At 39.5% G+C, this 72,089-nt stretch overlaps 2 non-coding genes across 2 annotated transcripts; both read left to right on the top strand.

The window, feature by feature from the left end:
• Positions 1–29,435: 29,435 nt before the first annotated feature.
• On the top strand, positions 29,436–29,543 carry LOC112788172 (small nucleolar RNA R71). The gene has a single exon (XR_003195548.1). It is a non-coding gene; the product is annotated as a small nucleolar RNA R71 (small nucleolar RNA).
• A 7,751-nt stretch (positions 29,544–37,294) lies between these two features.
• Positions 37,295–37,401, top strand: LOC112788355 (small nucleolar RNA R71). The gene has a single exon (XR_003195722.1). It is a non-coding gene; the product is annotated as a small nucleolar RNA R71 (small nucleolar RNA).
• The last annotated feature ends 34,688 nt before the right edge of the window (positions 37,402–72,089 follow it).

The raw sequence follows: 72,089 nt of genomic DNA, 5'->3' as shown, positions 1-72,089 counted from the left end.
AGAGGAAGAAAGTCATGAACAACATGTCAAGCTAATGACATTTAAAGAGCGCTTGTTGGGAGGCAACCCAACCGTAGGTAACATTTCTTTGCATTGCTTAGTTTACTTTCAATAATTTGGCATATGATTGCATTCTAAGTTTGGTGTTGCCATGCAACAATTTGATTTTCAATCTTCACTAGGTACTTGCAACATTCTAAATTGAGAGTGTCACACTAAGTTTGGTGTTGCCACTTATCTTTCATGCAAGGTACCAAGCACACCACTTATTAATGCAATTAAAATGTCTCTGTTTGTATTTCTTGTGCCTTTATTGTGATCCTTAATCTTGCTTGTTGAAACACATGCATACTCACACTTTATTCTAAGACATTCATGATCCATCATAAACCCCATCACCACTGTTTTACTTGTTGCTTGAGGATAAGCAATCATTTTAAGTTTGGTGTGGGAAGGGGAAGAATAGGAGGAAAAGGGCAACAACAATGAAGATGAACTACAAGGTGGTAAAGTTCCTTTTTCCTCTTACTTATTTCCAGCACTTTAAATTGCATGATTGTCTTCTATTTTCTTTGTATGCATGTGTGATTACTCCTTGTGAATAAGCATAATTTGATATTTGATTTGTAACATGTTGCTATGATATCATGATTATCATCTTGAATTTTACTTGCACCCAATATCTCTAAGAATGCAACAAAGAAATCATTCTTTTGAAAGGAAAATGTTGAAGAATTTTATAAATCTTGGGGCAAGCAAAAGATTAAGAGGAGTGGAGGTTCTGATTGTATGATGGTGTATTGAGGTTGCATGTTTGTGAAAACTTGCATGGGAGCTCATAGACAGGAATTGAAATTTAGATATGTATTATAGAATTTCTCAAACATCTATTGATCCAAGAAGCAGCAACAAAAGAAAACAAAAGAATAAGAAAAACAAAGAACAAGCCCAAGACTCTAAGCATCAATTACTAGGAAGATAAAGAAAGAAACAAGAACTCAAAGAGTTATTGTCCTAGTTACATGCTTGTGGTGGATTTGTGTCAAAGAGAGAGGCTTGAGCAAGTATATCCTAAGGGGTGCTTCAACACCTAATACCTTAGACCAACTGGTTTGGGACTATTGATTGAAAACTTATCTTAAAAAGCCGCTTTGAGACATGATACCTAGAGTCGAGGCCAAGATACAAAAAGAAAAGTGCTAGAAAATAAGTGCTGCTTCAAAGGTGACAATCTATAAAGAGGATTCCATAATATCATTTGAATAAAAGTCCTAAGATCTAAGACTTCCAAAATGTAAGGACTAATGAGCACTGGAATCCTTGCATAAGCATACAAATTAGAGTTAACCCCACTGTCACTTATTCACTTTACCCACTAAGGCATCATAAGCAATTCTGCAATGCATTCCAATTAAGAGAATTCTTTGTGCATAGTTCTTTTCTTGCTTGGGGACAAGCAAGATTTAAGTTTGGTGTTGTGATGCCAGGGCATCTTGGCTAGTTTTACTAGCCATTTTTTGTATGCTTTAGGTTGGTTTCATACATTTTCTTAAGAAATAAGCAAGTATTTAGTTGAAAATGCATTCATACCATGATTCAATCAAACATTGTGAATTTTGAATGATTTCATAAGAATTATGCATGAATTGAATGATAAAATGGATGATGCATGATCTCATGATTAAGAGCAAGACTTTGATGTACTTTGTTTGATTGATTTCAGGTAAGAAGAAGTAGAGAAGAGCCACGTTAGTGGCCACGTTAGTGCCACTAACGTTAGCAAAGGGCAAGAAGACCCACGTTAGCAGTCACGTTAGCTCCACTAACGTGGGCACTAACATGGAAGAAAGAGAAGCCTCAACGTTAGTGAGAACGTTAATGGCATCAACTTTGAAGAAGGAGCAGCGTTAGTGGCAAAAGTGAGTGCCAATAACGCTAGCGAAGGTGCAAGAAGACCCACGTTAGTCTCCACATTAGTTACATTAACGTGGGAACTAACGTGGAAGGAAAGGGAGATGCCAACATTAGTGGAAAAGGTGATCTCCACTAACGTTTGCGAAGCAAAAAGACCCACGTTAGCTTCCACGTTAACTACATTAACGTGGGAACTAACGTGGAAGGAAAGGGAGATGCCAAAGTTAGTAGAAAAGGTGATCTCCACTAACGTTTGCGAAGCAAAAAGACCCATGTTAACTTCCACGTTAACTACATTAACGTGGTAGTTAACGTGGGCAAAAGTCTCACCCAGCAACCTGACCATGCCTTCTTCAAACAAGAATAACGTGAGCCACAAAGCTCCAAATGGGGTGATTCCAGTGGCATTGGAAAGTAGGATTCCAGAGCTTTCCAAGCATATATGGCACTACATGGTGGACACTAAATTTGAGGGAGAAAACCTGCCCCGAAAGTGCAAAGATGAACATGGTATCAACCTATAGTAAGGCCAGCTGACCTCTTCACCTTCCAAGAAGTATAACTCGAGTTTTAGAGCTCCAAATGATGCACTTCCAAAAGCGTTGGAAAGTAGACATCCAGGAATTTTCAACAATATATAATAGTATGGGGTGGACATTAAGTTTGAACTTCAAAAACTGACATTAACGCGATTAATTGGACATTATGCTCCTTTGAGTTACAGAGGTCCAATTAAGGCGATTCCAGTTGCGTTAGAAAGCTGACATTCAGAGCTTTCCAACAATATATAATACTCTATAGTGGGCATGAAATTGGAGCACAAACCAGAGTCATCTTTTAAGCCCCAAAAACACCAACTGGGTAGCAAGTGTGACGTTAGCCACACTAACTTCAGCACTAACGCCACACTTGTAGCATTAGTGTGGCTAATGTTAGCACTGACATTAGCACCTGGACCTCAACTTGATTCACTTACAAGGACCACGCAACCTCAAGGAAGCAAGCCCACAATTGTTAACTAATTAAGGCCACAAGAAGCATCTAGAATAGAAATTTTCATTTAATTGTAATTTGCTTTTAATTTCCTTTCATTTTGTAATTTAGGAGAGCCTATATAAAGGCCTTAGTTTTTACATTCAAGATGGACGGAAACGGGGGGATTCTGGAATGGGGGATTGAAGAGGGGTCTTCGGACTCCCTCCCCTCACGCACTTTTCCTTCTCTTTCTTTTCTTTGAACATTTCATTCATGAATTTTGAAGTTTCAATTTTAGTTTTAATCTTCATCTTTACTTCTCTGTACTTTCTTTCTTTCTATTTTGGTAGAGCAATGATCAACTAACTCTTTCATTGGTTAGAGAGCTCTGTTGTAATTTGATGGATCACTAATAGTTTTCATTATTCTTCTTCTTTCTTTTCTCTTGATTTAACTTGAAAGCTTTCAATCTTCATCAAAATGGATAGTTGTCTTGGAAAAGAAACTATTCATACTTGGATCTCTTCTGAACCTTGGAAGAGGAATGAAGATATCATGCTAGAAATGCTTTCTCATGTTGGACCAAATTGGGGTTGGATGGGTATGTGACTATAACCCTACCAACACTTGATTTGGGAAAGCATGTGGTATAATCAGTGACCATACTTCATCTCTTCTCATGAGCAATTGACCAAGGAATTGGCTATTGATCAAGATTTGAGAGATTGAATTACCAAGAAATTGGAATTCGATCACTTAAGATTACCAAGGAGATCAATGAATGCATTGATTGAGGGAGAGATGAAAATGAACTTGATCCGGAGGATTGCAATATCTCTTATTCCCAATGTTCATTTTATTTTTAGTCTTACATTTACTTTTCTTGCCATTTTACTTTTTTGTACTCTATTGCTTTCTTTACTTTTATGCCATTTACTTTTCATGTTGCTCATCATTCAAATCTGAACCATCTAACTACGATAATCAATCAACTATTGATTGCTTAATCTGTTAATCTCTGTGGGATTCGACCTCACTCTTTTGAGAGTTATTACTTGACGACAATTCGGTATACTTACCGAAGGGAAACTTGTTGAGAGACAAGTTTTCTGTGCATCAGGCAACTATGGCATATTATATATTAAATCGAAGCCCCAGACGTTAGCTTTCCAACGCAACTGGAACCGTGTCGTTTGGACCTCTGTAGCTCATGTTATGATTGTTTTAGTGCTAAGAGGCCAGGCTGGGCAGCTTTGCAGTTCCTTCAACTTCTTGTATTCCTTCCACTTTTGCATGATTTCTTTCCATCCTCCAAGCCATTCCTGCCCTGTAAATCCTGAAATCACTTAAGGCACATATCAAGGCATCGAATGGTAATAAGAGAGGGTTAATATTAGCAAATATAAGGCCAAAGAAGCATGTTTTCAATCGTAGCACAAAATCAGGAAGGAGAATGTAAAACATGCATTTTATATGAACAAGTGTATGAAAGATTGATAAAATCCACTCAATGAAGCACAAGATAAACCATAAAATAGTGGTTTATCAACCTCTCCACACTTAAACAATAGCATGTCCTCATGCTAAGCTCAATAGAAGCTATAAGGGAGTGAAGAGGAATGGTAGAATGTATGAAATGCAACCTATCTAATGCAACTATATGCAAAAATGTTTCTACCTACTTGTTTAAAAGTAAATAAATTTTTTAAGAACAAATATAAACTGGATTTCACTAATTCAAATCACAAAAATGAAGTACAAGTAAACATGCAAGAAGAAAATAGCTCATGAAAGCCGGAAACAAAGAATCGAGCATCGAACCCTCACTGGAAGTGTATGCACTCTAATCACTCAAGTGTTTTAGGTTCGATTCTCTCAATTCTCTACTAACCTTGCTTTCTAAGGCTTGCTCTTCATCTAACAATCAACATAAATTTAATGCACAGATACACATATCCAGAGGTCTTTTAAGGGTTGTAATGGGGTTAGGATCAAGGTAGGATTGTATTTAGCCAAGTGGACTAAAATCTGAATCCTTAATTAACTTAAACTTTTCCACCTAACTTAGACAATCCATGTAATCATAATACAACATCTAACTATCCATTAACCATGTTTTCCACATATTCATGCATTCTAATTTCAAGTACAGTACATATGCATTGCTTTCAACATTTACTTTGGGGCATTTTGTCCCTTTTTTTCTTATTTGCTCTTTTTTTTCTTTTCTTTTCTTTTTCTCCTTTTTCATTTTATATATATATATATATATATATATATATATATATATATTAATTTTTTTCTTTTATTTTTCTCAATGCATATGATTAAATTATTAAATGCATGAACATGTCCTAAACATTTCTTTCACATTTTCAGAAAATTCTAACATACTCAATTCTCAAACCAAATATTTCTAAAGCCAATTTCTCCATGCTTAAATCATAAGAACTCTCACTAGTCTAAGCTAACCAAGGATTCAAATTAAGGCCATTATTATTTTTCGCTTAGAGTTAATGATGTGCTAAAGTAAAGAACAAAAGGGGTATAATAGGCTCAAAATTGGTTTGCAAGGGATAATGAAAGGTAAGGCCATATGGGTATGTAAGCTCAGTGAAACAAAGGCCTCAATCATGTAAGTGCATGCATACATCAAACAATGAAAATATAAAATCAAGCAAGACAAAGATCACAATTTTAGAGAGAAAAATACACACTAAAACAAAATTTTGGTTGATAAAATGCAACCAATTCAAATAGGCTCAAAATCTCACAGGTTTTGTGTGTTTGAGCTCTAACCCATGTTCTAAAATAATATTTCTTCAAACAAGTTTAACATTAAATTTTATTCAAATTAGTGAAATACTTTAAAAAGTTTCTTGAAAAAGAAAATATTACTTTAACCAAGTGATAAAATATGCACAAAATCAAACAAATATGCAATCAAACATGTATATGCAACAACTAACAAGGAAAATAAACCATTGGTGTTGAGATAGAAGAGTAACTAACCCATGGAGATCGGTATCGACCTCCCCACACTTAGAGATTGCACCGTCCTCGGTGCATGCTAAGATGTACAAGTGGACGGGCTGCTCCAACTGATGTCTTTCTCTATAGATTGTGCAGATTGACTTGCCTGTCTCCCCAGTTAGAAGCTTTCCCTTTACCTTCTTCGGTGGCCATCCTGAAAGAAGAGAAAAAGAAGGAAAGTAACCCAGAAATAAAGATAAGAACATAAATAAAATATGGGTGTTAATGCCAAATAATAAAGGTCTCAATTACATGGTAGCTACAACATGCAAGTGAGAAAATAGTGGAAGCAAATGGCATACCAGTGGTGCAAAAGTTGCAATAAATGGGGGGAGAAGTGTGGGTAATGAAAGACAATATAAATTCATGTCAATGCAAGAGAAGTACAAGTATCATAAAAGATTAGCATTGATTTACATAATGTTACCCAATCAGAATAAAACAAGTCATAAGCACCAAGATAATACCAGAAAAGATATAACAGTTGAATAAGAACATTTGAACACCAAAGGTGAAATAATAAATTTAGAAAAGAAAATAAAAATATGCACAAGATTAAAATGCAATAAATAAAAGTATGCAAATAAATTAAATAAAATAAAATAAAAGTGAAAAAGGATGAGAAGTTAAAAAGATGAAGAGAAAGAAAGTAAGAAAGGAGAGAGAAAGAAGAAAAGATAGAAGAAATTAGGATTAGAAAAGAAAAGATAAAATAACTTTTTGCTGATCTAGATAAGTTGTGTGACGCATGCGACGCGGACGCGTGAGTGACACGGTCGCGTGGTGCGCGATAAGGTCAGGTGACGCGGACGCGTGGGTCACGCGATCGCATGGCCTGATTTGTGCGATTGGCGCGAGTGCAGCCTCACGTTCGGAAACTCTCTGTTCGAAACCCTTTTTGCCAAATTTTTGGGTGACGCGGTCGCGTGGTTGACGCGATCGCGTGAATGGCCTTTCTTAAAAATGATGCGGACGCGTGGGGCACGCGTTCTTGTGGTAGGGCTGGTGCTTCTAGCATCATTCCAGCCCAGCTCCATCATAACTCTCTGCCATACACCTCTTTACGTCGATTTTGCAGGGCCATGCATTCGCGTGGGTGACGCGGACGCGTGGGAGGCATTTTTCCCACATGACGCGGACGCGTGGATCAATTTGTGCCAAAGGCACGCCTCCAGCCATGCTCTCGCGTGACTCTCTATTCAATTTTCTTTTCTTCCCAATGCACTGGTGACGCGGACTCGTCAGCGACGCTTCTGCGTCGCGTGCGTGCTTCTCTTTTTTTTTTTATGCAGGATGCAAAATGCAATGATAATGTGGATGCTATGAATACTTCCAGGTTCAATGAAAATAGAATAAAATAAAACTCAAAAACAAACAAAATGAAATAAAATCAAAATTTAAGAAAAAGGAACGATCATAGCATGGTGGGTTGTCTCCCACCTAGCACTTTTAGTTAAAGTCCTTAAGTTGGACATTTGGGGAGTCCTTTGTTATGGTGGCTTGTGCTTGAACTCATCCAGGAATCTCCACCAATGTTTGTGATTCCAATGGCCTCCGAGATCCCAAACTAGGCGCAAAAAGCCTTCAAGCAGGTTAAAGCAAGTGAGAAGGCCCCAAGAGTGTTGATTTCTAGACTGAATTCCGGGGTCCCAGACCTTGCCTTTGCACCCGTCTTCTTGTTGATCATCATGATTTCATCCGGGTGGCAAGCAATCTCCAATCTTTCAATAATTGGAGAGCAATAATACTCAACCTTGTGGGTATCAATTCATTCTTCTCATTTACCACAACAGTTATCCCTGCCTTCTTAGGGACTATTTGCACCGGACTTACCCAAGGATTGTCTGAGATGGGGGTAGATCACCCCTGCTTGCCACAATTTTAACACTTCTTTCTGAACCACTTCATTCATAGTTGGGTTTAGCCTTCTTTGTCGCTGCCTTGAAGGTTTGGCATCTTCTTCAAGTAGGATTCTATGCATGCACATTGAAGGACTGATCCCTTTTAAATCTACAAGTGTCCAGTCTATGGCATCTTTGTGTTGTCTCAGCACTTGGATAAGCTCCTCTTCCTGTTCCTTACTCAAACTTGAATTTATGATCACTGGGTGAGTGTTGTTGGCACCCAAATATGCATATTTCAAGCTGGGTAGTAAGGTTTGTTGTGGTCTTGGTTGTGGTTTTGTTGGTTTTCCCACCCAAAATTTGGGTGGTTCTTCCAACCTGGGTTGTATGTCTTAGAGTGTGGGTCATATGGTGGTCTGGATGAGTTGTTCACATAATTAGCTTGTTCCCAGTTACCTTCAGATTCTGGTGCATTCCCTTCTTATTGAGGAGTTTGGTCTTGAATGACTGAGGCTTGATTGGCCTCCATCCTCTTGGTCAAGGCTGTTATTTGAGCTGCAATTGCCTTGTTCTGAGCTAACAAGGCATCTACAAAGTTGAGTTCTAGCACTCCTTTCTTCTGAGTCCTTTCTGAAGCATAGAAATACTCATTTTCAGCTACAATCTCAATGACATCTATGGCTTCTTCAATGGTTTTCCTCTTGTTGAGTGAGCCTCCTGAAGAATGATCCACGGTCTTCTTTGATTCATAGGATAGCCCCTCATAGAAGATATGTAGTTGTACCAACTCATTGAACATTTCTGGTGGGCATCTTCTTGTCAGATCTTTGAATCTCTCCCATGCCTCATAGAGTGTTTCTCCATTTTGTTGTCTGAAGGTTTGCACCACAGCTCTCAGCCTGTTGATTCTTTGTGGAGTGTAAAATCTTGCAAGGAATCTGTTCACGACCTCCTCACATGTAGTTAGGCTATCCTTGGAAAATGATTCTAACCACTTTGCTGCCTTACCTCTGAGTGAGAAAGGGAACAAGAGTAGTTTGTAGATGTTAGGGTGTACCCCATTGGACTTTAGAGTATCACATATCCTCAAGAATGTGTTGAGATGTTGATTAGGGTCTTCTTGGGCACTTCCTCCACATGAGCAGTTATTCTGAACAAGTGTGATGAGCTGAGGCTTCAGCTCAAAATTATTAGCATGAATTTTTGGCTTTAGGATGCTGCTGCCACAATTTTGTGGGTTTGGGTTGATGTAAGAGCCTAAGACTCTCCTTTCTTGCCCAGCATGATTGCCAGCTTCCTTTTCAACATGCTTATGTGCTTCTTCTTCCATGGTGGTTTCTAGATTTTTCTCCACTAGTTCCTCTCCAATTATGCCTTTGCCTCTTGCTTCTCTCTTTCGCCTAAGGAGGGTACTCTCAATTTCACTATCAAAAGGGGATGAAGTCTCTCCTCTTATACCTGTCATACAATTGGCAAATAAGCAATGGAGAACAAGTGCAGTAGGAAAAATCTTGTTGAGATTAGTGGTTAGCTTTGTTGATACAATTAATTGAAAAGTTAGAAGAGTGGAAATATAGATGATGAATAACTAAAATAATCAAAGAAGAAAGAAATAAAACTAAGAATAGAGATAGAAGAAAAGAATAAAAGGTGCTAAATAAAAGAAAATAAAATAACAAGAAATTTAAATTGCTTAATCTAGTTCTCCAATCAATTTAATCATTGTCAAATTTAAGCCAATCCCCGGCAACGGCGCCATAAAACTTGATGAATCGAATTGACACCCCATTCAAAAATTTGGTGAATTCGTTCTTTGGCAAGCACACCAAATATTATCGTCAAGTAATAACCCATAGTGGAGTGGGATTGATAAACCCATATTTTATGATATATTTTGTGCTTAGTTTGAGTGATTTATTCAATCGTTCACCCACTTATTCATGTTAATTGCATGGTTTTACTTTCCCTTCCTTATTATGTGATGTATGTGAAAAATATGTTTCCTATGCTTTTAAATTAATTATTTTAATCACCTTTAATTCCATTCGATGCCATGATCAGTGTGTTGAGTAGTTTCAGATCCTCTAAGGCAGGAATGATTCAAAGGATGGAAAGGAAACATACAAAAATGGAAGGAAAGCACAAAACGGAGTCCTTGAAGAAACTGGCATCCACGCGATCGCATGGACGACGCAATCGCGTGCCAAACGCGAAGAAGCAGCGACGCGACCGCATGACTGACGCGACCGCGTGCCTTAAGCAGAACGCACATGACACGGTCGCATGACTGACGCGACCACGTGGTAAGGAAAAGCTCCGAACGACGCGACCGCGTGACCCACGCGGACGCGTGACAGAGGCCACGTACCAGAAATTGCAAAAAATGCTCACAGCGAATTCTGAAGCCCTTTTTGGCCCGAATCCAAGTTCAGAAGGCATAGACCAAAGGTTATGAAGTGAGGGAATACATCCATTCAAGACGAGCTCACCAATTTAGTTACTTTCCATGATTTAGATTAGCTTGGAGAGAGGTTCTCTCCTCTCTCTCTTAGGATTAGGATTTAGGACTTCTCTTAGTTTTAGGAGTAACTCTCGATCCAGGTTTAATGTTCCTTTACTTTAGTTTATTATTTACTTTTGCAATTTGATTTATGAATTCTTCTATGTTCCAGATTATTTGAATTAATGTTATTTGAGGTATTCCAGTTTAATATTGCTTTCTCTCATTTATGCTATTATTGCTTTTACTTTGAACACATCTTTGTTCCAGTAGATTTACTTTTTCCCTTTTGGTTTTGGTTAAGAAATTAGTAACTCAGGAGTTATCCAATTCAACAGCATAATTGATAATTGTTATCTTGCCAATTGAATTGAACTTCAATAATCCCAATCTTTTCTTAGAAAATAAATAGGATTCGAAGATCAAACCAAATTGTCCTTTGACCTTCCCTTGCTTTAGCAAAGGTTAACTAAGAGGAATTAAGATTCAGCTTTCATTACTATTGATAAGGATAACTAATTTGGACTTCCAATTTCTCATACCTTGCCAAAAGTTTGCTTTACAGTTATTTATTCATTTTAATTGCCATTTAATTTACTCACCATTAAATTACTTGTTCCTCATTCTTGAAACCCCAATTTGCAATCTCCGTAGCCAATAATAAGAACATACTTCCTTGCAGTTCCTTGAGAAGATGACCCAGGTTAAATACTCGGTTATCAATTTTAAGGGGTTTGTTACTTGTGACAACCAAAACGTTTGCACGAAGGGGGTTTCTCTCGGTTTAGAGACTATATCTACAACGTGACTGTTTTTTTGAAATTCTTTACTGGCAAAAAATCCCGATCATCAGGGATTGTATCCACAGAGATTGGCAAATTCAAGCAGTTTTAATTGATTGATGAATAAGCAGACCAAATAGATTGTGAATTGTAAAATTATAAATGACACAAACGTAAATGGCTAGAATATAAGGATAAGTGATGCACGGAAACTTGTCCTTTAACAAATCTCCCTCGGCAAGTATACCGAATTGTCGTCAAGTAAAAACTCACAATAGAGTGATGTCGAATTACAGGAAATTGGGCTAATCAGAATTGTCGTCAAGTAAAAACTCACAATTGAGCTAATCAGAAATTGGGTTCAGAATTGCAGGAAATTAAATGGCGGAAAAGTAAATTGCAGAAAATAAATGACGGAAGGTAAATTGCAGAATCTTAAATGGGGAAGGGGAGTTTAGCATGAAAGTAAATAGTAGAAAGTAAAGAGAATGGGTAAGATCAGAAATAGGGAGTTCATTGGGCTTAGGAGATGTTGCATTCTCCGGATCAAGTCCATTTTCATCTCTTCCTCAATCAATGCATTCATTGATCTCCTTGGCAATCTTAAGTGATTGAATTCCAATTCCTTGGTAATTCAATCTCTCAAATCAGATCAATAGCCAATTCCTTGGTCTAATTGCTCATGAGAAGAGATAAAGTGTGGTCACTGATTATACCACATGTATTTCCAAATCAAAGTATTGGGAGAATTATATGTCACCATATCCGCCCAAACCCCAATTTGGTCCAACATGAGAAAGTAATTCTAGCATGATCTCTTCATTCCTCTTCCAAGGTTCAGAAGAGATCCAAGTATGAATAGCTTCTTTTCCAAGATAACTACTCAATTGGATGAAGATTGAAAGCTTTCTAGTAAAATCAAGAGAAAAGAGAGAAGAAGGATAATGAAAACTATTATTGATCCATCAAATTACAACAGAGTTCCCTAACCCAATGAAAGCGGTTTAGTTGTTCATAGCTCTGGGAATGAAAAGCATAGAATGAGAGTACATTCTGAGAATTAAACTAAAAATTGCAGAGAAAGTAAAATACAGAGAGTAATTCTAATAATGCCAAAAGCTCCCCTCTAGTTCAAAGTTCTCCCTATTTATACTATTCTTCTGATCTTTTAGTTGGCTCTTCAGGTCTTGGATATGGGCCTTTGGATCTTGAGTTAAAGTAGTTATCTTCTTCAGTGGGCTTAGCTTTACTTGTAGAGAGAAAGTGTGAAGTAGGCAGGGATTCTAGCTTAGGACGTTAGTGGCGTTAACGTTAAGTGAAAGTGTGGGTTCGAGAACGTTAGTGACAATCACCTTTTTCACGAACGTTCCTAACCCAAGGATGCTCCACGTTAACTTCAACGTTAGTGGCATCAACGTGACCACTAACGTTGCCTCTTGGTCCTTCGCAAACATTTTTGGGACTTACTTTTTCCAATAACGTTGAGAATCCTCCTTTCTCCCTACGTTAGAGTTCACCTTAGTGTGGCCAATGTGACCTATAATGTAGGCTTGCCACATCTTCGAGAACGTTAGTGACACTTACCTTTGTCACTAACGATCCAAAATGCCCCTACTTCCCATGTTAGAGTTCACGTTAACTAGGTTAACGTGGCTTCTGGTGCACGAAATTGTGATCATCAATGGTGCCATCAACATGGTACGCTCAATTGTAATCTCAACTTTTTATCACAACTTCGCACAACTAACCAGCAAGTGCACTGGGTCGTCCAAGTAATAAACCTTACGCGAGTAAGGGTCGATCCCACGGAGATTGTTGGTATGAAGCAAGCTATGGTCATCTTGTAAATCTCAGTCAGGCGGATATAAAATGGTTATGGAGTTTTCGAAAATAAATAATAAAATAAGGATAGAAATACTTATGTAAATCCTTGGTGAGAATTTCAGATAAACGCATGGAGATGCTTTCGTTCCTCTAAACCTCTGCTTTCCTGCTGTCTTCATCCAATCAATCTTACTCCTTTCTATGGCTGGCTTTATGTAAGGACATCACCATTGGCAATGGCTACTTTTGATCCTCTCTGGAAAATGGTCCGATGCGCTGTCACTGCATGGCTAATCGTCTGGAGGCATCACCGCTGTCAATGGCTGCATCCCATCCTCTTGTGAAAATGGTCCAAATGCTCTGTCACAGCACGGCTAATCATCTGAGGTTCTCGATCATACTGGAATAGGATTTACTATCCTTTTGCGTCTGTCACTACGCCCAGCACTCGTGAGTTTGAAGCTCGTCACAGTCATTCAATCCCAGAGTCCTACTCTGAATACCACAGACAAGGTTTAGACTTTCCGGACTCTCATGAATGCCGCCATCAATCTAGCTTATACCACGAAGATTCTGATTAAGAGATCCAAGAGATACCCATTCAATCTAAGGTAGAACGGAAGTGGTTGTCAGGCACGCGTTCGTGAGGGAATGATAATGATTGTCACATTCATCACATTCAGGTTGAGGTGCGAATGAATATCTTAGAAGCGGAATAAGTTGAATTGAATAGAAAAATAGTAGTACTTTGCATTAATCTTTGAGGAACAGCAGAGCTCCACACCTTAATCTTTGGAGTGTAGAAACTCTACCGTTGAAAATACATAAGTGAAAGGTTTAGGCATGGCCTAGAGGCCAGCCCCCAAAACGTGATCACAGGATCAAAAATACAATCCAGGATGTCAAATACAATAGTAAAAATTCCTATTTATACTAAACTAGTTACTAGGGTTTACAGAAGTAAGTAATTGATGCATAAATCTACTTCCGGGGCCCACTTGGTGTGTGCTTAGGCTGAGCTTGAATGTTACACGTGCAGAGGCTCTTTCTGGAGTTGAACGCCAGGTTGTAACGTATTTCTGGCGTTCAACTCTGGTTTTTGACTTGTTTCTGGCGTTTAACTCCAGACAACAGCGTAGCACTGGCGTTCAATGCCCTTTTACGTCGTCTAAAGTCGTTCAAAGTACGGACTATTATACATTTCTGGAAAGCCCTGGATGTCTAGTTTCTAACGCAATTGGAAGCGCGCCTTGTTGAGTTCTGTAGCTCTAGAAAATCCACTTTGAGTGCAGGGAGGTCAGAATCCAACAGCATCAGCAGTCCTTCTTCTACCTCTGAATCTGATTTTTGCTCAAGTCCCTCAATTTCAGCCAGAAAATATCTGAAATCACAGAAAAACACACAAACTCATATTAAAGTCCAGAAATGTGAATTTAACATAAAAACTAATGAAAACATCCCTAAAAGTAACCAGATTCTACTAAAAATATACTAAAAACAATGCCAAAAAGCGTATAAATTATCCGCTCATCAGCTTCTAACGTGGTATTGCTAGCCATCTCCAACATTAGTGACAAAGGTGAGTGTCACTAACGTTGGCTAATCATCCCTTTTACTCACGTTATCTTCCACGTTAATGTAGTTAACGTGGGAGTTAAAGTGGCTCATCCCAACGTTAGTGACAAAGGTGAGTGTCACTAACGTTAGTGATTCTTTGCTCCCTCCATGTTAACTGAGTTAACGTGGAAACTAACGTGGCTCAAAGTGGCTTAGCTCAACATTAGTGACAAAGGTAAGTGTCACTAACGTTGGTCATTCTTTTGTTTCCCCACGTTAGAGTCCACGTTAACTGAGTTAACGTGGCTCTTAACGTGGCCAATATGAGCTTGGTCCAACGTTAGTGACAAAGGTGAGTGTCACTAACGTTGGCTTCATTTTCTTCTTCCACGTTAATTACCACGTTAATGTAGTTAACGTGGGAATTAACGTGGGCTATGATGGCTTCGAGGACGTTATTGGCGATTACTTTTCTCATTAACGTTGCAAGCTAGCTCCCCTTCCACGTTAGAGGTCACATTAGTTAGACTAACGTGGCTGCTAACATGGTTCTTCCTTGCTTCCTTTGTCCTGAAATCAAGCAATAAAGTGCATCAAAGTTCTAGTCCAAGTTATGAGACATGCATCATCCAATTTGTCATTCAATTCATGCATAATTCTCATAAATTCATATGAAAATCACAATGTTAGCTTGAATCAAGATGTAAGTGAAATTCTACCCAAAACTTGCTTATTTCCTAAGAAAGTTCATGAAACTACCCTAAAACCATAAAGAAAAGGTCAGTGAAACTGGCCAAAATGCCCTGGCATCACAACACCAAACTTAAAGCTTGCTTGTCCCTAAGCAAGTACTGGAACAAAAGAATGATGAATGAAATGACAAGAGGAATGAATCATTATTATGGAAGTCATGTTCTTGGTTTTATGGTGGTTTGAAGCATAGCAACTTAGGTTCATTCCTTCACTTGCTTTCAGACCTTTATCATGTCCTGGAATACTCACTTGATTGCACCCTATGAGACTTTTATTCATTGATCCTTTTGTCTTTCAAAGGTTTATTTCTGTGAGGGGGCGACTCTTTAAGATAACCTTTCAGCTAACACTCCTGAACCAGTTGGTTCAAGGTGCTAGGTGTTGAAGCACCCCTAAGGACTTACTCCCTCAAGTCTTTCTCCCCCATACATGCACACTATAGGTACATATTTTGTTATTTTCTTCCCTTGAGGTCTTGGTGTCCAGCACTTCTTTGGGTTACTAAATGTTCTGTAGCAAGGTTGCTCTTGATAGTGGATTTTCTGTTGATAATCCCGGGTAAGTTAACCCAAGTTACCAAGTGATGAAGCACTCCTAAGAACTTATTCATCCAAGCAGATCCTTGGTACAAGAGCACCACAGACACATCCCTCAAGATTCAAGCCCTTGGTGCCTAGCCTTATTCTTTATTAACTTTTCTTTCTTTTTCAACTCTTATTGTTCTTTTCCTTTTTCTTATTAGGATCTTGTTATTTAGCTAGTCTCATGGGGTGTGTTTCAAGCATATGATTTAGGACAGATAATTGCCTTCCCACCTTGTTGGTGAACCAACTTAGCTAATCTATTACTATACCATAAACTTAGGAACTTACTCCACAATATGAACTCCACTCTGGTCTTTCATAACATCTCTTTTTTTTTTCTTTTATTTAGCTTAAAAGGACAAGCATACAATAAGTAAGATGGAATTGAGAACAGGCAATTTGAATAGCAATCATAGACCTAAGCAAGGAGAATACTAAAAACAGAATTGAAAATTCTAAACTACCATGAAAGCATGTTCTATTTCATACATGATTTTTCTTATTTAAAACTTGAAAAAGATGGGACAATGAGGGAACTCCACCACCTTTTAATCATGGGGTTGCCTATGCTCTCCCTCTTGCTTGTCCTCTTTGCGTTCACTTGTGCTTCCTTGTATCCGTGCTAGTCTGGCTCTTTTCCAGTCTTCAAGTGCCTTCCTTACTGATTCATGACTCTTCTCCACCCTTTCTCTTTCTTCTCGTGCTAACTCATCCTTCACTTCGTCATATTTTGTGATTCTCGGATGTACTATAGGTAGCAGTCCGACTAAGTATCCGAGCCTGGCTAGCATGTTTACATGATTTCCACTTTCACTCATGTAAACCCCTTCAAAGAATGCCCTGTGCTCGTCAAAGAGTTCTGCTTGTTCTATTTGTTTTCGATGCATCTCATGTATGTGTGCACCTTGATATGCTTGGATGTTGATTAGCTTCTGGATAGATTCTTGTTATTCATTTTGCCTTTGTTCTATCCTGTGGAAGGATTCACCCCATTGTTTTCCTTGTTCCAACTACTGCTCCATCATTTGCTTCTGCCACTCCCCTTGTTGATTCATCCATCTCGAGAGCGATTCCTCTTGACGGCCCATCATCTGTAATTGAAGCTCCTTCTGTGCCTCTTGATTCTCCCAATATTGCCTAGATAAGCCATCAATGGCTTCTTGTAATTGGTGTATGTTCAAGGTGGCTGCGGCTTGCTCCTCTGGGTTTTGCCCTTCTACAGTTTCCTGGGCTACCCTCTTTCTTATCCTTCGTTGAGGTAGGGGAGATGTAACAGCATGCATATACCGGACAGTAATTGGGATACCAACTTTTATTCATTCGGGGTTTTCATCTTTGAACACTACCCCGGCCTTGTCACACAGGCGGAAAATGGTGCTGGAATAGCCTAACCTTCCTCCAGAATCACTTTTCTCAGCCATCTTCCTACTGCCTTGGGCTATGTGCTCGTGCACTTTGATCTCTCCCCCTTTAAGTATGCATTGCACCATTGTTGCTCTCTTAAGATTCACCTCTGAATTGTTTCCGGCAGGAAGGATGGATCTCCTTATAATTTCGAACTATCCCTTTGCTTCAGGTGTGAGATCACCTCTTTTTATGAATTTGGGCTTTCCATTGGGATCTCTCACCCAATCCGCTCCTTGTACGCAGATATCTTTCACAATTTGGTCATAATTAGGACTACCATCTATTCGAGATTGATAGCTTTCTTCCTCGAATGGTATGGTTCGTAGCTTCAACACCCTCATGATGCTCACGGGACTAAAATCCACAGTTACTCCTCTCACAAAACTTATATAAGATTCCTCTTTCCTATCATACCTCACTGTGTTTGCATAAAACTCTCTTACGAGCGTTGTATTTATCCTCGCGGTGACTGGATCGGTGAGGAGCTCCCATCTTCTCTTTTCTACCTTCATTGTGATTTCGGGGCACTCAGTTTTCTTGACTTGAAAGCCTAGCTCATATATGATCTCCTTATCAGCCATCCATCTAAATTGAAGTGCATGGTAAAAAGTTCTAAACTTCTTTTCATCAAAGGGGCGTTGCTCCATAGGCTCCTTCCCCTTTCTTCTTTTAGAGCTTGATGATGCCATGAGTAAGAGTTGATGTGTGAAAGTGTTGAGGGGTTGTGGATAAGTGGTGGAATTTTGTTAGGTTTGGATAGGATGTAGCTTGAAGAATTGTACTTCGAGATTGAGAAGTTTGAAGAAATGGTTGCTCGAGTGTGAAGGGAAATACGGACTAGGAATCACTTATATAGGAAAGTGATGAGTGAATGAAAGGTGTGGATTGATGGGGTGGTTGTGTGATGGACGGATGGGGTTTAGCATGGGATGAGCACAAGGATCATCAACTTTATGATGGTGTTGGTTCAGTTTCCAAGCTTGTTTTCTTCCAATGTTGCATGGCAACAATTCCCAATGCAATCCCCTCGGAGACACGTGTATAGTCCTCTCCTTTTGTGGTAGCTGAACCCTTCAATTGTTCTACCAATTCTCCTACAAAATAAAAGAAATGTGATTAAAAGAAAACTTGTGGAAAGTGGCGGCAAAATTAAAAGAATAACTACTTTTTAAAGTTTTTGTTTCTAACTACTAAGTGCTGTTCATGAGTGCACACCAACTGACTAACTCAACATCCATGTATGCAACATTGGCAATACCAAACTTAGTTTGGTGCCATGTGGTGTAAAAGATTTGTTCAAGGCCCCCTAAGAGTGACATGATATGGGTTACATTTATGTTCTCTTAGTGTGCCTTAAACACCAAACTTGTTCCTCACTATATGTTGCACAAAAGGATTCATTCAAGTGCATGTCAAGTTGAGCTGAAATCCCTGAACCCTGCTTTATTAACTACTTTTAAAAGCATGTAAAACATGGGTTGCCTCCCATGAAGTACTTTTTTAGCATCACTAGCTTGACGTTCTGCCTTTGTCATGGTGGTTGGTAATACTTCAGATCTTCCCCTCTTGCAGTAAACCTATATCCATTGGCTTCATCAATGATCTCCACATGTTCTAGGGAGAGAACTTTGTTGATGGTGAAAACCTTAGGTAACAGAGATGGGATGGTGGGGAGATGAGGTGGGATATCTAGGAAGTAAGCTGACATCACTTTATCCCCTGGAGAGAAATCTTCTGTAGGGATCTTTTTATTCCTCCTTCTCCTTGGTACTTTCTTCTTTGTTTCTTTTGCTGTTATCCTGCTCTTTGTGGTCTCTTTCTCTAGGGAGATTTTGTTGCTGGGCTCATATGATTCTGGTGGTTTTGGCTCCACTTGAGTTTCCTTTAGCTGTGACAGCTGCTGATTCTCTTGTTCTTCACCCAAAGGAATTCCAGGGTGTACAGCTTGTGCTTTAATTCTTTTTTCTCCCACCATTGCTCTGTCATGCTCTGCCCTTAGTTCCTTACCTTCCTGACTTGCTTCTTGTGAGGGTTTGAAGACGTTGAAGGTGAGTTGTTCGTCATGTATCCTCAGTATTAGCTCTCTTCGGTCCACATCTATGAGTGCTCTGGCTGTAGCTAAGAATGGTCTTCCCAATATGATTGGGTGAAGGTGACTTTCTTCCATTTCCAGTATGACAAAGTCTGTGGGAAGGAAGTAATTCCCAACCTTCACCAGCACGTTTTCAACCACTCCAATTGCTTATTTTTGAGTTTTGTCCACCAGCCTAATGACTACGTCTGTGGGCATCAGCTCATTGATTTGCAGCCTCTTCATAAGGGATAAAGGCATTAAGTTGATGCTTGCTCCCAGATCACAGAGTCCTTTGTCAAACATTGTTTCTCCTATGGCACAGGGGATGTGAAAACTCCCTGGGTCCTTCTTTTTTGTAGGCAGCTCTGGTTGAATGAGAGCACTGCACTCCTTGTTCATCACTATGGTTTGTCCTCCCTTGAGTGAGCTTTTCCTTGTCAGCAGCTCCATCATATACTTGATGTATGAGGGCATTTATTGGAGAGCCTTGATGAATGGTATGTTCACATGGAGGGATGCAAATATGTCAAGAAACCTTGAGTATATTCTCTTCTCTATACCACCATTTAGTAATTGGGGAAAAGGTGCATAGAGCCTCAGCAACTCTTTCTGCATAATTGTGGTTTCCTGAGGATTCTCTTCTTGCTTTCCTGCTGATGAATCTTCAGATTGTTCTGATGGTTTGTTCAGCTCTTCCTCAGTCTCCTTATCACTTATAGTAACCATCTTGCAATCTTCCCATCTTACTTTCTTTGCTTCACCTCTTGGATTTTTCTCTGTGTCACTTGGGAAGCTATCAGTAGGTTTGGGAATCTTCTCAGATAGGTATCCCACTTGAAATTCCAGCTTCTTGATGGTGTCTCCCTGATTCTTGATATTGGCTCGCACCTCCTCTTTGAACACCTTGTTATCTTGAATCTCCTTGCATATACCTTCAAGTAGAGTCTCAATCCTTGATAGTCTTTCTTCCGATGATGGAGAGTTGAGATTGGAAGGATGAGAAGTGCCATTTTGACTTTGGTATGGATGTTGAGGTGTGTTGTTAGGTGGGTGCTGATATGATCTCTGTGTGGAATGTTGGTGAGTTGCATTGTTGCTGGGGTTGTGACGTCTCTGATCTTGGCCTTGATCCTGTTGATTTTCCCACCCAAAGTTTGGGTGGTTGATGTGTGGAAAACGATCCAACACAAAACTCACCAGCAAGTGTACCGGGTCATATCAAGTAATAATAACTCACGTGAGTGAGGTCGATCCCACAGGGATTGAAGGATTGAGCAATTTTAGTTTAGTGGGTGATTTAGTCAGGCGAACAAGAGTTGATTTGAGTGATTTGTAATTGACAGAAGCTAAATTGCATGAATTGTAAATGGGGATGGGAAATTTGCAAGGAATTAAAGAGAACAGAAAATAAAAGTGCTGAATCTTAAAGAACAAGAAATTAAATGGCAGAAACGTAGAACGCAAGAAATATAAATTGCAGAATCTTAGAGTGCAAGAAATGTAAATAGCTTGAATGGTAAATGAGTCAGGGGTGTGAGATTGCAAGAACTAAACAAAAGAACAGTAAATCTCAACACATAGAAGAGTAGAAGATGACTTGAATTGAACCGAATCTAGAATGGAAACGTAAATAAACTTGAAAAGCATTCAACAGCGAAAATAAAATGATGGCTCCAGATCTCAGGACCCAAGAGACTAGATAACCAAGTCTAGATCTCAATGCCTTCCTAGATCCAAATTTAGAATTCAATTGCAAAAAAAAAGTAAAGATCAAGCAGTAGAAGAAGCCAAACCAAATTCAATTTCCAAAAGTTGCAGTAAAGTGAGACAGAGAAATCTCAAGGTGAGATTGAGACAGAATTTCCTCAATTCTCAACACCCAAGATTTAAGACAAGCGTAAATGAAATTTAAAACAAAAAAACTAAGAGGAAGATAATTCAATTCCCCTTCCCCAAGACTCAGAATCTCAGAATAACTCCTAACCAAAAGCTCTCCAAAACTACCCAGCAAAACTAAAAGGAAAAGCTCTTGAAAAACTTAAATTCTAAGCTATTTATACACTCTCTTCAAATGATCTTCAAGCCTTGAATTGGGCCCTTGCTCTTGATGGAATTGGGTTGATAGAAGCCTCTGTTGATTGCCCTTGGAGTTGGAAAAAAACCCACTTGTGAACCGGGTCAGAACCGGGCCATGAACCATTAAAGCTTGAGTCAAAGTTTGAGGCAAACTTTGACTCAAGCTTTCTGTAGCAGATTGCCTCCCGTGCTGTCATCCATGTTTGGCTCAAAGTTTGAGGTCAAACTTGAGCTCAAACGTGGATCCTCCTTTGCATGTCCTTTGGCCAACGTTTGGCCCAACGTTTGAGGCAAACGTTGGCGCAAACGTGGCTCAATTAAGCCTTCAATCAGGGACTCTTCTTCATACTCAAATGGAGCCAACGTTTGACCTCAAAGTTTGAGGCAAACGTTGGCGCAAGCTTTTTGCTCCCTGGGTCTTCTTTTTGTGGCCCCAACGTTTGACTCAAAGTTTGAGGCAAACGTTGGCGCAAGCTTTTGATGCCTCCAGGGTGAAGTCAAGTTCTTCCTCACGTTTGAGCTAAAGTTTGAGGCAAACTTTGGCTCAAGCTTTTTGTCCTCTCTTCCTCTTTTCCATTCCTTCTTTCTTCAACCCTCTTCAAAGCTCTTTTCACCTATCATCAATCAATCAAAAAGATCAAAGCTATGCTCAAAATCATGAGATTGTTTCTCTTTCATAATATATGACAATTATAGCACAAAATCTCATGAAAATGCATTAATTTATCCATGGTTGATTGAATCAAAGGAAACATGAAATTCTACCCAATTGGCTTACTTATGTCTCAAGAAAGTGCATAAAATCTATTGAAAACAAAAGAAAAAGACTAGTGAAACTAGGCTAAGATGACTTGTCATCACAACACCAAACTGAAAGCTTGCTTGTCCCCAAGCAAGAAAGGAATTATTGAGAAGAAAGAATGAAATGGGAGAGGATGTTTATACTAGCAGAGTATTATTGGTAGCTCATGGGGTTTTATGTAGATATGTAAATACTCACTTCTTATTGACATTTAGGCTTAGAAAGCCTCCTCCAAGTATCAAGCAACACACTGCTATGACCTCTCACTATTCCTTTGTCCTTGATTATTATTTTTTTTTATAAGCTCTAGTTCAGTGTCATGTGTAACAAGCTCTTTTCTTTCTTTATGCTTGACACATTATTCACTATAGACACTTGGCTCACATTCCTTCTTAGAGCATTGATGCCCAACACCTCTTTGGGTTACTAAATGCCTTGTAGTTAGGTTGCTCTTGATAGTGGACTTTCAGTTGATGATCCCGGATTAGTTAACCTAAGTCACCAAGTGTTGATGCACTCCAAAGAACATAATAATCCAAGCAGATCCTAGTACAAAGACACCACATACATATATTCTAAGGTTCAAGCTATTGGTGTCTAGCTTTGTTTCTCTTTTTTTTTTGTTGCCACCTTTGGCTTTTTCTTTTTAACCAAGGACTTTTATTTGATCGAGATTTATAGACAGTTAGCTACTCTCTACTTAAAAGAAGACAGTCTAGTTCTTTTATTCACTAAAAGTGAGCTATCATACAATCACACATACATACCACCACTTACTATTATTGTACTCCCAGCTAACAAAGAACTATCTCACTTCACATTTCAAACATTTCTTTTATTGAATTAAAGATGCAGGGGATAAAGCATGCTTTTAGTTAAGTGAAAGTAAACACACAAGTACATACGTAGACTAGCTCACTTATTGCAAAGAGTGATTCTACTTGTACTAGATGAACACTTTAGCAAGACATAAGTCAAAGTATTTCTCAACAGCAAGAGTTAAGTATAGATACAACCTATTGGTTTGCAGTTCCTTTGTCCTTCCTTCTGTTGTGCCCCTTTTGAGTTATGATGCATAATGTCTTCAACTGGTGGTTAGTTCCCTGCACAATTCTCAAAAGTTGCTTGCACTCAAGCCCTTAGGTGACTGGTTAGTCTGCATGAATTGAGTGTGGCTTTTGGATTTAATTTGGTGTGTGAACACCAAACTTAATTCCTTGCCACTGTCTCTAATGCAACAGGTTGTACATTTATAAATTCTTTTGGCCTTGCTAAAGGTTATGGAACCAAAACTAAGAAGCAATTAACTAGTTGAATAATTTGTCTGATTGCTTGGAGCTATCATTATGCAAGAGGTGAGAGTATGCTTTTAAATGAGATTTTGGTGGAACACCAAACTTAGAATCCTTTATTCTCCTTTAAATTGTTTTGGTGTACAACACCAAACTTAGCTCCTTGGAATACATACTTAATTATTCAACATTCTTATTGAAAAAGCTATGAAAACACAATTACCTCAGGTTGGGTTGCCTCCCAACAAGTGCTTCTTTATTGTCATTAGCTTGACATTCTCTATGCTTGTTCAGCTCAAATTCTGGACTTTCTTCTCCTTGTCCCATTGTCCTCCTAGGTAGAGCTTTGCTCTGTGACCATTTGCTATGAAATGACTCTTTGTTGCTTCATCTTGCAATTCAAGGCTTCCATAAGGAAAAACCTTTGTCACCAAATATGGGCCAGTCCACTTAGCCTTAAGTTTGCCAGGGAAGATTTTAAGCCTTGAGTTATACAGGAGTACTTGCTGTCCTGGCTTGAACTCCTTCTTTATGATCTTCTTATCATGCCACCTCTTAGCTCTCTCCTTGTGTATCTGAGCACTCTCATAAGCTTCTAGCCTGAATTCATCCAACTCATTTAGTTGTAACAACCTTTTCTCTCCTGCAGCCTGGGAATCAAGGTTGAGGAGTTTAGTGGCCTAAAAAGCTTTATGTTCAAGCTCTACAGGGAGGTGACAAGATTTGCCATATAGTAGTTGAAAGGGAGATTTCCCAATAGGTGTCTTGAATGCCGTCCTGTATGCCCAAAGTGCATCTTCTAGCTTTCTAGCCCAATCCTTTCTAGTAGCCCCTACTGTCTTCTCCAAAATCCTCTTCAGCTCCCTATTGGAAAGTTCTGCCTGACCATTGGTCTGTTGGTGATAAGGTGTAGCCACTTTATGTATCACTCCATACTTATGAAGTATTTTTTCCGTCTGTTTATTGCAAAAGTGACCACTACCATCACTCACCAGTCCCCTAGGTACTCCATACCTAGTGAATATGTGTTTCTTTAAGAATTGAAGGACAACTTATGCATCACACGTGGTTGTGGCTATGGCTTCCACCCATTTTGAGACATATTCTACTGCTACCAAGATGTACTTGAAAGTGTAAGATGGAGGAATAGGCCCATGAAATCAATACCCCAAAGATCAAACAGCTCTACTTCCAAGATATAGTTTTGAGGCATCTCATTCCTTCTTGTCAAACCCCCAGCTTTTTGGCATTCGTTACATTGATGAACAAATTCTCTGGAATCCTTAAAGATGGTCGGCTAATAAAATCCACTTTGAAGCACCTTGGCTGCTGTTCTTTCATGTCCAAAATGTCCTCCATAGGCAGAGCCGTGACAGTGCCACAAAATGTTGCTCATTTCACTCTCAGGGACACATTTCCTTATCACTCTATCTGAACACCTTCTGAATAAAAATGGTTCATCCCATAGAAATTTCTTTACTTTATTGAGCAATTTCTTTGTTTGTTGCTTGGTGAATTCCTTAGGGATTTTCCTTCCAACCTTATAGTTTGCAATGTCTGCAAACCAAGGAGCTTGTTGAATCTGCAAGAGGTGTTCATCCGGAAAATTTTCATTCACTGGATGAGATGCTTCTTGAATTGTTTCTTGTGGCAGCCTTGACAAGTGATCAGCAACTTGATTTTCACTGCCTTTCCTGCCTTTAATTTTAATATCAAACTCTTGTAGGAGTAATACCCACCTGATGAGTCTAGGTTTAGCATCCTGTTTTGTCATTAAATACTTAAGAGCAGCATGGTCAGTATAAACTACAATTTTGGATCCTATCAAGTATGATCTAAACTTATCAAATGCATAAACTACAGCCAGTAACTCCTTTTCTGTTGTGGTGTAATTTTTTTGAGCCTCATTCAAAACCCTACTTGCATAATATATGACATGATGCAAGTTTTCCTTCTTTTGTCCAAGTACAGCACCAATTTCAATGTCACTTGCATCACACATAAGTTCAAACGGTAGTTCCCAATTCGGGGGTGTGATGATTGGTGCTGTTGTGAGTCTGTTTTTTAAAGTTTGAAAGGCATGCTGGCAAGTTTCATCAAAGACAAAAGGATTATCAATCATCAGCAGATTACTCAAAGGTTTGGCTATCTTAGAGAAATCCTTGATAAACCTTCTATAAAATCCTACATGCCCTAAGAAACTTCTAACAGATTTCACATTAGTTGGTGGAGGGAGTTTTTCTATGATCTCAACCTTTGCCTTGTCAACCTCTATCCTTTTTTTTGAAACTTTATGACCAAGAACAATCCCCTCGGGTACCATAAAATGGCACTTCTCCCAGTTCAAAACCAAATTAGTTTCTTGGCACCGTTTCAAGACAAGAGTTAGATGGTTCAGGCAAGCGTTAAAATTATCACCAAAAACAGAAAAGTCATCCATGAAGACCTCTAAAAACTTTTCGACCATATCGGAGAAAATGGAAAGCATACACCTCTGAAATGTGGCTGGGGCGTTGCATAGCCCAAATGGCATCCTCCTGTATGCAAAAACTCCAAATGGACATGTGAAGGCAATCTTCTCTTGGTCCTTGGGGTCCACCACGATTTGATTGTACCCAGAATATCCATCCAAGAAGCAATAATAGGCATGGCCGGCCAATCTTTCCAGCATCTGATCAATGAACGGGAGAGGAAAATGATCTTTCCTGGTGGCATCATTCAATCTTCTATAGTCTATGCATATCCTCCACCCAGTCACTGTTCTAGTAGGGATTAACTCATTCTTCTCATTGGTGATGACCGCCATTCCTCCTTTCTTTGGTACAACTTGGACCGTGCTCACCCATGAGCTATTAGATATTGGGAAGATTATCCCTGCATTCCATAACTTCATTACTTCCTTCTGGACAACTTCCATTGAGCTCCTTCTACACATATATCCATAAGGACTTGGTCCAACCTTTGATCAAAGTTGACTCTCCTTGTGTAGGGGCGTGCGTTCTCTTCCATGTATGGCAAGTTGAACGCCAACCTCACATTTTCCGGACTAAAATCTAAGTATTTCCCCCGAACCATTGTAACATAGTTCTTTGGATCCGGGTTTTTACTTTGATCATGGTTCTTGGTGATCCATGCATTGGCATAGAATTCTTGAACCATTAGGATGCCGACTTGTTGGATGGGATTTGTTAGAACTTCCCAACCTCTTCTTTGAATTTCATGTCGGATCTCCGGATACTCATTTCTTTTGAGTTTAAAAGGGACCTCAGGGATCATCTTCTTCTTGGCCACAACATCATAGAAGTGGTCTTGATGGGCTTTGAAGATGAACCTTTCCATCTCCCATGACTCGGATGTGGAAGCTTTTGTCTTCCCTTTCCCTCTTCTAGAGGATTCTCCGGTCTTAGATGCCATGTAATGGAAAAACAAAAAAGCTATGCTTTTACCACACCAAACTTAGAATATTGCTCGCCCACGAGCAATAAACAAAAGAATAGAAGAAGAAGAAGAAGAAATATGGAGAGGGAGAGGGAGATGTGGTTTCGGCTAAGAGTGGAGGTCTTTATATAGGGAAGGGAGGGGGGGTTAAGGTTCGGCCATATGGGTGGGTTTGGGTGGGAAATTGGTTTTGAATTTTGAAGGTAGGTGGAGTTTATGAGGTAGGTTTATGGGGAAGAGTGGATGGATGTGAGTGGTGAAGAGGTGATGGGGAAGAGAGATTGAGGTGATTGGTGAAGGGTTTTTGGGGAAGAGTGTTTATGGGGTTGTGTGAAAGAGAGTGGTGAGAAGAAGTGAGTGGAGGTAGGTGGGGATCCTGTGGGATCCACAAATCCTGAGTGGATCCTATGGGGTCCACAGATCCTGAGTGGATCCTGTGGGGTCCACAGATCCTGAGGTGTTCAAGGATTTACATCCCTGCACCCTTTAGGCATGTAAAAAATGCCTTTGTACCCAACTCTGGGCGTTCAGCGCCAGGTTGGTGGCCATTTTGGGCATTCAACGCCCATTTGTGTGCCATTTCCGGTGTTGAACACCAGAACCATGCCTGTTCTGGCGTTCAGCGCCCAGAAGCTGCCCATTTTGGGCGTTCAGCGCCAGAACCATGCTCTGTTCTGGCGCTGAACGCCAGACAGATGCTCCTCCAGGGTGTGATTTTTCTTCTGCTATTTTTGATTCCATTTTCAATTTTTATATTTATTTTGTGACTCCACATGATCATGAACCTAAGAAAATATGAAAAACAATAAAAATAAGAATTAGATAAACATTGGATTGCCTCCCAACAAGCGCTTCTTTAATGTCAATAGCTTGACAGTGGGCTCTCATGGAACCTCACAGATGTGCAGAGCTTTGTTGAGACTCTCCAACACCAAACTTAGAGTTTGGATATGGGAGTTCAACACCAAACTTAGAGTTTGGTTGTGGCCTCCCAACACCAAACTTAGAGTTTGACTGTGGGGGCTCTGGTTGACTCTGCTTGGAGAGAAGCTTTTTCTGCTTCCTCTCCATGGTTGCAGAGGGAGATCCTTGAGTTTTAAACACAAGGGAGTCCTCATTCCATTGAAGGAATATTTCACCTCTGTCAACATCAATTACAGCTCTTGCTGTGGCCAGGAAAGGTCTTCCTAGGATGATGGATTCATCCTCTTCCTTTCCAGTATCCAGGACTATGAAATCAGCAGGGATGTAAAGGCCCTTAACCTTTACTAATACATCTTCTACTTGTCCATAAGCCTGTTTTCTTGAGCTGTCTGCCATCTCTAGTGAGATTTTAGTAGCTTGCACCCCATAGATTCCCAGTTTCTCTATTACAGAGAGGGGCATGAGGTTTATTCCTGAACCAAGGTCACATAGAGCCTTAAAGATCATGGTGCCTATGGTACAGGGTATTATGAACATTCCAGGATCCTGTCTCTTCTGAGGCAATGTCAGTTGATCCAGATCACTTAGTTCATTGATGAACAAGGGAGGTTCAACTTCCCAAGTATCAATGCCAAATAATTTGGCATTCAGCTTCATGATTGCACCAAGAAACTTGGTAGTTTGCTCTTCAGTAACATTCTCATTCTCTTCAGAAGAGGAATACTCATCAGAGCTTATGAAGGGCATAAGGAGGTTCAATGGAATCTCTATGGTCTCTAGATGAGCCTCAGAGTCTTTTGATTCCTCAGAGGGAAGCTCCTTATTGATCACAGGACGTCCCAGGAGGTCTTCCTCCTTGGGATTCACGTCCTCTCCTTCCCTTACAGGTTCGGCCATGGTGCTTATGTCAATGGCCTTGCACTCTCCTTTCGGGTTCTCTTCTGTATTGCTTGGGAGAGTACTAGGAGGGATTTCAGTGATCCTTTTACTCAGCTGGCTCACTTGTGCTTCCAGATTTCTAATGGAAGACCTTGTTTCATTCATGAAACTCATAGTGGCCTTAGATAGATCAGAGACTAGATTTGCTAAATTAGAAGCATTTTGTTCAGAGTTCTCTGTCTGTTGCTGAGTTGATGATGGAAAAGGCTTGCTATTGCTAAACCTGTTTCTTCCACCATTATTAAAGCCTTGTTGGGGCTTTTGATCCTTCCATGAGAAATTTGGATGATTTCTCCATGTTGAGTTATAGGTGTTTCCATAAGGTTCACCTAAGTAATTTACCTCTGCTATTGCAGGGTTCTCAGGATCATAAGCTTCTTCTTCAGAAGATGCCTCTTGAGTACTGTTGGATGCAGCTTACATTCCATGTAGACTATGAGAGATCATATTGACTTGCTGAGTCAATATTTTATTCTGAGCCAATATGGCATTCAGAGTATCAACTTCAAGAACTCCCTTCTTCATAGGCGTCCCATTACTCACAGGATTTCTTTCAGAAGTGTACATGAACTGGTTATTAGCAACCATGTCAATGAGTTCTTGAGCTTCTGTAGGCGTTTTCTTTAGGTGAATGGATCCACCTGCAGAACTGTCCGGTGACATCTTTGATAGCTCAGATAAACCATCATAGAATATATCCCGGATGGTCCATTCTGAAAGCATGTCAGAAGGACACTTTTTAGCCAACTGTTTGTATCTTTCCCAAGCTTCATAGAGGGATTCACCTTCATTCTGTCTGAAGGTTTGAACATCAGCTCTAAGCTTGCTCAGCTTTTGAGGAGGAAAGTACTTGGCTAAGAAAGCCGTGACCAGCTTATCCCAAGAGTTCAGGCTGTCTTTGGGTTGAGAATCCAACCATAATCTAGCTCTGTCTCTTACAGCAAAAGGGAAAAGCATGAGCCTGTAGACTTCAGGATCTACTCCATTAGTCTTAACAGTATCACATATCTGCAAGAATTCAGTTAAGAACTGAAAAGGATCTTCAGATGGAAGTCCATGAAACTTGCAGTTCTGCTGCATCAGAGAAACTAATTGAGGTTTCAGCTCAAAGTTGTTTGCTCCAATGGCAGGAATGGAGATGCTTCTTCCATGTAAATTGGAATTAGGTGCAGTAAAGTCACCAAGCATCTTCCTTACATTATTATTATTTTCGGCTGCCATCTCCTTTTCCTATTCGAAAATTTCTGAAAGGTTTTCTCTGGATTGTTGTATTTTAGCTTCTCTTAATTTTCTCTTCAGAGTCCTTTCAGGTTCTAGATCTGCTTCCACAAGAATGTTCTTATCCTTGCTCCTGCTCATATGACAACAAGAAGGCACAGAAAAATAATAATAATAATAGAGATCCTTTATACCACAGTATAGGGATCTCTGTGTGAGTGGAAGAAGAGGGGGAGACAAAGAATGTAATATAATGGAAGAAACACAACTGTGAGGATGGAAGAGATGTGAGATGAGATGTTAGGATATGAATGAATAAATAGAATAAGATGGGAGAGAGAGAATTTTCGAAAATTATTTTTGAAAAAGAGTTAGTGATTTTTGAAAATAGTTTTTGAAAAATGTTAGTAATTTTCGAAAATTATGATTTAAAATTTAAATTAATTAATAAATTAAAAAGAAATTTTGAAAAATGGGGAAGATATTTTCGAAAAATGAGAGAGAGAGAATTAGTTAGGTAGTTTTGAAAAAGTTAAGAAACAAATAAAAAAATTAGTTAGTTAGTTGAAACAAATTTTGAAAAGATAAGAAGTTAGGAAGTTAGAAAAGATATTTTGAAAAGATATTTTTGAAAAAGATAAGATAAGAAGATATTTTTGAAAAGATATGATTGAAATTAGTTTTGAAAAAGATTTGATTTTTGAACAAGATTTTGAAAAAGATAAGATTTTCAAATTGAAAATTTGATTTGACTCATAAGAAACAACTTTGAATTTTTTTTTTTAAAATTTTTTAAAAAGTCAACTCAATTTTCGAATTTGATGAGAGAAAAAAGGGAAAGATATTTTTTTGATTTTTGAAATTTTTATGAAAAACATGAAAATTATGCAATGCATGAAATTTTTAGATCAAAACAATGAATGCATGCATGAATGATATGAGTGTCAAGATGAACACCAAGAACACTTTGAATGTCAAGATGAACATCAAGAACATATTTTTAAAAAATTTTTGATGCAAAGAAAACATGCAAGACACCAAACTTAGAATTCTTTAATGCTTACGCACTAAGAATTCAAGAATGCATATGAAAAACATGAAAAGACACAAAACAAAAAATCATCAAGATCAAACAAGAAGACTTACCAAGAACAACTTGAAGATCATGAAGACCACTATGAATGCATGATATTTTCGAAAAATGCTAGATGCATATGCAAGTGACACCAAACTTATGATATGACTCAAGACTCAAACAAGAAACAGAAAAATATTTTTGATTTTTATGATTTTCTAATTTTTTTGGATTTTTTTCGAAAATTATATGAAAAAGAAAAAATAAGGATTCCAAAATTTTTAATATGAATTCCAAGAATCTTGCATTCTTAGTCTAAAGCTTCAGTCCAGGAATTAGACATGGCTCACTAGCCAGCCAAGCTTTCAAAGAAAGCTCCAGTCCAAAACACTAGACATGGCCAATGGCCAGCCAAGCTTCAGCATTTAACACGAGAGTATATTGCTCTTGATAACAAATTGCAAGCCTCAGTCCAAATAAATTTAGACATGGCTTTACAGCCAGCCAGGCTTTACATGCTTCATGAAACACTAGAATTCATTCTTAAAAATTTTGAATAAAATTTTTGAAAACATTTTTTTTTTCGAAAACAGATGAGAAAAGTTTTGAAATATTTTTGAAAAAATTTTTGAAAAGAAAACGAAAAGAAAGTTACCCAATCTGAGCAACAAGATGAACCGTCAGTTGTCCAAACACGAACAATCCCCGGCAACGGCGCCAAAAACTTGGTGCACGAAATTGTGATGTCCAGGCTCAAACTATTCCTGGCACGTGAGCAACTTGGTACGCGTAATCGTGATTACACATTCATAATTTGTCACAACTTCGATACAACTGACCAGCAAGTGCACTGGGTCGTCCAAGTAATACCTTACGTGAGTAAGGGTCGAATCCCACGGAGATTGTTGGTATGAAGCAAGCTATGGTCACCTTGCAAATCTCAGTTAGGTAGATATAAATTGATAATGGTGTTTTCGAATATTATATAATAGAATAGGGATAGAGATACTTATGTAATTCATTGGTAGGAATTTCAGATAAGTGAATCGAGATGCTTTCGTTCCTCTGAACCTCTGCTTTTCTGCTATCTTCATCCAATCAGTCTCACTCCTTTCCATGGCTGGCTTTATGTGATACATCACCACTGTCAATGGCTACTTTCGGTCATCTCTCGGGAAAATGATCCAATGGCCTGTCACGGCACGGCTAATCGTCTGGAGGCATCACCCTTGCCAATGGCTTCATCTTATCCTCTCAGTGAATAATATGCTCACGCACCCTGTCACGGCATGGCTATTCATATGTCGGTTCTCGATCATGCTGGAATAGGATTTACTATCCTTTTGCGTCTGTCACTAACGCCCTGCAATCGCGAGTTAGGAGCTCGTCACAGTCATTCAATTATTGAATCCTACTCGGAATACCACAGACAAGGTTTAGACTTTCCGGATTCTCTTGAATGCCGCCATCATTCTAGCTTACGCCACGAAGATTCTGGTTAGGAGATCTAAGAGATACTCATTCTAGCTTAATTCATGTAGAACAGAAGTGTTTGTCAGGCACGCGTTCATAAGGGAGAAGGATGATGAGCGTCACACATAATCATCACCTTCATCACGTTCTTGGGTGCGAATGGATATCTTTAGAAGCGAAATAAGAAGAATTGAATAGAAAACAGTGGTACTTTGCATTAATCTTTGAGGAACAGCAGAGCTCCACACCTTAATCTATGGAGTGTAGAAACTCTACCGTTAAAAATACATAAGTGAAGGTCCAGGCATGGCCGAGATGGCCAGCCCTCAAATGTGATCTAAGATAGCATACAACTGATCAAACATGCCTAATACAATAGTAAAAGGTCTTATTTATAATAAACTAGCTACTAGGGTTTACATGAGTAAGTAATTGATGCATAAATCCACTTCCTGGGCCCACTTGGTGTGTGTTTGGGCTGAGCCTGAGTGTTGCACGTGTAGAGGTCCTTCTTGGAGTTGAACGCCAGCTTTTGTGCCAGTTTGGGCGTTCAACTCTGGTTTTGGCTCCTTTTCTGGCGCTGGACGCCAGATTTGGGTAGAAAGCTGGCATTGAACGCCAGTTTACGTCCTCTATTCTTGGCCAAAGTATGGACTATTATATATTGCTGGAAAGCCCTGGATGTCTAATTTTCAACGCAATTGGAAGCGCGCCATTTTGAGTTCTGTAGCTCCAGAAAATCCACTTTGAGTGCAGGGAGGTCAGAATCCAACAGCATCAGTAGTCCTTCTTCAACCTCTGAATCTGATTTTTGCTCAAGTCCCTCAATTTCAGCCAGAAAATACCTGAAATCACAGAAAAACACACAAACTCATAGTAAAGTCCAGAAATGTGAATTTAACATAAAAACTAATGAAAACATCCCTAAAAGTAACTAGATCCTACTAAAAACATACTAAAAACAATGCCAAAAAGCGTATAAATTATCCGCTCATCAGTGATCCTCTGAGAGTCATGTGAAATTGCTTGGTTATGGGGTGTTGATGGTTGATTGTAAGTGTTTTGGTTAGTGGATTGGTTATTGGATGGATAATGGTTGGAGTTGGGGTAATTTTTTGGGGTTTTTTGTAAGGGTTTTAGTTAGTTTGCTGCTGGTTGTGGTTTTGGTTGTTTCTTGAAGTGTTTTGATTTGAGTTCCTCTGCCATGGTTGTTGGTTCTGGTTGTGATTATCCCCCCATCTGAGGTTTAGGTGGTTCTTCCAGGATGGATTGTAGGTGTCACCATAGACTTCATTTGGCCCAGAATTTTGGTTGTGGCTGTACTAGACTTGTTCTTGCTGTTGTTCTTATTGGTTCTCCTCATTCTGCCCCCAAGGAGTTGTTTGTTGGCTTGTGGCATTCACTGCTGCTACTTGTAGGTCATCAATTCTTTTGGCCATTTGCTCAAATTATTGCTGAATCTGCTGCTGCATCATTTTGTTTTGAGCTAGAATTGAGTCCATTCCTTCCAACTCCATCACTCCTTTCCTTTGTGAGGGTTGGCGTTGCCTTTGGTGAGCCAAGAAATACTGGTTGTTGGCCACCATATCAATGAGATTTTGGGCTTCCTCTGCAGTTTTCATTAGTTGTAAAGAGCCTCCTGCTGAATAATCCAAAGCCTCTTGAGATTTCAGTGTCAAGCCTTCATAGAAATTCTGCAATCTGTCCCACTCACTAAACATTCCTGGTGGACACTTCCTGATTAGAGCTTTGTATCATTCCCATGCCTCATACAAGGGTTCAGCATCCATTTGAGTGAATGTTTGCACTTCAGTCTTCAATCTAATAACTCTTTGAGGTGGGTAGAACTTGGCAAGGAACTTAGTTACTAGATCATCCCAATTGTTGATGCTGTCTCTTGGGAAGGATTCCAACCATTGAGTGGCTTTGTCTCTGAGAGAAAATGGAAATAACAGTAGCTTGTAACTGTCGGGGTGCACACCATTGGTTTTGACAGTGTCACAAATCCTCAAGAAGGTGGACAAGTGTTGGTTAGGGTCTTCAAGTGGCCCTCCTCTATAAGAACAATTGTTTTGAACCAAGGTGATGAGTTGTGGCTTTAGTTCAAAGTTATTTGCATTAACATTTGGGGTAAGAATGCTACTCCCACAATGTCTAGGATCTGCACATGTGTAGGAAGCCAAAACTCTTCTCTGTGGTGGGTTATTGTTGTTATTGGCTGCTCCTTCAGCTCCATTTGGTGGATTTGTTAGGTGTTCCTCCATATCCTAGAACTCTTCTTCTGACTCCTCTTCTCCAACAATGTTTTTCCCTCTTTCAGCTCTTCTCAATCTTCTGAGGGTTCTTTCGTCTTGTTCACAAAAAGTGGGTGTAATTCTCCTTATACCTGACATACAACCAAAGCATAAGAATCACACAACACCAGAAAGGCAATAACACTTCAATCCATGGCTGAAGTGAAATGTTAGTTAGCTTAAGCAAAAATTCAAACAGTTAGCGTGTTAGTCAAAAGTTAAAGAAACAAAAAAAGAAAAAGTGCTTGATCTAGATCAACACTTCACTTAATCATTGTCAATCTATTTCAATCCCCGGCAACAGCGCCAAAAACTTGATGTGTGAAAAACGATCCAACACAAAACTCACCGACAAGTGTACCGGGTCGCATAAAGTAATAATAACTCACGTGAGTGAGGTCGATCACACAGAGATTGAAGGATTGAGCAATTTTAGTTTAGTGGGTGATTTAGTCAGGCGAACAAGAGTTGATTTGAGTGATTTATAATTGACAGAAGCTAAATTGCATGAATTGTAAATGGGGATGGGAAATTTGCAAGGAATTAAAGAGAACAGAAAATAAAAGTGCTGAATCTTAAAGAACAAAAAATTAAATGGCAGAAACGTAGAACGCAAGAAATTTAAATTGCAGAATCTTAGAGTGCAAGAAATGTAAATGGCTTGAATGGTAAATGGGTCAGGGGTGTGGGATTGCAAGAATTAAACAAAAGAACAGTAAATCTCAACACATAGAAGAGTAGAAGATGACTTGAATTGAACCAGATCTAGAATGGAAATGCAAATAAACTTGAAAAGCATTCAACAGCAAAAATAAAATGATGGCTCCAGATCTCAGGACCCAAGAGACTAGATAACCAAGTCTAGATCTCAATGCCTTCCTAGATCCAAATTTAGAATTCAATTGCAAAAAAAGGTAAAGATCAAGCAGTAGAAGAAGCCAAGCCAAATTCAATTTCCAAAAGTTGCAGTAAAGTGAGACAGAGAGATCTCAAGGTGAGATTGAGACAGAATTTCCTCAATTCTCAACACCCAAGATTTAAGACAAGCGTAAATGAAATTTAAAACAAAAAAACTAAGAGGAAGAGAATTCAATTCCCCTTCCCCAAGACCCAGAATATCAAAATAACTCCTAACCAAAAGCTCACCAAAACTACCCAGCAAAACTAAAAGGAAAAGCTCTTGACAAACTTAAATTCTAAGATATTTATATACTCTCTTCAAATGATCTTCAAGCCTTGAATTGGGCCCTTGCTCTTGATGGAATTTAGTTGACAGAAGCCTCTGTTGATTGCCCTTGGAGTTGGAAAGAAACCCACTTGTGAACCAGGTCAGAACCGGGCCATGAACCATTAAAGCTTGAGTCAAAGTTTGAGGCAAACTTTGACTCAAGCTTTTTGTAGCAGATTGCCTCCCGTGCTTTCATCCACGTTTGGCTCAAAGTTTGAGGTCAAACTTGAGCTCAAACGTGGATCCTCCCTTGCATGTCCTTTGGCCAACGTTTGGCCCAACGTTTGAGGCAAACGTTGGCGCAAACGTGGCTCAATCAAGCCTTCAATCAGGGACTCTTCCTCATACTCAAATGGTGCCAACGTTTGACCTCAAAGTTTGAGGCAAACGTTGGTACAAGCTTTTTGCTCCCTGGTCTTCTTTATGTGGCGCCAACGTTTGACTCAAAGTTTGAGGCAAACGTTGGTGCAAGCTTTTGATGCCTCCAGGGTGAAGTCAAGCTCTTCCTCACGTTTGAGCTAAAGTTTGAGGCAAACTTTGGCTCAAGCTTTTTGTCCTCTCTTGCTCTTTGCCATTCCTTCTTTCTTCAACCCTCTTCCAAGCTCTTTTCACCTATCATCAATCAATCAAAAACATCAAAGCTATGCTCAAAATCATGAGATTGTTTCTCTTTCATAATATATGACAATTATAGCACAAAATCTCATGAAAATGCATTAATTTATCCATGGTTGATTGAATCAAAGGAAACATGAAATTCTACCCAATTGGCTTACTTATGGCTCAAGAAAGTGCATAAAATCTATTGAAAACCAAAGAAAAAGACTAGTGAAACTAGGCTAAGATGACTTGTCATCAGGGGTTCCTCTAACCAGGATTATATGTTTTGGAGTATGGGTCATGGTGCTGCCTGGGTGAATTTCCAATGTAGTTGGCCTATTCCTGATCACCCTTTGCCTCTTCATTCACTCCTTCTTGAGTTGCTGCTGAAGTGGCGATTGCTGCTACTTGATTTCTCTCCATCTTCTTGGTAAGGTCAGCTAATTGCTTGGTAATCATCTTGTTTTGAGCTAGCAGTGCATCCATATTGTTCAGCTCTATCACTCCTCTAGTGTTGCCTCTTTCAGAAGCATAGAAATAGTCATTCTCAGCTACAGTCTCAATGACATCTATGGCTTCTTCAATGGTTTTCTTCTTGTTCAGAGATCCCCCGGATGAGTGGTCTACTGCCTTCTTTGATTCATACAAAAGGCCTTCATAGAAAATGTACAACTGCACCCATTCATTGAACATATCTGGCAGGCATCTCCTTGTCAAGTCTTTAAACCTCTCCCATGCTTCATATAGAGTCTCACCATCCTGCTGCCTGAATGTTTGTACCTCAGCTCTCAACCTGTTGACCCATTGAGGAGGATAGAATCTTGCCAAGAACTTGTTCACCACATCTTCCCAGGTTGCTAAACTCTCCTTTGGAAAGGATTCCAGCCATTTAGATGCTTTGTCCTTGAGTGAGAAAGGGAACAGAAGTAGTTTATAAGTGTCAGGATGAACACCATTAGACTTCATAGTATCGCATATCCTCGGGAAGGTGGTTAGATGTTGATTGGGGTCTTCTTGGACACTTCCTCCGAATGAACAATTGTTCTGAACAAGGGTGATGAACTGTGGCTTTAGTTCAAAGTTGTTGGCATGTATGGTTGGCCGTTGGATGCTACTTCCACAGTTTCCTGGGTTTGGATTGATGTAAGAACCCAGAACTCTTCTCTCTTCCCCAGCCTGATGCGCTGGACCTTCTCTGCCATGGTTGTGAGCCTCTTCTTCATGATGGTTTTTCATATTCTCATCCATGTCTAGTTCAAAGTACGCTTCCTCTTCCTCTGCACCAACTACTCTCTTTCCTCTTGCTTCCCTCCTTAATCTAAGGAAGGTCCTCTCAGGTTCAGAATCAAAGGAAGTTGAAGCCCCGCTTCTTCTACCTGTCATACAACCAACAAGGCACAAGCAAGAGAGATAGATGCAGACAGTAATTTCTACATAAATGTTGTTAGTGTGAGTGATGTAATATATCAAATAGTTAGTGGGTTAGTGACTGAATTATAAACAACTAAGAAAATGGGTAGGGGAAAGGGAAGAAAATAGCCAAACAGAAAGTAAATTACTCAAATGAACTTAAATCAAACAAAATAAAAACAAATGCTCAATCTAGTTATCCACCAATTTAATCATTGTTGATACAAAATCAATCCCCAGCAACGGCGCCATAAACTTGATGCACGGAAACTTGTCCTTTAACAAATCTCCCTCGGCAAGTATACCGAATTGTCGTCAAGTAAAAACTCACAATAGAGTGAGGTCGAATCCCACAGGGATTGATTGGTCAATCCACTTTAATTGGAAGAATGTTCTAGTTGAGCTAATTAGAAATTGGGTTGAGAATTGCAGGAAATTAAATGGCGGGAAAGTAAATTGCCGAAAATAAATGACGGAAGGTAAATTGTAGAATCTTAAATGGGGAAGGGGAGTTTAGCATGAAAGTAAATAGCAGAAAGTAAAGAGAATGGGTAAGATCAGAAATGGGGAGTTCATTGGGCTTAGGAGATGTTGCATTCTCCGGATCAAGTCCATTTTCATCTCTTCCTCAATCAATGAATTTATTGATCTCCTTGGCAATCTTAAGTGATTGAATTCCAATTCCTTGGTAATTCAATCTCTCATATCAGATCAATAGCCAATTCCTTGGTCTAATTGCTCATGAGAAGAGATGAAGCGTGGTCACTGATTATACCACATGTATTTCCAAATCAAAGTATTGGGAGAATTATATGTCACCATATCCGCCCAAACCCCAATTTGGTCCAACATGAGAAAGCAATTCTAGCATGATCTCTTCATTCCTCTTCCAAGGTTCATAAGAGATCCAAGTATGAATAGCTTCTTTTCCAAGATAACTACTCAATTGGATGAACATTGAAAGCTTTCTAGTAAAATCAAGAGAAAAGAGAGAAGAAGGATAATGAAAACTATTATTGATCCATCAAATTACAACAGAGCTCCCTAACCCAATGAAAGGGGTTTAGTTGTTCATAGCTCTGGGAATGAAAAGCATAGAATGAGAGTACATTCTGAGAATTAAACTAAAAGTTGCAGAGAAAGTAAAATACAGAGAGTAATTCTAATAATGCCAAAAGCTCCCCTCTAGTTCAAAGTTCTCCCTATTTATACTATTCTTCTGATCTTTTGGTTGGCTCTTCAAGTCTTGGATATGGGCCTTTGGATCTTGAGTTGAAGTAGTTATCTTCTTCAGTTGGCTTAGCTTTACTTGTAGAGAGAAAGTGTGAAGTAGGCAGGGATTCTAGCTTAGGACGTTAGTGGCGTTAACGTTAACTGAAAGTGTGGGTTCGAGAACGTTAGTGACAATCACCTTTTTCACTAACGTTCCTAACCCAAGGATGCTCCACGTTAACTTCAACGTTAGTGGCATCAATGTGACCACTAACATTGCCTCTTGGTCCTTCGCACACGTTATTGGGACTTACTTTTTCCAATAACGTTGAGAATCCTCCTTTTTCCCTACGTTAGAGTTCACGTTAGTGTGGCCAACGTGACCTTTAATGTAGGCTTGCCACATCTTCAAGAACGTTAGTGACACTTACCTTTGTCACTAACGTTCCAAAATGCCCCTACTTCCCACGTTAGAGTTCACGTTAACTAGGTTAACGTGGCTTCAAACGTGGTATTGCTAGCCATCTCCAACGATATTGACAAAGGTGAGTGTCACTAACGTTGGCTAATCATCCCTTTTACTCACGTTAGCTTCCACGTTAATGTAGTTAACATGGGAGTTAACGTGGCTCATAATGGCTCATCCCAACGTTAGTGACAAAGGTGAGTGTCACTAACGTTGGCGATTCTTTGCTCCCTCCACATTAGAGTCCACGTTAACTGAGTTAACGTGGCAACTAACGTGGCTCAAAGTGGCTTAGCTCAACGTTAGTGACAAAGGTGAGTGTCACTAACGTTGGTCATTCTTTTGTTTCCCTACGTTAGAGTCCACGTTAACTGAGTTAACGTGGCTCTTAACGTGGCCAATATGAGCTTGGTCGAACGTTAGTGACAAAGGTGAGTGTCACTAACGTTGGCTTCATTTTCTTCTTCCACGTTAATTACCACGTTAATGTAGTTAACGTGGCAACGTTAATGTAGTTAACGTGGCAATTAATGTGGGCTATGATGGCTTCGAGGAAATTATTGGCGATTACTTTTCTCATTAACGTTGGAAGCTAGCTCCCCTTCCACGTTAGAGGTCACGTTAGTTAGACTAACGTGGCTGCTAACGTGGTTCTTCCTTGCTTCCTTTGTCCTGAAATCAAGCAATAAAGTGCATCAAAGTTCTTGTCCAAGTTATGAGACATGCATCATCCAATTTGTTATTCAATTCATGCATAATTCTCAAAAATTCATATAAAAATCACAATGTTAGCTTGAATCAAGATGTAAGTGAAATTCTACCCAAAACTTGCTTATTTCCTATGAAAGTGCATGAAACTACCCTAAAACCATAAAGAAAAGGTCAGTGAAACTGGCCAAAATGCCCTGGCATCAATAAGCAATAAAGTGCAGAAATGGAAATGACAGAATGTAAAGTGCAGAATCATAATTGACTTGAATGTAAATGGGAATGGAGAATTGCTGAATGTAAAATTAAACTATAAAGAAAAGGGATAGATAAGAATGGGAAAATTCATTGAGATCAGGAGATGTTGTCTCTTTGGATCAAATCTAGCTTATATCCTCTTCACTCATGCAACTCATTGACCTCTTGGCAATCATGATTGATTGAGTCCCAATCCCTTGGTGACTCAATCTCTCAGATCTTGATCAATAGCCAATTCCTTGGTCTAATTGCTCATGAAGAGAGATATGCTTGGTCCCTGATTATACCACACACCATCATAGGTCCAAGTAGAAGGAGGATTATATGTCACATATCCAAACACCAAAACTCAGATTCTACTCAAGTGTGAGAAGGGATTTCAAGCATGGTTTCATGTTTCCTTTCCCAAGGTTCCCATGAAACCCTTTTTGCATTCAATCTCTTTTCCAAGATAATTGAACACTAAGCATTAAGAACGAAATTCCTTCTAGCAAATCAAAGAGAAGATAAAGAGAAGAAGAATTTCAATATTATCAATCCATCAAGTACAACAGAGCTCCCTCTCTCAATGAGAGGGAAGTTAGCTAATCATAGCTCAAAGAAAAATACTCAAAAGTGAAGTGTAAAAGTGGATCTAAAACTAACTGCTTAACCCTCTCTTCAGTACTCCTTGGGGGTATTTATACTACTCCTAGTAAAAATAAAAGAATTACAAAAGTGAAAAAGGAAAATTACATTTTGGAGGGAAAAGAAGCTCAATAAGCGTGACTTCCCTGCTAGCGTGTGGTTGGCGCTCTAGTCGCGTGTCACGTGCTCTTCAATTCTAGCTTGGCGTGCCACGCCCAGCCCTTCAAGTGGCATGCTTGTCTTCACTAACAACCTTGGCGTGCCACGCCTTCGAGCTCAAGTGGCACGCACTAGCCTTTTTCCATTTCTCTTTGCCTCTGGAAACTTGAACTAGCGGGGCACGCCCAGGGTCTGGCGTGCCACGCCCTTGCTGTATGCTTGTCCAAGCTTCTATGGAAAGTTGAACTAGCGTGGCGCGCCCAGGGTCTAGCGTGCCACGCCCCTTTGTGAATAATTGGTTCCTCTGTTTGGCGTGCCACGCCACGAACTCAAGTGGCATGCCGCAATGCTTCTTTGTTCTCTGGATGACACTGGCGTGCCACGCTTGGGATCCAAGTGGCACGCCCAAGTGAGGAATAGTGGATGGCATGCCACGCCTTCGACACCAAGTGGCACGTTTCATGTATTTGGCCTTCTTCACCCTCTCTAGAATTTTATACCAGCGTGTCACGCCTAGAGGCTGGCGTGCCACGCCCATGATCTTGCCTTAGTTCCAGTAGCTGGCGTGCTACACCTCAGCCTTCAAGTGGCACGCTATAGTGAGATGCTTGGGTTGGCGTGCCATGCCTTCGACACCAAGTGGCATGCCCAGCCTTTGCTTTGGTCTCTTTGTTCATTGGCGTGCCACGCCTGGTTGCTCAAGTGACACGCCTAAGTGAGATTGAGAGGTTGGCCTGCCACACCTTCGACCTCAAGTGGCACGCCCAGTCCTCAATTGCCTTCAGCCCATTCTCTGGATTATTGTACCAGCGTGCCACGCCATGCTGCTCAAGTGGCACGCCCATACATTTGTGAACTCCTCACGCTCGGCGTGCCACGCCTGGGTTCTTAAGTGGCACACCATAGTGAAGGTTCTTCCTGGAGTAGTGAGTTGGCATGCCACGCACCTTTGCTCAAGTGGCACGCCAAGAGTGGCTGATGGGTTAGGGGTGCCACGCCCAACCTGGCGTGCCACGCCCCTTTTGTGTCCTCCATTGTTACTCTCTGGAACTTTGTACTAGCGTGCCACGCCCAGTCCCAGGCATGCCACGCCCATATGCATGCCTGGACTTTTCCCTGGAATTTAGTACTGGCGTGCCACGCCAGTGCATTTTTGTGGCGTTTGCTCCCAAGTGGCATGCCAGTTTCACATGCCCAACTTCTTATTGTCTTCTACCGATTTTTTATGCCTTTTTCATCTGAAATTCAGCACAATGATGACAAGTCATCTTAGCCTAGTTTCACTAGCCTTTTTCTTTCTTTTTCAATTAAATTATGCATTTTCTTGAGCCATAAGCAAGCCAATTGGGTAGATTTTCATGCTTCCTTTGATTTAATCAACCATGTATGAATTCATGCTATTTCATGAGGTTTTATGCTTTAATTGTCACATATTATGAAAGAATGAATATCTCATGATTTTGAGCATAGCTTTGATGTGTTTGGTTGATTAATGATAGGTGAAGAAAGCTTGGAGAAAGGTTTAAGCAAGAAGGAATGGCTAGGAGGAAGAGAGGACAAAAAGTTTGAGCAAAAGTTTGCCTCAAACTTTAGCTCAAACTTTTGGAATAAGTGAAAATGAACCAGGGAGCAAAAAGCTGGACCAAAAGTTTGCCTCAAACTTTTGTGCAAAAAGCAGGACCAAAAGTTTGCCTTAAACTTTTGTGCAAACTTTTGGGCAAAAAGCTGGAGCAAAGGTTTGCCTCAAACTTTTTGGCAAACTTTTGGCATCACAAATTAATACCCTGGAGAGCAAAAGTTTGTGCCAACGTTAGCCTCAAACTTTTTGGCAAACGTTGGCGCATGAACAACACACCCTGGAGAGCAAAAGTTTGCGCTAACGTTAGCCTCTAACTTTTTGGCTAACGTTGGCGCCATGAGTGTGCAAGGGGAGGCCAACGTTGGAGCAAAAGTTTGACCCTTAACTTTTGCCCCAACGTTGGTATCAGCAAAAGAGGGTGGCTGATGTGAAAAGTTGGAGTAAAAGTTTGCCTCAAACTTTTACTCAAACTTTTACTCAAGCTTTCATGATTCCAAACCCGGTTCAATTCGGTTCTTCTCCAAACTCCAAGAGCAATCAACCAAGGCCTCTATCAACCCAATTCCATCAAGAGCAAAGGCCCAATTGAAGGCTTGAAGACCATTTAAAGAAAGTGTATAAATAGCATAGGATTTAAGTTTTTCGGGGAGCTTTCCTTTTAGTTTTCATAGAGAGTTTTCGGAGAGCTTTTGGTATTGAGTGAATTTTAATTTCTAAGTCTCGGGGAAGGAGAATTGAATTCCCTTCCTCTTAGTTTTCTTGCTTTCAATTTCAATTACAATTGTCTTGGATCTTGGGTTGGAGAATTGAAGGAAATCTGTTTCAATCTCACCTTGGGATCTTGTTTAATTCTCTGCTTAATTGAATTTCAGTTTCGGTTAATTGCTTCTTCATCTACTTTCTTTGCAATTTACATTTTCTTTGCAATTGTTCTTGTTGGATCTAGGAAGGCATTGAGATCTAGACTTGGTTATCTAGTCTCTTGGGTCCTGAGATCTGAATTCAAATTTTACATCCTCTGTTTAATGCTTTTCAATCTCATTTACATTTCTGTTTTTAGATCTGATTCAATCCAAGTTATTTTCTACTTCTCTGTTTGTTGCAATTTACTTTTCCTTGTTTAAATTATGCAAATCCAATTCCCAATTCCCTTTACAATTCAAGCCATTTACATTTCTTGCAATTTAAGATTCTGCAATTTACATTTCTTGCGTTCTAAGTTTCTGCCATTTAATTTCTTGTTCTTTAAGATTCAGCACTTTAAATTTTAGTTCTCTTTACTTTCATGCAATTTACCCAATCCCTTTACTTTCTCTGCAATTTAAATTCTGCAAATCATAAATCTCTCAACCAAATCTTGATTCGCTTGACTAAATCAACCACTAAGCTAAAATTGCTCAATCCTTCAATCCCTGTGGGATCGACCTCACTCCCGTGAGTTATTATTACTTGATGCGACCCGGTGCACTTGCCGGTTAGTTTTGGGTGTTTTGGAGAAATTCGTTTTTCCACAAAAATACTCATCAAGTTTTTGGCGCCGTTGCCGGGGATTGATTAGATTGACAATGATTAAGTGAGGTGGCAATTTAGATCAAGCACTTTTTCTTTAATTTTTTACTGACACACTAACTGTTTGAATTTTTGCCTGAGCTAATTGAAACCTCACTTTAGCAATAGAGTGAAGTTTTCTTGGTTTATCTTGCTGAATATGATTCTTATAGCTTGATAAATAAACGAGAGAAGTGATTTTCGTTCATTAATCTCTCAAGTTTACCAACTGTTTGACACATGGTGTCAACTAATCCTCTGACTACATTCTGGCATGAGAATATCCAATTTTCATTTGGATTGTTTGTGATTGTGCAGGTCATGGAGGAAAGGAATCCTACAGCAAGAGGAGAAAAACTGAGGCATTATGATTTCCAGCCTCCATAATCAAAGAGCAAAATGTCAAGCTAGTGACAATAAAAGAGCGCTTGTTGGGAGGCAACCCAACCTGAGGTAACTTTCTTTTCATAGCTATTTCAATAAAAAGGTTAATTAGTTTTATCTATATTGCAAGAAGCTAAGTTTGGTGTTGCACACCAAAACAATCTAAGGGAGAATGAAGGATTCTAAGTTTGGTGTTCCACCAAAATCCCATCATAAAACACATTCTCACTTTCTGCATAATGCTGGCTTCAAGCATGTTGGATGAACTAGTTAACTATTCTGCTATTTCCTAGTTTTCAGTTTTATTGCTTTTGAAAAAAAAAAGAAAAAGAGTTTCACACATGGTTAATTCGATGCATGAGAACCATTGGCAAAGTACTAAGTTTGGTGTTCCCACACCAAAGTAAGTTCAAAGGCCCACAAATAAATCATGCATGCTAACCATTGTTTCTAAGTGCTTGGGGAACAAGCAACTTTCAATATCACTGCAGAGCATCATACAAGCTTTTGGAAAAATTAAGCATCATCAATCAAGGAGATGAAAGAGGAATATGAAGACCAGCAATGATGATGATGAGAAGGAGGAAAGCAAGTAAACTCCAAAAGGTTGTATTGTTAAGTGATTATTTTACATCAGATATTGCTGTGATTGAAAGTGATATTGTACCCCTGTCTGTCTGCATAGTATAGTTTTTCTGTAATTCAATAATTAAGATTCTTGATCATTTACAACACTACACTTTTCACACTTGTTTGCACTCAATACTTAAAAAATGCATCACATGAAAGTTCTTTGAAAAGAAGGATTGAGGAATTAAACAATTTTGAGGCAAGCAAAAGATTAGGAGAAGTGGCAGTTCTAGTTGTATGATAATGTATTGAGGTTGCATGCTTATGAAAACTTGCATGGGAGCTCATAGGCAGGACATGAAGTTCAAAGAAGTATTGTGGAGATTCTCAAAAATTTATTGATCCAAGAAGCAGCAAACAAAAGAAAAGAAAAGAAAGAAAATACAAAAACAAAAAGAACATGGCCCAAGGCTCTGAGCATCAATTACTAGGCAGAAAAAGAAAGAAGAAACAAAACTCAAAGAGTTGTTAGCCTAGTAAATGCTTGTGGTTGAATTGTGTCAAAGAAAGAGGCTTGAGCAAGTAAATCCTTAGGGGTGCTTTAACACCTAATACCTTAAAACCAACTGGTTTAGGAGTATTGATTGAAAGCTTATCTAAAGAGCCGCTTTGAGACATGACACTTAGAGTCAAGGCCAAAGCAAAGAAACTATAAGCTGCTTCAAGGTGATTACATATAAAGAGATCTCCATGATACCATTTGGATGAAAATCCTAAGACCTAAGACTCCCAATACGTGAGGACTAGTAAGCACTGAAGCCCTTGCATGAGCACATGATTTAGAGTTCACCCCACTGTCACTTGATCACTTCACTCACAGGATAGTACATGTAATTTTTCAAATCGATTATGATTGAAAGAACCTTTGAGCATAATTCCTTTCTTGCATGAGGACAAGCAAGCTTTAAGTTTGGTGTTGTGATGACAAGTCATCTTAGCCTAGTTTCACTAGCCTTTTTCTTCCGTTTTCAATTGAATTATGCATTTTCTTGAGCCATAAGCAAGCCAATTGGGTAGATTTTCATGCTTCCTTTGATTTAATCAACCATGTATGAATTCATGCTATTTCATGAGGTTTTATGCTATAATTGTCACATATTATGAAAGAATGAATATCTCATGATTTTGAGCATAGCTTTGATGTGTTTGGTTGATTAATGATAGGTGAAGAAAGCTTGGAGAAAGGTTGAAGCAAGAAGGAATGGCTAGGAGGAAGAGAGGACAAAAAGTTTGAGCAAAAGTTTGCCTCAAACTTTAGCTCAAACTTTTGGAATAAGTGAAAATGAACCAGGGAGCAAAAAGCTTGACCAAAAGTTTGCCTCAAACTTTTGTGCAAACTTTTGGGCAAAAAGCTGGAGCAAAAGTTTGCCTCAAACTTTTGTGCAAACTTTTGTGCAAAAAGCTGGACCAAAAGTTTGCCTAAAACTTTTGTGCAAACTTTTGGGCAAAAAGCTGGAGCAAAAGTTTGCCTCAAACATTTTGGCAAACTTTTGGCATCACAAATCAACACCCTGGAGAGCAAAAGTTTGCGCCAACGTTAGCCTCAAACTTTTTGGCAAACGTTGGCGCATGAACAACACAACCTGGAGAGCAAAAGTTTGCGCCAACGTTAGCCTCTAACTTTTTGGCTAACGTTGGCGCCATGAGTGTGCAAGGGGAGGCCAACGTTGGAGCAAAAGTTTGACCCCTAACTTTTGCCCCAACGTTGGTATCAGCAAAAGAGGGTGGCTGATGTGAAAAGTTGGAGTAAAAGTTTGCCTCAAACTTTTACTCAAACTTTTACTCAAGCTTTCATGATTCCAAACCCGGTTCAATTCGGTTCTTCTCCAAACTCCTAGAGCAATCAACCAAGGCCTCTATAAACCCAATTCCATCAAGAGCAAAGGCCCAATTGAAGGCTTGAAGACCATTTGAAGAAAGTGTATAAATAGCATAGGATTTAAGTTTTTCGGGGAGCTTTCCTTTTAGTTTTCATAGAGAGTTTTCGGAGAGCTTTTGGTATTGAGTGAATTTTAATTTCTAAGTCTCGGGGAAGGAGAATTGAATTCCCTTCCTCTTAGTTTTCTTGCTTTCAATTTCAATCACAATTGTCTTGGATCTTGGGTTGGAGAATTGAAGGAAATCTGTTTCAATCTCACCTTGGGATCTTGTTTAATTCTCTGCTTAATTGAATTTCAGTTTCGGTTAATTGCTTCTTCATCTATTTTCTTTGCAATTTACATTTCCTTTGCAATTGTTCTTGTTGGATCTAGGAAGGCATTGAGATCTAGACTTGGTTATCTAGTCTCTTGGGTCCTGAGATCTGAATTCAAATTTTACATCCTCTGTTTAATGCTTTTCAATCTCATTTACATTTCTGTTTTTAGATCTGATTCAATCCAAGTTATTTTCTACTTCTCTGTTTGTTGCAATTTACTTTTCCTTGTTTAAATTCTGCAAATCCAATTCCCAATTCCCTTTACAATTCAAGCCATTTACATTTCTTGCAATTTAAGATTCTGCAATTTACATTTCTTGCGTTCTAAGTTTCTGCCATTTAATTTCTTGTTCTTTAAGATTCAGCACTTTAAATTTCAGTTCTCTTTACTTTCATGCAATTTACCCAATCCCTTTACTTTCTCTGCAATTTAAATTCTGCAAATCACAAATCTCTCAACCAAATCTTGATTCGCTTGACTAAATCAACCACTAAGCTAAAATTGCTCAATCCTTCAATCCCTGTGGGATCGACCTCACTCCCGTGAGTTATTATTACTTGATGCGACCCGGTGCACTTGCCGGTTAGTTTTGGGTGTTTTGGAGAAATTCGATTTTCCACAAAAATACTCATCACACAACTCATCTCAAAGTAGTGTACCATAATATCCATTAAATAATGCATGATTGTACTGATCAAATGACATTTATTCTCTTTTATGGTCTTTGTTATGCACAAAAGAAGGGTAGATGATGCAAGTCATCACCTTCCGAAGCAAGCTTAACAAAGGCACTTGGGGACATGACTACTATCCTCACTCAAATATAAAAAGATCAAAAGGAATACTACTCCATCCAAGCCATCCAAGCCACACCTCAAGTTGCTCAACTTGAAGGCCCTCCTAGAATTTGTGGTTTGTGCTATAGCACCACACATTACACCAATCAATGCCATCAAATTCAAGAGGAGCATACCCTTGTTGTAGCCAATGTGAACTATAACAACCGTCCGCCCTATCCTTCTCAAGGCCAAAACAACTACTTTCATGGTAGTAATCAAAATCAAGGGTGGTGAGACAATGTACAAGGGAGCAATCAAAACCAAAGATGGAACAACTCTTCTTCTCATTACAACAACAACCAATCTTCATCTCAATACCAACACAACAACAACAACCACCAAGCCAACTAAAATCACCACAACCAAAACCAAAATAACTACACCAAATACCAAGCACCACACCATAGTCAACAATCCAACCAATCCTCTTTATCTTCCACTAATCAATTTGACGAGCTTAAAGCCGTTATGGAGAAACGGGACGAGGGCTACAAGGCTCAATTCGATACCATGGGCGCTCAATTGGCCAATATTACCTATATGATCTCAAAGATGTCCATGTCCTCCAACAACACCAACCAACCCTCAAGCTCTTCTAGCCTTCCTTCCTAACCCCAACCAAACCCCAAAGGCGGTCTCAATGCTATCACTCTACGGTTGGAAACTACATTGGAGGAGATACCTCCTAGGGTCATGGAAGACATTCATAAGAAAGAAGTGGTTGTTGAAACTCCACATGAAGAAGAGGAGGTGGATAAAAGGCAAGATGAAGAAGGAGTAATCCTTAAGGAACCCAAGAGGAAAGCTATAGTGGATGAGTCCGTTCCTATCCCATTCCCTTCCTTGGTGAAGAAAGCAAAGAAGACGCCGGAATTCGATTTAAACATGCTTCAAGTGTTCAAGAGAGTTGAGGTAACCATACCGCTTCTTGATGCTATCCAACAAATTCTGAAGTATGCAAAATTTTTGAAAGACTTGTGCACACACAAGGATATGATAGGAGAGTTGGAGACATTATCCTTGGGTAGTTCAATCTCTTCCTTGATGGAACCTATTCCAAAGAAATGTGGTGACCCTGGACCTTGTTTGGTGTCTTGTTGTATTGGTAGACGTACTTTTCATGACTGTATGTGTGATCTAGGAGCTTGCGTAAGCATCATGCCACTTTCTATCTTTGTGCGGTTGAATTTATCTCCATTAAAGAAGTCGACGACGAAGTTTGCCTTAGCCGATAAGAGTGTGATCACTGTGTTGGGAATAACAGAAGATGTACTTGTGGCAATCAAGGATTTGGTCTTTTCGATTGACTTTTACATCCTTGAAATGCCTCCAACAAAAAATAGAAGCTCATCCTCCGTTCTACTTAGTAGACCCTTCCTCAATACCTCTAAATTCAAGTTAGATGCCTTCACCGGCACATACTCCTTTGAGGTTGGAGACAAGACTATCAAGTTCAATTTGGAAAAAGCTATGAAGCATCCTCCGAAAGAGCATTCTGTTCTCCGATGTGATGTAATTGATGAAGTGGTAGTGGAAGTGCAAGAAGAAGACCATAACAAGTTATGCTACCATGTTGTTGAAGAGACGGATGACCAAGAGGATCAACAAGTGAAAGTTGTTGAAAGTGAACACCATGAGCTTGATGAAAAGGAACCTCAGCTTGAGGCAAAGAGTGAGCTGAAGCCTCTTCTATCTCATTTGAAGTATGCTTTCTTAGAGAACAATCAAAAGTTTCCAGTCATTATTGCTAGTGAGCTTTCGAGTGAAGAAGAAGAAAAGTTCCTGGATGTTCTAAGAAGGTACCAGAAGGAAATTGGTTGGAGCCTAGCTGATATTGTGGGGATTGACCCTCTCAAGTGCATACATCGTATATTTTTCCAAGAGGGAGCTAGGCCGGTTAGGCAACTGCAAAGGAGGCTCAACCCTACCATCCTTGATGTTGTAAAGAAGGAAGTCACTAGGCTACTTGATGCAGGTATCATATATCCAATTTCTGACAGTGAATGGGTGAGTCCGGTCCAGGTTGTTCCCAAGAAATCGGGCATCACTACGGTTAAAAAGGATGATGGTGAAGTGGTCACCAAGAGAGTACAAAAAGCGTGGCGAGTGTGCATCGATTATAGGAGGTTGAATGCCTGATGTGCATAAACTTGATATGCTACGATTTAGGAAATTGCACGATCGGCAAAATTCCTTCCGGCAAGTGCACCGGTTATCGTCAAGTAAAAACTCACAATAGAGTGAGGTCGAATCCCACAAGGATTGGTTGAGTGAGCAATTCGGATTAGAAGTATGTTCTAGTTGAGCGGAATCAAGATTTAGATGAGAATTGCGGAATGTAAAATTGCATGAATTAAAGAGCGAGAAGCTAAATTGCTGAAATTAAAAGGGATGGGGTGATTGCATGAATTTAATTGCAGAATGTAAAGAGAAAGTGGTAAATCAGAAATGGGGAGTTCATTGGGTGTTAGGAGATATTGAGATCTCCGAATCAAAACAACTTTTATCCCTTCCTCAACCAATGCATTCATTGAATTTTGCTTGACAATCTTATATGATTGGATCCCAATCCCTTGGCTCACCAATTCTCTCTAAAAACAAACAAATTCCCAATCCCTTGGTTTAAATGTTCATAAGAAGAGATGATGCTCGATCACTGATTATACCACACAGTTTCATGAACCACAATTTGGTAGGATTACATGTCACAATATCCATCCAAACCCCAATCCAATTCACTGTGAGAAAGCTTCTCTAGCATGAATCCTCCATTCCTTTCCCAAGGTTCCGAAGGATTCCAATTATGGGTAGTTTCTTTCCCAAGACAACTACCCAATGGAATTAGATCGAGAAGCTTTCTAACAAAATTCAAGAGAAAAGATTGAAGAAGAAGATAAAACTATTATTGATTCATTGAATTACAATAGAGCTCCCTAACCCAATGAAAGGGGTTTAGTGAGTCATAGCTCTGAATTCAATTACAAAACTAAAAGAAAATGATCCAAAGTTCTCCGTCTAAAAATTTCTCTCTAACTAACTTAAATTCTATCCTATTTATACACTTTCTAAATTGAGCTTCTGTTGTGTTTCTTGGGCTTTGAGGCCTTTCTCTGATTTCCTTTTGCTTTGGGTTTATGGTCCATAATCCTGATGAGGCTGTGATCCAATTCTGTAACATTCATTGAGCAAACTTAGTGATAAACAAGTAATGACACAAGACTCAACAAATTGAAGCTCCAGACTCATCAATCCTTCAGGCCCAATCCCATAAACCATGATATTCAATTGGGTTTCATACCATAATACGTTTAAGTTAATGTTTGTGGTCAAATGCTAACTTAAACTTCAATATATATGGCCTAGAAATCCTTTCAAAAAGTGGCGTTTAAGTTGAAGTTTAAGTTTTAGTTTAAGGTTAAACTGAAACTTAAACGTGGAAATGGAAGAAAGCAACCCAGGAGTGTGAAATGTCGAACACGTTTAAGCTTCAGTTTAAGGTTAAACTGAAGCTTAAACGTGGAAATGAAGAAAGCAACCCTGGAGGAGCAATTGGGTCGAACACGTTTAAGCTTCAGTTTAAGGTTAAACTGAAGCTTAAACGTGGAAATGGGAAAGCAACCCTGGAGGAGAGAAATAGTCGAACACGTTTAAGCTTCAGTTTAAGGTTAAACTGAAGCTTAAACGTGGAAATGAAGAAAGCAACCCTGGAGGAGCAATTGGGTCGAACACGTTTAAGCTTCAGTTTAAGGTTAAACTGAAGCTTAAACGTGGAAATGGGAAAGCAACCCTGGAGGAGAGAAATACTCGAACACGTTTAAGCTCCAGTTTAAGGTTAAACTGGAGCTTAAACGTGGAATGCTCCTGGTGCCTTTCTTACTTCTGGCGTTTAACCTCCAGTTTAAGGTTAAACTGGAGGTTAAACGTGGAAGTGCTTCTTTGGTGAGAATTTGTGTCGAACACGTTTAAGCTCCAGTTTAAGGTTAAACTGGAGCTTAAACGTGGAAATGCTCCCTTGGTGAAATTCTCATTCTGGCGTTTAACTTCCAGTTTAAGGTTAAACTGGAGGTTAAACGCCAGTTCCAGCATTTCTTAGCCTTCATGATTCTGGCGTTTAAGCTCCAGTTTAGGCTTAAACTGGAACTTAAACGCCATTTCCAGCATTATATGGTTTGGTAGTTTAAGTTCCAGTTTAAGCTTAAACTGGAACTTAAACTCCACATGTGATATTCAAGCTTCCTTTATTGATTTTGTTGCTTCCTTGCCTAGCCTCTTCTTCCCTGAAATCATCCAAACAATTGCATCAAAGTCTTGCAAAATTTCATGAGAAATCTTCCATTCATAGCATTCAAGTAATATAACTAAAAACTCATGGAATTTGCATCAAAATCATACTGTTTGGATGGTTCATTGCTTTGTTATTCATTTAACCATTCTTGGTTACTTTAAGCTCAAGAAAATGCATAAAACAACTAAAACTAACAGAAAAATGCTAGTGAAACTAGCCTAAGATGCCTTGGCATCAATGCCACTACAAGAAAGGACCACTACCCTTAACCCTTTATTGATCAGATGTTGGACCGTTTGGCGGGTAAATCCCATTATTGCTTTCTTGATGGATTCACTAGATACTTCCAGATTCACATTGCTCCTGAAGATCAGGAAAAGACAACATTCACTTGTCCTTTTGGCACATTTGCCTACAAAAGGATGACATTTGGACTATGTAATGCACCTGCTACTTTTCAGCGGTGTATGACCAGTGTCTTTTCCGATCTAATAGAGAATTGTCTGGAAGTCTTTATAGATGACTTCAGTGTTTATGGAACTTTATTTGATTGCTGCTTAGAGAACTTGGCAAAGGTATTAGCTAGATGTGTTGACACCAACCTTGTCTTGAACTTTGAAAAATGTCACTTTATGGTAAGACAAGGCATAGTGTTGGGACATGTAGTTTCTCATGAAGGCATTTCTGTAGACCTGGCCAAGGTCGATGTTATCACCACTTTACCTCACCCCTCATCTGTGAGGGAGGTTCGCTCGTTTTTGGGACATGCAGGATTTTACAGGTGCTTTAACAAATATTTCAGCAAAATTACTTTGCCATTGTCACGCCTACTCCAAAAAGATGTAGACTTTGAGTTTGACAGTGCATGTGTGAAAGCATTTGAAGAGCTAAGGAGAGTTCTTACCACAGCACCGGTTGTGCGAGGCCCCAACTGGACGTTGCCATTCGAGATAATTTGTGATGCGTCAAACCATGTTGTAGGTGCCGCGCTTGCACAGCGTGATGGTAAACTCCCTTATTTCATTGCTTACTCTTCTAATACACTGGATACAGCACAATCTAACTGTATGACTACAGAAAAGGAACTCTTAGCTATTGTTCATGCTTTAGATAAATTCAGATCTTATTTGCTAGGGTCCAAGATAGTGGTATACACGGATCATGCAACTTTAAAGTACTTATTGACAAAGAATGATTCAAAGCCTAGACTCATACGTTGGATCTTGCTTTTGCGAGAATTCGACCTTGAGACTTGGGACCGGAGTGGGTCTCAAAACTTGGTTGCAGATCATTTAAGCCACCTTGAGAATTTAAAATTTGACCCATTTCCGATCAATGACTCATTCCCATTGGATAGTTTGCATGCTGTGTCGGATAGCTTTCCTTGGTTTGCCCCAATGGCGAACTACTTGGTTGCAAAAATCTTCCCTCCTAACTTTTCTAAAAACCAAAGGGACAAGTTGACGAGTGATTCCAAATACTACATTTTGGATGACCCTCACTTGTGGAAGAGGGGCATAGACCAAGTAATTCGAAGATGTGTGCCGGAATCTGAAATTCAACCCATTCTTGAAGCTTGCCATTCGTCTGAATGTGGTGGCCCCTTTGGCCCACAAAGGACAGCCAAAAAGGTGTTGGATTGTGGATTCTAATGGCCAACCTTATTCAAGCATGCTAACTGGTTCTGTGTGTCTTGCCATCAATGTCAGAAGTCGGGAAACATGTCCCAAAGGGATGAGATGCCTCAGCAACCTATGTTGTTCTGTGAGATATTTGATGTATGGGGCATTGACTTTATGGGACCGTTTCCCAACTCAAGTTGGTATCTATATATTCTGTTAGCGATTGACTACGTGTCAAAGTGGGTAGAAGCAATACCTACCCGCCTTGACGATGCCAATTCCCTTGTTTCTTTTATTAGAAATCATGTTATATGCCGTTATAGGTCGCCACGAGCAATCGTGAACGACCAAGGATCCCACTTTTGTAACAGGAAAGTAGAAGCATTGCTCAAGCGCTATGGAGTATTACATAAGGTTGCCACTACTTATCTTCCACAAACCAATGGACAAGCGGAAGTGTCCAACCGGGAGATCAAGAGAATCTAGGAGAAAGTGGTAAATCCGCAAAAGAAGGATTGAAGCTTCCGGCTAGGAGATGCACTGTGGGCGTATAGGACATCCTACAAGACTCCGTTAGGGATGAGTCCCTTCCGGATCGTCTATGGAAAGTCATGCCACCTTCCGGTAGAAATTGAGCATAGAGCCTATTGGACGGTAAAGTAGTGCAATATGGATCCAAACAAGGCAGGAGTGACGCACGGAAACTTGTCTCTCAACAGATTTCCCTCGGCAAGTATACCGAATTGTCGTCAAGTAATAACTCACAAAAGAGTGAGGTCGAATCCCACAGGGATTGATTGGTCAAGCAACTTTAATTGGAGGAATGTTCTAGTTGAGCTAAGCAGAATTTGGTTTAAGAGTTGCAGGAAATTAAATGGCGAGAAAGTAAATAGGAGAAAATGTAAATGCTGGAAATAAAGAGCTGAAAATAGATGACGGAAAATAAATTGCAGAATCTTAAATGGGAATGGGGAAGATGATCATAAAAGTAATTGGCAGAAATTAAAGAGAATGGGTAAGATCAGAAATGGGGAGTTCATCGGGCTTAGGAGATGTTGCTTCCTCCAGATCAAGTTCATTTTCATCTCTTCCTCAATCAATGCATTCATTGATCTCCTTGGCAATCTTAAGTAATTGAATTCCAATTCCTTGGTAATTCAATCTCTCAAATCTTGATCAATAGCCAATTCCTTGGTCCAATTGCTCATGAGAAGAGATGAGGTATGGTCACTGATTATACCACATGTATTTTCAAATCAAAGTGTTGGTAGGATTATATGTCACTATATCCATCCAAACCCCAATTTGATCCAACATGAGAAAGCATTTCTAGCATGATCTCTTGATTCCTCTTCCAAGGTTCCGAAGAGATCCAAGTATGAATAGCTTCTTTTCCAAGATAACTACTCAATTGGGTGAAGATTGAAAGCTTTCTAGTAAAATCAAGAGAAAAGAAAGAAGAAGAATAATAAAAACTCTTATTGATCCATCAAATTACAACAGAGCTCCCTAACCCAATGAAAAGGGTTTAGTTGTTCATAGCTCTGGGAATGGAAAACAAAGATGGAGAATATTCTGAAAAGTTAAACTAGAAGTTGCAAAGAAAGTAAAAAATACAGAGTGTAATTCTAATAATGCCAAAAGCTTCCTTCTAGTTCAACGTTCTCCCTATTTATACTATTCTTCTGATCTTCTAGTTGCTTCTTCAAGTCTTGGATATGGGCCTTTGGATCTTGAGTTGAAGCAGTTATCTTCTTCAGTGGGCTTAGCTTTACTTGCAGAGAAAGTGTGCAGTAGGTATGGACTTTAGCTTGGGGCATTAGTGGTGTTAACGTTAAGTGAAACGGTGGGGTCGAGAACGTTAGTGACAATCACCTTTTTCACTAACATTCTTAACCCAAAAATGGTCCACGTTAACTTCAGCGTTAGTGGCACTAATGTGACTACTGACGTTGCATCTTGGCCCTTTGCAAACGTTACTGGGGTTTACCTTTTCCAATAACGTTGAGAGTACCCCTTTCTCCCTACGTTAGAGTTCACGTTAGTATAGTTAACGTGGCCTTTAACGTAGGCTTGCCAAATCTTCGAGAGCATTAGTGACACTTACCTTTGTCACTAACGCTTCAAAACGCCCCTACTTCCCACGTTAGAGTTCAAGTTAACTAGGTTAACGTGACTTCTAACTGGTATTGATAGCCATCTCCAACATTAGTGAAAAAGGTGAGTGTCACTAACGTTGGCTCATCATCCCTCTTCTCCACGTTAGCTTCCACGTTAATGTAATTAATGTGGCAACTAACGTGGCTCATAGTGGCTTAATCCAACGTTAGTGACAAAGGTGAGTGTCACTAACGTTGGTGATTCCTTGCTCCTTCCACGTTAGAGTTCACGTTAACTGAGTTAACGTGACTCTTAACGTGGCCAGCTGCCACTTTGGTACATTAGTGCCACTTACTTTTACCACTAACGTTGGAGTTCTACTTCTCTTCCACGTTAGCTTCCACGTTAACATAGTTAACGTGGTAACTAACGTGGGCTAAGATGGCTCACGAAGGCGTTAATGGCAATCACTTTTCTCATTAACGTTACAAGCTAGCCTCAATTCCACGTTAGTGGTCACGTTAGCTAGACTAACGTGGCTACTAACTTGGTTCTTCCTTACTTCCTTTGTCCTGAAATCAAGCAATAAAGTGCATCAAAACTCTAATCCAAGTTATGAGACATTGGTGAACAAAATTGTGATCTCTGGTAATGGCTCCAAAAACTTGGTGCTCTAATCTCAATTTATAATTTGTCACAACTTTGATACAACTAACCAGCAAGTGCACTGGGTCGTCCAAGTAATAAACCTTACGTGAGTAAGGGTCGATCCCACGGAGATTGTTGGTATGAAGCAAGCTATGGTCACCTTGTAAATCTCAGTCAGGCGGATATAAAATAGTTATGGAGTTTTTGAAAATAAATATTAAACTAAGGATAGAAATACTTATGTAAATCATTGGTGAGAATTTCAGATAAGCGCATAGAGATGCTTTCGTTCCTCTGAACCTCTGCTTTCCTGCTGCCTTCATCCAATCAATCCTACTCCTTTCCATGGCTGGCTTTATGTAAGGGCATCACCGTTGTCAATGGCTACATTCCATCCTCTTGTGAAAATGGTCCAAATGCTCTGTCACAGCACGGCTAATCATCTGAGGTTCTCGATCATGCTGGAATAGGATTCACCCTCCTTTTGCGTCTGTCACTACGCCCAGCAATCGCGAGTTTGAAGTTCGTCACAGTCATTCAATCTCAGAGTCCTACTCGGAATACCATAGACAAGGTTTAGACTTTCCGGACTCTCATGAATGCCGCCATCAATCTAGCTTATACCACGAAGATTCTGATTAAGAGATCTAAGAGATACTCATTCAATCTAAGGTAGAACGGAAGTGGTTGTTAGGCACGCGTTGCTAGGGAATGATGATGATTGTCACGTTCATCACATTCAGGTTGAAGTGCGAATGAATATCTTAGAAGTGAAATAAGATGAACTGAATAGAGAAACAGTAGTACTTTGCATTAATCTTTGAGGAACAGCAGAGCTCCACACCTTAATCTATGGAGTGTAGAAACTCTACCGTTGAAAATACATAAGTGAATATAGAGGGTAAGCATGGCCGAGTGGCCAGCCTCCCATGGAGGTCTAGAGATCTAAAAATGATCAAAAGATGTTCCAAAGATGTGTAATACAATACTAAAAAGTCCTATTTATAATAAACTAGCTACTAGGGTTTATAGAAGTAAGTAATTGATGCATAAATCCACTTCCGGGGCCCACTTGGTGTGTGCTTGGGCTGAGCTTGAAGTCTACACGTGGAGAGGTCATTCTTGGAGTTGAACGATAGCTTTTGTGCCATTTTGGGCGTTGAACTCCACTTTGCAACTTGTTTCTGGCGCTGGACGCCAGAATTGGGCAGAGAGCTGGCGTTGAACGCCAGTTTGCGTCGTCTAAACTTGGGCAAAGTATGGACTATTATATATTGCTGGAAAGCCCTGGATGTCTAGCTTCCAACGCAATTAGAAGCGCGCCATTTTGAGTGCAGGGAGGTCAGAATCCAACAGCATCAGCAGTCCTTCTTCAACCTCTGAATCTGATTTTTGCTCAAGTCCCTCAATTTCAGCCAGAAAATACCTGAAATCACAAAAAAACACACAAACTTATAGTAAAGTCCAGAAATGTGAATTTAACATAAAAACTAATGAAAACATCCATAAAAGTAACTAGATTCTACTAAAAACATACTAAAAACAATGCCAAAAAGCGTATAAATTATTCGCTCATCACAACACCAAACTTAAATTGTTGCTTGTCCCCAAGCAACTGAAGATCAAATAGGATAAAAAGAAGAGAATATACTATAAATTCCAAACTATCAATGAAACATAGCTCCAATCAGATGAGCGGGACTTGTAGCTTTTTGCCTTTTGAATAGTTTTGGCATCTCACTTTATCCATTGAGGTTCAGAGTGATTGGCATCTATAGGAACTCAGAGTTCAGATAGTGTTTTTGATTCTCCTAGTTCAGTATGATGATTCTTGAATACAGCTACTTTATAAGTCTTGGCCGTGGCCCTAAGCAACTTGTTTTCCAGTATTACCACCGGATACATAAATGCCACAGACACATAATTGGGTGAACCTTTTCAGATTGTGACTCAGCTTTGCTAAAGTCCCCAATTAGAGGTGTCCAGGATTCTTAAGCACACTCTTTTTTTGCTTTGGACCTTGACTTTAACCGCTCAGTCTCAAGTTTTCACTTGACACCTTCACGCCACAAGCACATAGTTAGGGACAGCTTGGTTTAGCCGCTTAGACCAGGATTTTATTCCTTTAGGCCCTCCTATCCACTGATACTCAAAGCCTTGGGATCCTTTTTATTTGCCCTTGCCTTTTGGTTTTAAGGGTTATTGGCTTTTTGCTCTTGCCTCTTGGTTTTAAGAGCTTTTGGCTTTTTCTTCTTGCTTTTTCTTTTTCTTTCTATTCTTTTTCGCCTATTTTTTTTTGTGCAAGCTTTGTTCTTTGCTGCTTTTTCTTGCTTCAAGAATCATTTTTTTATGATTTTTCAGATTATCAAATAACATATCTCCTTGTCATCATTCTTTCAAGAGCCAACATATTTAACATTCTTAAACAACAACTTCAAAAGGCATATGCACTGTTCAAGCATTCATTCAGAAAACAATAAGCATTGTCACCACATCAATGTAATTAAACTAAGTTCAAGGATAAGTTTGAAACTCATGTACTTCTTGTTCTTTTGAATTAAAACAATTTTCATTTAAGAGAGGTGATGGATTCATAGGACATTCATAACTTTAAGACATAGTTACTAACTACTAATGATCATGTAATAAGACACAAACATAGATAAGCACTTAACATAGAGAAAACGAAAAACAGAGAATGTAAGAACAAGGAATGAGTCCACCTTAGTGATGGTGGCGTTTCCTTCTTGAGGAACCAATGATGTCCTTGAGCTCTTCTATGTCTCTTTCTTGTCTTTGTTTCTCCTCCCGCATTGCTTTTTGATCTTCTCTTATTTCATGAAGGATGATGGAGTGCTCTTGATGTTCCACCCTTAATTGTCCCATGTTGGAACTTAATTCTCCTAGGGAGGTGTTGATTTGCTCCCAAAAATTCTGTGGAGGAAAGTGCATCCCTTGACGTATCTTAGGGGTTTCTTGATGATGAGCTTCTTCATGTGCCTGTTGAGATCCATGAATGTGCTCTCTTGTTTGCTCCATCTTTTTCTTAGTGATGGGCTTCTCTTCCTCAATGTGAATGTCTCCTTCTATGAAAGCTCCAGCTGAGTAACATAGATGGCAGATAAGATGAGGGAAAGCTAGCTTGCCCCAGGGGAGGGCTTTTTCGCTATTTTGTAGAGTTCAAGGGAGATGACTTCATGAACTTCTACTTTCTCTCTAATCATGATGCTATGGATCATGATGGCCCGATCAACAGTAACTTCAGATCGGTTGCTAGTGGGGATGATGGAGCATTGGATGAACTCCAACCATCCTCTAGCCACAGGCTTGAGGTCCAGTCTTCTTAATTGAACCGGCTTGCCTTTGGAGTCAATCTTCCATTGAGCTCCTTCCACACATATGTCTATGAGGACTTGGTCCAACCTTTGATTAAAGTTGACCCTTCTAGTGTAGGGGCGCTCATCTCCTTGCATCATAGGCAAGTTAAACGCCAACCTCACATTCTCCGGGCTAAAATCTAAGTATTTCCCCGAACCATTGTAACATAATTCTTTGGATTCGGGTTCTTACTTTATTCATGGTTCCTAGTGATCCATGCATTGGCATAGAACTCTTGAACCATTAGGATGCCGACTTGTTGGATGGGGTTTGTTAGGACTTCCCAACCTCTTCTTTGGATTTCATGTCGGATCTCCGGATACTCATTTCTTTTGAGCTTGAAAGGGACCTCGGGGATCACCTTCTTCTTGGCCACAACATCATAGAAATGGTCTTGATGAGCTTTGGAGATGAACCTTTCCATCTCCCATGACTCCAAGGTGGAAGCTTTTGTCTTCTCTTTCCCTTTTCTAGAGGATTCTCCGGTCTTAGGTGCCATCAATGGTAATGGAAAAACAAAAAGCTTATGCTTTTACCACAACTTAGACTTTTGCTCGCCCTCGAGCAAGAGAAGAAAGAAGAGATGAAGAAGAAGAAGAAAATATAGAGGAGAGGGGGGTGGTGTATTCGGCCAAGAAGAGAAGAGAGGGTTGTGTTGTGTGAAAAATGAGGAAGAATGGAGGACTATATATAGGGAAGGGAGGGGGGTAAGGTTCGGCCATAAGGGTGGGTTTTGGGTGGAAAATTGATTTTGAATTTTGAAGGTAGGTGGAGTTTATGAGGTAGGTTTATGGGGAAGGGTGTTTGGATGTGAGTGGTGAAGTGGTGATAGGGAAGAGAGATTGAGGTGATTGGTGAAGAGTTTTGGGGAAGAGTGTTTATGGGATTGTGTGAAAGAGGGGTGAGAAGAAGTGAGTGGAGGTAGGTGGGGATCCTATAGGGTCCACAGATCCTGAGGTGATCCTGTGGGGTCCACAGATCCTGAGGTGTTCAAGGATTTACAACCTTGCACCAAATTAGGCATGTAAAATGCCTTTGCACACAACTCTGGGCGTTCAGCGCCAGATTGGTGCTTGTTCTGGGTGTTGAACCCCCATTTGTGGCCCATTTCTGGCGTTGAATGCCAGAACCATGCTTGTTCTGAGCGTTCAGCGCCAGCTTTTCTCCAGGGTGCATTTCTGGCGTTCAGCGCCAGAACCATGCTCTATTCTGGCGTTGAACGCCCAAAACATGCTTCTTACTGGCGTTTAAACGCCAGTAAGGTCTTTCTCCAGGGTGTGATTTTTCTTCTGCTGTTTTTTATTCCGTTTTCAATTTTTATATTTATTTTGTGACTCCACATGATCATGAACCTAATAAAACATGAAAAACAATGAAAATTAGATGAATAAACATTGGGTTGCCTCCCAACAAGCGCTTCTTTAACGTCAATAGCTTGATAGTTGGCTCTCATGGAGCCTCACAGATGTGCAGAGCTTTGTTGAGACCTCCCAACACTAAACTTAGAGTTTGGATATGGGGTTTTGACACCAAACTTAGAGTTTGGTTGTGGCCTCCCAACACCAAACTTAGAGTTTGACTGTGGGGGCTTTGTTTGACTCTGCTTTGAGAGAAGCTTTTTATGCTTTCTCTCCATGGATACAGAGAGAGATCCTTGAGTTGTAAACACAAGGTTGTCCTTATTTATTTGAAGGATCAATTCTCCTCTGTCCACATCAATCACAGCTCTTGCTGTGGCTAGGAAAGGTCTTCCTAGGATGATGGATTCATCCTCATCCTTCCCAGTATCTAGGACTATGAAATCAGTAGGGATGTAAAGGCCTTCAACCTTTACTAACACGTCCTCTACTTGTCCATAAGCCTGTTTTCTTGAATTGTCTGCCATCTCTAATGAGATTTTAGCGGCTTGCACCCCATAGATTCCCAGTTTCTCTATTATAGAGAGAGGCATGAGGTTTATCCCTGAACCAAGGTCACACAGAGCCTTTTCAAAGATCATGGTGCCTATGGTACAAGGTATTAAGAACTTTTCAGGATCCTGTTTCTTCTGAGGCAATGTCAGTTGATCCAGATCACTTAGTTCATTGGTGAACAAGGGAGGTTCATCTTCCCAAGTTTCAATGCCAAATAATTTTGTATTCAGCTTCATGATTGCACCAAGGTACTTGGTGACTTGCTCCTCAGTGACATCCTCATTATCTTCAGAAGAGGAATACTCATCATAGCTCATGAATGGAATAAGGAGGTTTAATGGAATCTCTATGGTCTCTAGTTGAGCCTCATATTCTTTTGGTTCCTCAGAGGGAAGCTCCTTATTGATCACTGGGCGTCCCAGGAGGTCTTCCTCACTAGGATTCACGTCCTCTCCCACCCTTACAGGTTCGGCCATGGTAGTTAATTCAATGGCCTTGCACTCTCCTTTTGGATTTTCTTCTGTATTGCTTGGGAGAGTACTAGGAGGGATTTCAGTGATCCTTTTACTCAGCTGGCCCACTTGTGCCTCCAAATTTCTAATGGATGACCTTGTTTCATTCATGAAACTCACAGTGGCCTTAGATAGATCAGAGACTAAGTTTGCTAATTTAGAGGTATTTTGTTCAGAGTTCTCTGTCTGTTGCTGAGTAGATGATGGAAAAGGCTTGCTATTGCTAAACCTGTATCTTCCACCATTATTAAAGCCTTGTTGATGCTTTTGTTGATCCTTCCATGAGAGATTTGGATGATTTCTCCATGATGGATTATAGGTGTTTCCATAAGGTTCACCTAAGTAATTTACCTCTGCTATTACAGGGTTCTCAGGATCATAAGCTTCTTCTTCAGAAGATGCCTCTTGAGTACTGTTGGATGCAGCTTGCATTCCATTCAGACTCTGAGAAATCATATTGACTTGCTGAGTCAATATTTTATTCTGAGCCAATATAGCATTCAGAGTATCAATTTCAATAACTCTTTTCTTCATAGGCGTCCCATTACTCACAGGATTCCTCTCAGAAGTGTACATGAACTGGTTATTAGCAACCATGTCAATGAGTTCTTGAGCTTCTGCAGGCGTTTTCTTTAGGTGAATGGATCCACCTGCAGAAGTATCCAATGACATCTTTGAGAGCTCAGATAAACCATCTTAGAATATATCCAGGATGGTCCATTCTGAAAGCATGTCAGAAGGACACTTTTTGATCAGCTGTTTGCATCTTTCCCAAGCTTCATAGAGGGATTCACCTTCTTTCTGTCTGAAGGTTTGAACATCCACTCTAAGCTTGCTCAGCTTTTGAGAAGGAAAGAACTTGGCTAAGAAAGCCGTGACCAGCTTAACCCAAGAGTTCAGGCTGTCTTTGGGTTGAGAGTCCAACCACACTCTAGCTCTGTCTCTTACAGCAAAAGGGAAAAGCATGAGCCTGTAGACTTCAGGATCTACTCCGTTAGTCTTAACAGTATCACAGATCTGCAAGAATTCAGTTAAGAACTGAAAGGGATCTTCAGATGGAAGTCCATGAAACTTGCAGTTCTGCTGCATCAGAGAAACTAGCTGAGGTTTCAGCTCAAAATTGTTTGCTCCAATGGTAGGGATGGAGATGCTTCTTCCATGTAAATTGGAATTAGGTGCAGTAAAGTCACCAAGCATTCTCCTTGCATTATTGTTGTTGGGTTCGGCTGCCATCTCCTTTACTTATTCGAAATTTTCAATAAGGTTATCTCTGGATTGTTGTAATTTAGCTTCTCTTAGTTTCCTCTTCAGAGTCCTTTCAGGTTCTGGATTATCTTCAACAAGAATGCCTTTTTCCTTGTTCCTGCTCATTAGAAAGAGAAGAGAACAAGAAAAGAAGAGGAATCCTCTATGTCACAGTAAAGAGGTTCCTTATTGTTAGTAGAAGAAGAAAAGGAATAGTGGTGAAGAAAAATAAAGAATCCAAACACAAGGGTAAGGATAGGAGCAGTGATATGAGATGAAGAGAAGTGTTAGTAGATGAATAAATAATTAGAAGGAGATGAGGGAGAAGGATTTTCGAAAATTATTTTTGAAAAAGGGTTAGTGATTTTCGAAAATAGTTTTTGAAAAAGGTTAGTAATTTTTCGAAAATTAAAATCAACAATTAAAATAATTAGTTAAAAAAAAAGAAATTTTGAAAAAGAGGGAAGATATTTTCGAAAATTAGAGAGAGAGAGAGTTAGTTAGGTAGTTTTGAAAAAGATAAGAAACAAACAAAAAGTTAGTTAGTTAGTTGAAACAAATTTTGAAAAGATAAGGAGTTACGAAGTTAGAAAAGATATTTTGAAATCAAGTTTTTGAAAAAGATATAATAAGAAGATATTTTTGAAAAGATATGATTGAAATTAGTTTTGAAAAAGGTTTGATTTTTAAAATCACAATTAATGACTTGATTCACAAGAAATCACGAGATATGATTCTAGAACTTAAAGTTTGAATCTTTCTTAACAAGTAAGTAACAAACTTGAAATTTTTGAATAAAAACATTAATTGATGATGTTATTTTCGAAAATTATGTGATAAAGATAAGAAAAACATTTTTGAAAAATATTTTTATAATTTTCGAAAATAACTAAGAAAGATGAAAAAGATTTGATTTTTGAAAAAGGTTTTGAAAAAGATAAGATTTTAAAATTGAAAATTTGATTTGACTCATAAAAACAACTAGATTTTAAAAATTTTTGAAAAAGTCAAATCTAATTTTCGAAATTTTAAGAGAGAAAAAGGGAAAGATATTTTTAAGGATGAGAGAGAAAAACACTAAAAATGCTCAATGCAAATTTTAGATCAAAACAATGAATGCATGCAAGAATGCTATGAATGTCAAGATGAACATCAAGAACTTATTTTTGAAAAATTTTTAATGCAAAGAAAACATGCAAGACACCAAACATAGAAATCTTTGATGCTTAGACTCTATGGATGCAAGAATGCATATGAAAAATACCATACAATACAAAACAAGAAAACATCAAGATCAAACAAGAAGACATACCAAGAAAACTTGAAGATCATGAAGAACACCATGAATGCATGAATTTTCGAAAAATGCAAAATGAATATGCAATTGACACCAAACTTATAACTTGACTCAAGACTCAAACAAGAAACATGAAATATTTTTGAATTTTATGATTTTATGATTTTTTTGTATTTTCTTTTAATTTTTTCGAAAATCATTTTGAAAAGAAAAATAAGGATTCCAAAATTTTTAATATGAATTCTAGGAATCTTATGCTCTTTAGTCTAAAGCTCCAATCAAAGAGTCAGGCATGGCTTAATAGCCAACCAAGCTTTAGTATGTAACTCAGACATGACACGCCTGACATTCCCTACAGCCAGCGAGGCTTCAACATGCTTCATAAAATACTAGAATTCATTCTTAAAAATTCTGAAGAAAAATATATTTTTGAAAACATTTTTATTTTAAATTTTTTTTCGAAAACAAAGGAGAAATTTTTTTTTTGAAAGATTTTTGAAAAATTTTTGAAAAGAAAACAAAAGGAAAATTACCCAATCTGAGAAACAAGATGAACCGTCAATTGTCCAAACACGAACAATCCCCGGCAACGGCGCCAAAAACTTGGTGCACGAAATTGTGATCTCTGGTAATGGCTCCAAAAACTTGGTGCTCTAATCTCAATTCATAATTTGTCACAACTTCGATACAACTAACCAGCAAGTGCACTGGGTCGTCCAAGTAATAAACCTTACGTGAGTAAGGGTCGATCCCACGGAGATTGTTGGTATGAAGCAAGCTATGGTCACCTTGTAAATCTCAGTCAGGCGGATATAAAAAAGTTATGGAGTTTTCGAAAATAAATAATAAACTAAGGATAGAAATACTTATGTAAATCATTGGTGAGAATTTCAGATAAGCGCATAGAGATGCTTTCGTTCCTCTGAACCTCTGCTTTCCTGCTGCCTTCATCCAATCAATCCTACTCCTTTCTATGGCTGGCTTTATGTAAGGGCATCACCGTTGTCAATGGCTACATCCCATCCACTTGTGAAAATGGTCTAAATGCTCTGTCACAGCACGGCTAATCATCTGAGGTTCTCGATCATGCTGGAATAGGATTCACCCTCCTTTTGCGTCTGTCACTACGCCCAGCAATCGCGAGTTTGAAGTTCGTCACAGTCATTCAATCCCAGAGTCCTACTCGGAATACCACAGACAAGGTTTACACTTTCCGGACTCTCATGAATTCCGCCATCAATCTAGCTTATACCACGAAGATTTTGATTAAGAGAACTAAAAGATACTCATTCAATCTAAGGTAGAACGGAAGTGGTTGTCAGGCACGCGTTCCTAGGGAATGATGATGATTGTCATGTTCATCACATTCAGGTTGAAGTGCGAATGAATATCTTAGAAGTGAAATAAGATGAACTGAATAGAGAAACAGTAGTACTTTGCATTAATCTTTGAGGAACAGCAGAGCTCCACACCTTAATCTATGGAGTGTAGAAACTATACCGTTGAAAATACATAAGTGAATATAGAGGGTAAGCATGGCCGAGTGGCCAGCCTCCCATGGAGGTCTAGAGATCTAAAAATGATCAAAAGATGTTCCAAAGATGTGTAATACAATAGTAAAAAGTCCTATTTATAATAAACTAGCTACTAGGGTTTACAGAAGTAAGTAATTGATGCATAAATCCACTTCCGGGGCCCACTTGGTGTGTGCTTGGGCTGAGCTTGAAGTCTACACGTGGAGAGGTCATTCTTGGAGTTGAACGCTAGCTTTTGTGCCATTTTGGGCGTTGAACTCCACTTCGCAACTTGTTTCTGGCGCTGGACGCCAGAATTGGGCAGAGATCTGGCGTTGAACGCCAGTTTGCGTCGTCTAAACTTGGGCAAAGTATGGACTATTATATATTTCTGGAAAGCCCTGGAGGTCTAATTTCCAATGCAATTGGAAGCACACCATTTTAAGTTCCGTAGCTCCAGAAAATTCATTTTGAGTGCAGGGAGGTCAGAATCCAACAGCATAAGCAGTCCTTTTTCAACCTCTGAATCTGATTTTTGCTCAAGTCCCTCAATTTCAGCCAGAAAAAACGTGAAATCATAGAAAAACACACAAACTCATAGTAAAGTCCAGAAATGTGAATTTAACATAAAAACTAATGAAAATATCCCTAAAAGTAACTAGATTCTACTAAAAACATACTAAAAACAATGCCAAAAAGCGTATAAATTATCCGCTCATCAGACATGCATCATTCAATTTTGTCATTTAATTCATGCATAATTCTCATGAAATCATGTAAAATTCACAATGTTTGCTTGAATCAAGATGTAAGTGATTATTTATCCAAAACTTGCTTCCACGTTAACTAAGTTAACGTGGGAGTTAACGTTGCTCATGGTGGCTCTTGGTGGTTCACCCCAACATTAGTGACAAAGGTAAGTGTCACTAACGTTGGCGACCAATTGCTCTCTCCACGTTAGCTTCCACGTTAACTAACGTGGGAGTTAACGTGGCTTATAGAAGCTTGGCCAACATTAGTGACAAAGGTGAATGTCACTAACGTTGGCTTCCCTTTTGCTTCTTAACGTTAGAAGCCATGTTAACTAAGTTAACGTGGCAACTAACGTGGCCAATTTTGAGCTTGGTCCAACGTTAGTGACAAAGGGGAGTGTCACTAACGTTGGCCTTATTGTCTTCTTCCACGTTAGAGTTCACGTTAACTAAGTTAACGTGACTCTTAATGTGGGCTATGATGGCTTCGAGGGCGTTTTTGGCGATTACTTTTCTCATTAACTTTGCAAGTTAGCTCCTATTCCACGTTAGAGGTCACGTTAGTTAGATTAACGTGGCTGCTAACGTGGTTCTTCCTTGCTTCTTTTGTCCTGAAATCAAGCAATAAAGTGCATCAAAGTTCTAATCCAAGTCATGGGAAATGCAACATCCAATTTGTCATTAAATTCATGCAAAATCCTCATGAAATCATGTAAAGTGTACAATGTATGCTTGAATCAAGATGTAAGTGAATATCTACCCAAAAAGAGCTTATTTTCTAAGAAAATTCATGAAACTACCCTAAAAACAGTAAAGAAAAGGTCAGTAAAACTAGCCAAAATGCCCTGGCATCACAACACCAAACTTAAAGCTTGCTTGTCCCTAAGCAAGTACTGGAACAAGAGAATGATGAAGGGAATGCCAAGAGAAATGAGTCATTCTTGTGGAAGTCATGTTTCTGGTTTTATGGTGGTTTCATGCCTAGCAACTTAGGTTCATTCCTTCACTGGCTTTCAGACCTTTATCATGTCCTAGAATACTCACTGTGATTGCATCCCATGAGACTTTTATTCATTGATCCTTTTGTTGTCATTTCAGGGCTTATTTGTGTTCTTAGGCTAAGTGCTCTGTAAGGGGGCAACTCTTTAAAATAAGCTTTCAGCCAACACTCCCGAACCAGTTGGTTCAAGGTGCTAGGTGTTGAAGCACCCCTAAGGACTTACTTCCTCAAGTCTCTCCCCCATACATACACACCACAGGCACATGGTTTGTTTATTTTCTTTCCTTGAGGTCTTGGTGTCCAGCACCTCTTTGGGCTACTAAATGTTCTGTAGCAAAGATTGCTCTTGATGGTGGACTTTCAGCTAATAATCCCGGGTTAGTTAACCCAAGTTACCAGGTGATAAAGCACCCCTAAGAGCTTAGTAATCCAAGAAGATCCTTGGTACAGGAACACCACAGACACATCCCTCAAGGCTCAAACCCTTGGTGCCTAGCCTCTTTTCTTGCTATTTTTTTTTTCTTTTATTCTTCAACTTTGATTGTTCTTTCCCTTTTTCTTATTAGGATCTTATTATTTAGCTAGTCTCATGGGTATGTTCAAAGCATAGTATTCATGACAGATAGTTGTCTTCCTACCTTTTGGTTGAACCAACTTAGCTAACTTATGACCACACCACAAACTCAGGAACTTACTCCATAGTATGAACTCCACTCTGGTCTTTTATTAAACACTCATTCTCTTTTCATTTCATTCAAAAGGACAAGCATACAAATAAGTAAGGAGATGATGCAGTCCTGACATTCAGACTAGCCAACACAATCCTAATCAACAAAAAGTTTAAAAGACAGAAAAAAGTTCCAACAAACGAGTAACTATCAATCAAAATTGCATTCGGGCTTCCAATTTTCAACATTCTAAGTACATGGAATTAAGTGACAATACAACCTTCGGGTGATGGTTCTAGTTGCCCTCTTTTAGTCATCATCCTGGTCTTTGCTACCTCACTTCCGTGGGTGAAGGTGCACCATTTCCTCTTAAGATTCTTGGAAAGTTATTGGAAGTTGCTTGTTCCCAAAGCACTTGAGAAACAGTTAGCTTGCATGTATGCTTGTGACTTATGAACTTAATTTGGTGTGCGAACACCAAACTTAGTTCCTTGCCTAGTACAAAACCTTGCATATATACAGAGAACCTCATATCTTGGTGTTTAACAAAACAATTATTAACTAAAATCTAACTAGATCTAAGTGGTTTCCCATGATTGGTTGGAGCTAGCAATGTGCTTTTGGAATGGAGTACGATTCTAACTAAATTCCTTTGGTGGAACACCAAACTTAGAATTACACTTTCACTCTTGGATTGTTTTGGTGTGGAACACTAAACTTAGCTCCTTGCAATACAGGGAAAACAACTTGTGATCTTTATTGAAATAAAGATGAAAAGGAAACTACCTGTGGTTGGGTTGCCTCCCAACAAAGCGCTCTTTTATCGTCGCTAGCTCGACGATTCCTCCTTTACTTGAGATGATACCTTACTCTGGGGTTTTCCCCCATGTTGCCCAGATAATGCTTGAGTCTTTGTCTGTTCACTGTAAAAGTCCTTTCTGAACCTTCATCCATGATTTCGATGTGTCCATATGGCGAGACTTTTGTGACAAGAAAAGGACTGGACCACCTTGATTTGAGTTTTCCTGGGAATAGTCTTAATTTGGAATTGTAGAGGAGTACTTGCTGCCCCTTTTCGGAACTCCTGGGTGCATGATGCAGGTCATGTCTTCTCTTTGCCTTCTCTTTATACATCCTGGTATTTTCATAGGCTTGTGACATGAATTCCTCCGTCTCTTGCAGCTGCAAGATCCTCTTTGCACCAGCAGCAATGCTGTCAAAATTTCGTATCTTGATAGCCCAGAGAGCTTTGTGTTCCAGCTCCAGTGGTAAATGACAAGCTTTCCTATACACCAGTTGATAGGGGGACATTCCAAGTGGAGTTTTGAATGCTGTTCTGTATGCCCAAAGAGCATCATCCAGCTTCTTTGACCAATCCTTTCTTGATCCACCCACAGTCTTTTCCAGAATTTTCTTTAGCTCTCTGTTGGATATCTCTGTTTGCCCGCTTGTTTGGGGATGGTAAGGCATGGCAACCTTGTGTTTTACCTCATATCGTAGGAGAAGAGCTTCTAGTGGTCTGTTACAAAAATGGCTCCCTCCATCACTGATGAGTGCTCGTGGGACTCCAAACCGGCTAAAGATATTCTTCCTAAGGAAGTTCATGACCACCTTGTTATCATTTGTTGGGGTTGCAATAGCCTCTACCCACTTGGAAACGTAATCCACTACTACCAAGATGTACTTGCTTGAATATGAAGTTGGGAATGGCCCCATGAAATCGATTCCCCACACATCAAACAGTTCCAATTCCAAGATCAAATTTTGTGGCATCTCATTTCTTTTGGGTAAGTTTCCAGATCTTTGGCATTCATTACAGCTCTTTACTAGTTCTTTGGCATCCTTGAAAAGGATGGGCTAAAAGAATCCACTTTGTAACACCTTTGCTGCAGTTCTGTCCCCTCCAAAGTGGCCTCCATAGCATGAGCCGTGGCAATTCCATAGGACCTCTCGTCCTTCTTCTTCTGAAACACATCTTCTAAGGATTCCATCTGAACACTTCTTACAGAGATATGGCTCATCCCAGACAAAGTATTTTGCATCATTCATGAGCTTCCTTTTTTGATGTTTATTGATCTCTGGAGGTAAGGCCCCAGTGGCCTTGAAATTGGCAATGTCTGTGAACCATGGTGCTTTGTAAACTGTCATCAGCTGCTCATCAAGGAAGAGCTCGTTCACACTTGTATCATGTGTTCCACTTTCTTCATGTGGGATTCTGGATAGGTGATCTGCTACCTTGTTCTCCACTCCTTTCTTGTCTCTGATTTCAATGTTGAATTCCTACAACAATAAGATCCATCTTATTAGTCTTGGTTTTGATTCTTTCTTGGCAAACAAGTATTTAAGTGCTGTATGATCTGTGAAAACAATCACTTTAGCACCGATGAGGTATGATCTAAACTTGTCAAATGTAAAAACTATTGCTAGCAACTCCTTTTCAGTAGTGGTATAATTTCTTTGAGTGTCATTGAGGACCTTGCTAGCATAGTATATCACATGGACTAAGTTATTTTTCCTCTGTCCTAATACTG

Source organism: Arachis hypogaea, chromosome 20, assembly GCF_003086295.3.
Source record: "Arachis hypogaea cultivar Tifrunner chromosome 20, arahy.Tifrunner.gnm2.J5K5, whole genome shotgun sequence".
NCBI lineage: Eukaryota > Viridiplantae > Streptophyta > Magnoliopsida > Fabales > Fabaceae > Arachis > Arachis hypogaea.
The sequence above is the reverse complement of the archived record's forward strand: the minus strand, read 5'-3'. Positions and strand labels throughout refer to the sequence as shown.